The 72089-nt window shown below is 35.7% G+C and overlaps 1 long non-coding RNA gene across 1 annotated transcript; it reads left to right on the plus strand.

The window, feature by feature from the left end:
• Positions 1-4682: 4682 nt before the first annotated feature.
• On the plus strand, positions 4683-41523 carry LOC106149981. Its single transcript, XR_001236485.1, has 4 exons — positions 4683-4774; positions 5444-5534; positions 17236-17438; positions 41469-41523. It is a non-coding gene; the product is annotated as an uncharacterized LOC106149981 (long non-coding RNA).
• The last annotated feature ends 30566 nt before the right edge of the window (positions 41524-72089 follow it).

The following is a 72089-nucleotide window of genomic DNA, read 5'->3' on the forward strand; positions in this document are numbered from 1 at the left end:
TTGATTATTGTGAATTTAAGGTACATTTTACATTGAATTGGTGTTGTCTTCTACCTTTGCCCTTTGTAATTTTTTTAAAGAAAATTATTGTGGTTAAGAACACTTACCATAAGATCTATCATTGAACTGACTTTTAAATACGGTATGGTATTCTCAACAATACATTCAACTATTGGCAAATGTTATTCCACTTTTTGATTCTATTAATTCAATTATTCTATCATGCTGCATTTTGGTGTTGGATTTTGTTATAAAACTGATTTATTAGCAAAATATTTTCAATGTTTTCAAGTTGTTGCATGCTGCAGATTTTCCTTCTTTCCTTTTCTTTTTTTTTTTTTTTTTGTCTCACTATACAGTTCCAGCTGGCCGTGAGCTCACTTTGTAGCCCAGGCTGGTCTCAAACTCCCAACGATCCCGTTGCCTCAGCTTCCCGAGTGTTGGGATTACAGGTATGCACCACTACACCAGGTCTTTCCTTCCTTCTTGAAGGCTAACATGTAATCAATTACATGTATATTGCATTATTTTTATCCATTTGCCTTCTCATGGATATTGAGTTTGTTTTCATACTTTTGATGTGGTAAATATGCCACAATAAACATAGGCTTGTTAGTGTCTCTTTGTGACCCTGAGATCATTTTCTCTGGATGCATACATAGAACGGGAGGTGAATGATACCAGCATTCACATGAATTGGGAGCAGTTGCTTCCTGGTTGGGCTCCAGCTGAGACTCCAGTTTGTGACTAACACTCTGAGGCCTCATAAAACTCTATTCAGAAGAATCAGCAGGTCAGCCTTGTACTACCGACCCAGAGGAACTGTGACAGAATTAGCACTCTTTTATGCCACTAACCTTGTACTTTGTTAGGCTACATAGAAAATTTACATATTTGCTTAACTCACTTATTATCTTCAGCCACATTTTTATCAATTCCTTAACATAGTCTATCTGGATGTCTCTTAGCTGTGAAATATTCTTATTTGGAAATCTACCTGCCATTTATTTCATGATCTTGTCTTATTGAATTGGCAATAAACTCTAATATTAGTAGAAAGTGATGATGTTAGTTGTTGTTTCTTTGTTATTGTTACTATTTTGCAAATGCATTTTTGCAGAAAAAGCTCAGGATCTTTTCATATATTGATAGTTTGTTACAGTTATCATGAACCTGTATTGAGTTTTGCCAAATGGTGTTTTCCACTTATATTCATCCTATTAATATGAGCATAATTTTTCTTTGTAGTCTTTTAATATGACTAGTCAAGGGGCTGGGGATTTAGCTCAGTGGCAAAGCGCCTGCCTGGCAAGCGCAAGGTCGTGAGTTCAATTCCTGGTACCAGAAGAAAACCAAAAAAAAAAAAATATGACTAGTCAAATTACTTATCTTATAAATATTAGTCCAGTCTTATACACACCAGGTTGATCTTACTTAATCATAATGAATATTTTCTCTGTTATTTATATTGGTGGATTTCAATTTTTAAGATTTGGTTAAGATTTTACTTCTATGCTTATAAGATATATCACTCTATAAATTTCTTAGAGAAACTATAGTCTGCATAAACATTCATCTCTATTATTCATATATATATTCATATATGTATATACCATTGATATCAGAATATTGCTAGTATTATAAAATGTGGTCAAATATGACATAATATATTTTGTATTGTGCAAGTGTTTGTGGAAGATTGGTATTTCTCTTGCACTAGGTTAATGAAAGTGTTCAGATCCATAAACATGGGAATTCATTGCATTTATTTATGTCTTTAATTTTGTTTAGCAGTTATGATAGGTGATTTCTTGTGCCAGTACCTTTACTCCTTTTTATTATACCTGTTTTTTCGGGACAGTATATTTTTGGTGCTTTTCTCATTTTCTAAGTGTTCTGGCTTGTATTTAGATGTCCCCTCAAAGACTTAACCCCTCATAGATGGAATTTTTTAGAGGTGACTGGTCTAGGGTGTGTGATACTTGGACTAAGGATGTCTGACAACTAAATTAGTTTATCATAGTGCTGGGTGTGGATACCTGGAAGACCCACTGTGTGGCATCACCCAAAAGGCTTGTAGCCTGGATGAGATTAAAGAGATGGGGAGGCTTGCTGCTTGCTGCTTGCTCACTCACTGCTTCTGCCTGCTTTCTGTGGACTGTTTCACCGCTGTGATCCTCCTCTGCCATGCCATCCTTGGAGACACCAACTATGATGATAAAGGATATCTTATTTTGATGATAGTGGATATCTTATTTTGTTTTTGTTGTTGTTGTTGCTTGGTTTTGTTGTGGTTTTTCTTTTGCTTTGAAAAAGCGTCCACTATGTATACCAGACTGGCTTTGTACTCACTATTTAGAGCAGAATGGGTTCAAACTCATGACCATTCTTCTGCCTTAGGCTCTCAGTTGCTGGGATTGCATGCTGTGCTACCACACTCTGCCCTGGATACCTTATTTCTGTGCAGTGGAGAAAATATATAGGCATTCATTATTAAAGATTAAGTAAACAATATTCCCTTACTACTTTATAATATATACATATTTTACTATGTAAAGATATCAAAACTATGCAAATTTTCTCTAATTATATTCATAAATTCTACAAATTACAATGATGTTATTTCGTGATCCCTAATCCTAGTACTTCATACAGATGTTCAATGAACTGGTGGTGCTTCCACCACCATCATCATCATCACCACTATTTTTGGCAAACTCTGGATATGGATTAAGAACAATAGTGGCTGATTTCAAAGAGTCATCACTCTAGGCTCCGTGGAACAAATATAATTTATTCTTTAACCTCACACAACCAGACAGTAGTGCTTACTTCTGGTAAGAAAACCCAGCGAATTGGATTTGACCTCAAGAGAGAAGAGTGATGAGCCTGTTTTTGTTTGTGATTGGTAGGGAGATGTAGTGAAGGCCACTGTGCATCTGCTGGTTTCCTTCAAACATGGTGATACTAATATGTAAGTTCTTGCAGTCGAGACGCTCACCATGCTTTCAGTAATGGCATGTCCATTCCTAAGAGTCATGTACCAAAGGCTGATCTGCTTGGTGAAATCCTATGTTTGGTCACAGGCTTCAGACACATGGAGTCGTTAAGGACACCTGTTGCAGTGATGGCATGTAACACTATCTCATTTCTGGGAAAATGATTCCCATATCAATGATCTCTGAATCAGCTTCTTATAATTCTCCTTCCTTAAGGTATGACAACACAAATCTTATTATTTTAACTGGTGGAAGCCTAGCCTAACTTTAGAGAGTATAATTAGTTCCTGTGGTTGAAGAGGAGGCAGGAATATGTGCTTGCTGTTTAGCTGTGGAAATCATGTCCAATAGTAAGCTTCACTTTGTGTTAATGCCTTTGGTTATATATACTAACTCAGTTCTTACAATCAGCATCAAATGATGATTCTCCCTTCTTCCTTTCTCTCCTTCCTCCTTCCCTTTCTTTCACCTTTCCTTCCTTCATTCTCCCCTCTGTGTTTCTGCTTTTTGTTGTTGTTCGTTTACTTTCTGTCACTGAGAGTGAAATCACTTACATACTTTCTTCCTTTCTATTTTTTTCTAGTTTTGAATTTCTTTAGTTCACATGCCTTTTTTCTTATTGTAGAAAACAAATTAATAGTTTAAGAGAAGAAAACAATATGTAAGTTTTCCTCTTCAATTCACCGTGCTTCAAAGTCCCTAATTTGATTTCTTCATATTGATTCAAGTAGTGCTGATAACCAAACCCTCCTATTATAATAAGACACTGTATATGAAAATTCTGCATGAAGTCATCAAAATGAAAGAGCAAACAGCGAATTTGAAAAAAGAGCTTCTCATTAAAACATCCATCAGTTATGATATCATTGTTATAAGCTGGCAGAGGGGGAAAGGACCTTTAGATTAATATGCTGTCAAGCTGAGCCTTTGTGCCATTCCTGTCCCCTCCACTCTGCTCATTTACTTTCTCTGTCACTGAGAGCCAAATCACTTCTGCAGGAGATTGCCATGTGAAACTCTCTCATTATTTCCACAGAGGACTCAGTATGGGCAAAGCGAAGTCACACACACACATGCACACACACACACACACACACAGCTTGATTAAAATTGTGATATTATATTGAGCTTAATTTAAAAATTTGAGTACTGTATTAATAAAAACTATGGACTTTTTTTCTATTAGAACATACTTTTTATTTTAAAGATAAAAGAACTTAAACATCTTAATAAACACACAGACATACGTAAAACAATATAAAAACAATAAAAGTAATACAGAATTCCAGACCAGGTGATAGGAAATTAACAATGCATATAGACTTAATTTTTGACCTTCAACAACACATAAACTACCACCAGGACGCTAGATATGAATTAGCAGCTGAAAAGATCTGTTTAACATATATATGTAGGTATATTTATATATACACACTTCCACTGATCACTTAGATGGTTTTAATGGAAAATAAAGCTGGTTTTTATTAAAGAGCAAGCCGTGCTCTTTAGCTCAATTTGACCTCTGTGGAGAGAAGTTCTTGGTCTTGGAGTTTGATCTTTCCAGTATCCCCCAGGCTAGGCAGCCTGACCTATGCTTTTACTGAGGAAAAAACATGCTTAGATTCCCTTATTACTTCATCCAGACTGAAATAGTGATTTTTTTTTAACAAGGAGCAAGAAGTGCTGAGCAGGTGTACAGGTGAAAGGAAATTCTGGTGAGGACTGGCAGATTATGTAGCCTCCACACATTTGCACAAAAACAAATACAAAAAGAGGTAAGTAATTAACATGTCTTATAAATTAAGTAAAAAGTTTTCAGAAGGAGAAGTACCCAGTTGTTTCAGATGCTTTGGCTGCCAGGGGAACTTCTTTATTGGCCTTACAGAGTTATGGGATATTTTTCTTTAGTCTCACCTACAGGATCATTTGAACAACTGTCTTGATAATCATTATTATGCACTTCACAATTTTCAAAGATTTATGACTAAGATTTATATTAACTTTCAATGACTTTTAGTTTTATTAACATGTATATTTCCTTTATCTGAATTTAGTCTATTTCTTTCTCCATATATGTATAGACAAACACTGCTCATGAATGGATTTATTAATTTAGAGGTTTGTGAAATCTTTTTTAGTTTGTGATTTGCAATATTTGGAATATTTTACCCTGTAATACTTAGATATCTATGTAATGAATTTATGAAACAATACCAAATATGCATAACAAAATTAATATTCTTCCACGTTGAATTACTTGACTTGGCTTTTTAGATAGCTTATTTGTAGAGTTTATCTTGTAATTAGAAAATCCAAATAGGTAAAGATGACTGACATCATACTACCTTTACAGAGAACATGAGTAACATTACAGTAGACCCATAGGCCTAGTTGATCCTTCTGCAATTTTCATATATTAATTATTGATCCCTTTGTTACACAAGAACTGAAATACTGCTGAGAGTCCCTGTTCCAGCCCCGAGGTCATGGAGATGGTGCACACAGTTCTCATGGGAGAGGCAGACCCGCCCACAGGTAGGCTGGAAGAACCGTGGAGATATAAATGTGGATGACAGTGGCAGCCAGAAAGAAGAAATATTCTATCTGGTACGAGGAAAGCTTTTAAAGAAGAGTCTTATGAAATGGGGTTTTAGAGGGACCGCTGAGTCATATTTAGGGGAGAGAGCTCAAAAGACCGTGGCAGGAGGACCAGCATGTTCAAAAGCACAGGAACACCTGGACTGATTTCCAGGGCCACAAGTAGCCACAGGGTTCAAAAACTATAAAGTTAGGATCAGATTAAGAGATATTGTCTAAGATTTCCCAAGGAGTTTGTACTTTTCCAATGTTCACTAGTTAAGTTCTTCAGGTTTAATATCTCAACTCCATCAACTATTTCTGTTTCTGTAGAACTATGTGAGAGCTTGGCATCATTTTCTCGATATGACAATGCCAAGTGTTTCTCTTTCCCTTGATAGTAATGAATAAGGAAAACTGTATGAACGTGCTAAGCATGATTTATGAGTGCAGCTGCTCATGAACGTTAGTGACATCTCAATTTTCAAGCACAGGGTTAATATCATCAGATTTGTATTTTTATGATTTTACTAGGAACTGAGGAATTAGATTGCCAAACCAAATAGAAAGAATTAGAATATGAAACTAATGCTGTAACGTTGATATGGGAAAGAGCAAGAGATTGGGTGGGTATTTAATAATAATAATAATAATAATAATGATAATAATAGCAACAACAAAAACAAATGCAGCAGCTTCAGCCATTACTGAATAATAGCCTCATAAACTGCTCTGTACACTTGTATCAGGTATCTCATTAACTTTTACAGCAACACATGTGAGATAATATCCCTATGTCTTTAATGAGAAGCAAAATTTAAGATACATAATGCTAAGGAAAATGCACGGTAAATGCTCAAAGGAAGATTGAAATTAAAATCCTTCTTGTCCTAATCACGGTGTCACTGCTTGTACTACCATACTAAGCAATTAATTTTAGTCTGTGATTTGTTACAGAGATACCTACTAATTGCTATATACAAGTTCAGGTAAATTTTCTCCTTCTTCTCCTTTTCTCTTTTGTTCCATGGTTTCCTTTTCCTTGTGTTCAGCAAATATCCTGCCACATTAGAAATTTTCAAAATGATAATCATATAGGAATTTTGTTAACAAATAATTAATTTATTTCATTCATTGCTTATACTAGCAAAGCTGAAACAGTTGTTTGTTAATTCAGCACAAAATTATAAGGTCCCTTGAAGGTTCCAGTCAATCTCTTAAAAACAAGAAGCCTGAATTAATGTTTTACATGTATGAGATATGGATTTTAAATAGAAATTTAAATGAACCTTATTAAGATGCAGAGAAAGAAAGCACAGTGTAGTGCTTTCAGAACATCTATAAGAAATGTTGAAAAACAAAAATATTCAGGAACTTCTTTTCCACATTTCCAAACATACATCTATTTCAAAACGTTTGTTTGGTGGTTTGTTTGATGTAAAACACTAACTAGAATATCATATGAATTTTTAAACCTTGCTGAGAAAATATGTACATCTATGAACATATATTCAGACACACATGTCACATTTAGAAGCAAATGCAAGAATCTTGTATGGGTGCTTATAGCATCCAGTGTCACATCCATTCAGACACACACACACACACACACACACACACACACACACACACACACATACACACACCCTTAAAATGGTGAAAGTGACTTATAGCCTTTCTGCAGGTTATGAAATCCTCTGATGAGACTGAGAAATCTCACAGAAAGGGTTAATGAGATGCCATCTACAACCATGACTGCTCAGTCTGCAAACTGTTTGGTCTTCCCCTTGGTCACCTCCTCTCTGTTATGACTGGGTGATAACTAGCCATTTTTGGACTTAGAGAATCACACTGAAATTGTAGGTTTTAACATCAGGAAAACATGAGTTTGAATCCAGGTTCTATCGTATACTTTCCATGTAACATTGACAGATTATTGAAATTAATCCCATATTATTTTTTTCCTCTAAAACTTGTCTTCCTTACTATTATATACATTAATTTTGATGTATGAAAAGAAACATGGAATAAATGATGCTATTATTGTAATTGCTGTTAATTTAAAATTTTCTATCCTGTTAGCGTGTGTGTTCCCTTAATTTGCTTTCCTAATATCAAGCATCCGGTATACCATGCAATAGGGACTTCAGTAACGTATGGGGACAGGGAGGGTGGAGAACATGTTAGTGTGGAGGAAGAGGTGTTCATTTCTCCTTCATCTTCTCTATTCGTTCTCAGAGTATGAACAGCACCTGAAAGAATGTTAGAGATGCAAACCACGGTCCTTTCTTCACCAGTCACATTCTCTGGATTTAGAGCTTAGGGGAGAATTATTTGCTGCTGGTGATTTGTATGCACATTAAAGTTGAGGAACACTTGCTCTGCTCTATCCCTTATACTCTTTACCATTACAGTCCTTTATCTCCCAGTCATGTACAACTCTTTTGCTCAGGGAATTGGGTTTTCAAGCAAATCATACCTGAAACAAAAGCCCCACTCCCACTATTGGATGAGCTTGAGCCTCGGGTTGTTTGTTCAAAACTTCTTTCCCAGGTTTGCTCCTTGCACCTTCCACCCCCACAGAAGGAAGAGCTCTGAAAAAGTCAGGCACTGGGGAAATTTTAGGAAATTCCATAGGCATTCCTTAAAGAATTCATTGTATACAATCAAGTTTGGAATGAGTTAGAGGTTTGTGGGTTTTCTTTTTTTACTTATTTTATGTGCTTTTTTAAACTTTTCTTTCTTGAAATTAGTTTCTATTTGATTTCCTTGACTACTAGAGTTCAGAGGTAGAAATATACCCCATGCTGGAGAATGAGGGTATATATTTCACCAGAAAGAATGAGGTAAGGAGCAATTAGACTCTGAAGTGCAGAAAATTCATATGTAGTGTAACTGCAGCAAAAGCAAAAGGAAATCATTTATGATGATAATAACACTAATATTCTGAAATCTGGGCTCTTGTTCACATGTTATGGGTAGTAACTCAAACCCTTTAACACTGATACTGGTATCTCCATTTTGAAAATGAGAAAAGTGAGTTTTAAATGACTTTCTCAGTCATCCAAAAATCAGTGATGAGGCCACAATTCCTTTGTGTGCATCCTAACATCAGGGCTCACATTTTGAGGTACCACACTGAAGCATCTCAAAAAATATTTTCTGGGTACTTACCTTTGGTTTAACTCATGGGGTTACACAGTGAGTGGCATCAACTGTACTGTTCTTTTGCTACTTTGTAAAAGGTTGTCTGTCTGTTAATGTTTTCCTCCTTTTATTTTTAACATAAAAAACAAACAAAAAAAACCCCAAATAGTTCAGAAGGAAGGAATTCAACTCCAGCTGTCCTTAATACCTTAGCATTAAAAAAAAATGAAAGCAGAATGAATTCTCTATGGCTTCTAACCTTATTGAACAAGCTTGGAGTTTATATATAGATTTATCCTAAGTTCCTAGCAAATAATAAGGAATGCACATCTTCTTAGCATTTCCAGCATTCTTGTCATAAGCTAAAGGATGTAGCCATTGAAAAGTTTGAGTATGTAAACTCAACTGAAACTCACAGTTCCTCTGACACTTGGTGTCACCCTACACAATAAGTGACAGTTTTGTTAGCTGCATTGCTAATTTGGCTGTTATTACTGGTATTCCATTTTAATGTAACCTTCTAAAGGGTATCAAACACAGTTTGGTCATTTTATGAATATTATAACTGTCGGTCACAAGCTCTTATGATTTCCTAAAAGTATCTTCAGCTGACACAAGGATAGAAATTGTCTTGTAGGAAGCTTACTTAACTTCAGTTTAAATTTCTATTTCAATAATGAATAAATAACAACCATCAATTAAGTATATGAAATATATTTAAGTTATAATAATACAGATATCTTGTACCATGCCTTTATTGTGACAACCATATTATTTTGCAAGACGGAATCACTGATTCAGGCTACAGAATTTATGATCATGGCAATTTTATAAATAAAGGAAAAATGGAGAAATACATGTCAGAGGGTGGATTCCCTCACAAAAGGGAAAGCTGGTGTGGATTCACGCTTTCTGTATGCGGCCACAGGAAAAGTGCAGATTCACATTCCTTAGAAGATAGATTTTCATTGTTGTTCTTTACTGGCCACCTCATTCCCGATCACCAACCTACTCTCAAAGCTGGTTTTCACTTGCCCTTCTCCTTTCCTCTGTAGTCCAACAGTCTTTAATCCCCACTGTTGCCCTTTAGTAAGTCACATCGCAGCTTCTGTTTCAAAAGACTGAGCTCTTCCTTGTCTGCTTCATTCTCACGCCAACCACTGACCTGACACACACCCGTGCAAATTCCACTTTCATCTTGCTATCACGTTGGTGCCCTTCCTTCATTTCAGATCTAACACATTGTGAAGAATTGTGCTGGACTTATGCTTGTCATGGCAGCACAGAAAGGCTGAGGAGTTACACTTGGGCCTGACTGAATTCCCAGTATACTGGAGAAAAGATCTTTCCAGTTTCTAGAAATCTGATAATTAAAATTCAAAGTAAAAGATTTAGAAATTCCATGCTCAAATTTTAGAGAAAATGTCATGTCTTTTCCTGGAGCTTCTATAATTTGGTCATTGTTCCTTTCTGATTCCTAATACCATATCTGAAATAAAAAGCAAATGGTTCGTACAATGAATGTAAAGATTAGGTACTACATACATGTACTAATAAAATAAAATTAACAAAAAGCACAAAGGCTCTGTCCAGATGGTTTCCATTTTTTTTTTTTTTTTGTACCAGGAATCAAACTCACAGCCTCATGCTTGCCAGGCAGGCACTTGAGCCACAGAGCTATACCCCCAGCCCCTGGGCTCTGTCCACATGACAGTCCCTTGGACTTCTCAGTTTCCTGTACTTGTAAGAAATAAATCTCTGTTCTTTAATAAAAGCAAATAGTTAGACATCATCTTGTACTGTTTTCAACATTACTTTTATTGTTTTTTTTTTTCTTTGGTTTTTTTCCGGTACCGGGAACCGAACTCACGACCTTGCGCTTGCCAGGCAGGCGCTTTTGCCGCTGAGCTAAATCCCCAGCCCCTCAACATTACTTTTAAATTGTAATTTATTTTACACTTTATTTTACACTGTGACTTAGTTTTGGTTCTCCAGTGAGCTCAAGTCTGAGGGGAAAGAATATATGAGACATATTTTCTGACATATCCTGCAAGCAGATATTTCTCAAACTTATTTTTATATATGTGTGTGTCCTGTCACCATGAAAAGAATTTTAGAAATTTAGCTAGCTCAACACTCTTGGTGGAGTTTTATCACAATGCTGGTCTGATGAACTCCTGCTTGCCTGAGGACATTACTTTCTTCCTGTTGTATGGAGTTCTCAGCATCCTCTTCCTTTCGTTCTTCTTATTGCACATAACCATCTCCAGATCCCTACTCTGACCCACTTAAAGTGACTTGATGAATCCACTCAATTCATTGGCCACCAAAATGCAGGAATGATTGGGAAATGGGTTTATTCAAAAAGAGAGCAGCAAAATGGGCAAAGCACTCTTGTCACATTAGCAAGGTAATATTGCAGAGCAAAAGCTCCTGGAGTCTGCATAATTATAAACACAGTAATTGGTTCCAAATGGACTTGGCTTTAACTCATGGATCCCTGTAATACTGAACAAGGTACATAGTAATGTAAAACCTTCTGTTCCCAGAAAAGTAATCTCTGCAACATATCACATGCAATCATCAGGAGACTAAATTATACAGGCAAAATGCATAGCACAGTGCTAGGTGCATAATACTACACATTAGAGGTGATTGTTGTGGTTACATTTTGCCGTTGTTTAAAAGCAAGATAAAGCTCATATGTAGCTACTGCACACTCTGGCTGTAGAATACAGGGTAATACTGCTTCAATATCACTCTTAGATCAAATTAATGAAAGATAGTCAATAATTCTGTTTTCTTCTTTTTCCAGAAAAACATAATTAGCAATATATCTAATTATGTAAAACAAATGGGAAAAGAGCCAAAATTCAAGAAGAGTGCTTTGCCCCATTTTGGTGCTTTCTTTTAAAATAAACCCATTTCCCAATCCTTCCTGCATTTAGGTGGCCAATTGTACAAAACAACTGGAAAAAAAGCCAAAATGCAAGAAGAATTTTTATGTGTGTTTTATTATTATTGTTCATAAATTCATTGGCGACAGTGACTTTGTTGTTTTCACAGAGTCTCATGCATACAACATCTCCATACATATTAATTTTTCTGATAATAAACCAATCAGGCGGCACCCTTCTCCCCTGCTGCTCTGATTGGTGTGCTCATCATCACAGCACAACACTTCCTGCAGCCCATTTGTTTTCTGGCCAATTCACAGGTTCACTTGCTGTGTGATGACAGCATGGAGAAATGGCTCAGCCAAGTATTGTTTTGCTAAATCCTAGTTCATTTAATTAAAATTCCAAATCTATGCTGTCCTACCTTAGGTAAGTGCACTTTATTAACACATACAATGTTACCTTTTAGAAAAATTAAGGGTTGATCTAATAACATAAAAAGGCATCCCTACACTGATATAAAAATGCTTAGAATCTTAACATTGCTTCGTATAGCAGCATGGCTTAGGAAATTGGGAAGACAGAAAAGACAGCAGTCTTCATTCCTCTCTTAATTTGGAACTCTTACCAACTCAGCAAATATTAATATATAGGTCAGTGTATTTAAAACAGAAGCACAAAGTCTTATTTTATCCATCTAGCAACTATTTATCTACTACATGTGATTTACTAGACTGTTATAATCATGAGGAGGAGAAGAGAGAGTACCAGGAAGTATCTGCCCCCTCCAGACAATGCTGCATTAAGATCACTTGGAGCCTCGTTGAAATGCTGAGGACTGCAGATATGGCTCAGGGGTTTGGGTGCTTGCCTAACCTCTGCTAGGACCTTAGTTCCATACCTAGCACTATAAACCGACATAAAATCTCTGAAAAATCAGGTTCCACCCTCACAGTTTCAGATTGCATTTTGTCCTGAGTTTAGAGATTTGAATTTCTGAGAATTTCTCCAAATGAGGGGCTGGTATTCTGAGAACAGCACACTAGAAATACTACCCTGGAACAGTCATCACTGACTTTAGCCAGCCAGAAAGAAAGACTCTTCAAGAGATGCTCTGGACACCTTTTTTATCACTTGTTTCTTTCTCCATGTGCTGTATGCACCAGGAGGCTGCCCCACACAAAGTGGCTTCTCTGACATCAGAATTTCAGCTGGGCTCAACCAGAAGGAACATGGGCAGCAAAGAGAGGAAGGAGAAGAGAGACATCAGATTGCTCATTTGTCTCCTGGCCCAGTTGATGCCAGCTGGCTTTGTGCACAAGGTGAGGTGCTATCAACCTCACAGTCAGCACTTTCCTTCTGTGTATTTCTGGCACCTGCATCCTCCTCATGCCCTTCCAGGCTGAGAGAGCCTGAGGCCACCCTGATGCCAGCCCTGGGAGATGCACTGACTATGACACCATCCTCCACCAGGCTCACCAGTACAGTCACAGTGTGAGACTCTCCTATCGCTCAGCTTGAGCACATCATCGATTTCTTCTAGGAATGTGACTCATGTAAGGAACAGAATGAGTTTCTTTAACTTCATTTCTACTTCTTTTCATTAGCTAGACTGCAAGTGAGGCTAAGGAATTTAGTTCTTCCCTCCAAAATGAGAAGAAATTGTATTTCGGGTGAATAGCAGTATTTTCACACACACGTTTTGTTATATCATACTAGAATTTTACACAGATGAAACACGATTTTCAGGTAAATATACGCACACAAAGTGTTTGATAACAGCTCCAGATTTTTAAAGAATATGCAGTTGTATATAAGGAGAAAACAGAGAGTGTTTTACTCATAATTTTACAATGCAATGTCTATAATTTCTGGTAATCTCACAAATTTTTAGAGCCAACAGCACAAGACAAAAAATTCTGGCTCAGGGTTACTTTACTATGTGTTCTAGTGTAGCTTTACAAAGTATTTACATTTAGAAATTTATATTATTTCATATTATTCCTATTGAAAATAAGAAATTAGATTGATGTTTCTTATTAAAACTATATGTATCTTAGTAAGTTACAGTATGGATACATTGTTTGTAAATAAAAGTAGGTGTTGTAAAAGAAGGAATTGGGTTCTGTAGGTCTGAAAACCATGTTTACACAGAGAGACAACTTTTGATGCATTTGTACTCATTTACACATGCATGGGAAACCCAGGGCCTGAACAAATGAGCTGGCATAGTTAAAATAAAGCAGACACATAACAGTGATGTAGCTGTGAGAGCGCCCGGAAGCCACCAGACACTTCTAGCCCAGAGGATATAGCAAGGGCGAGGCCTTGCACAGGAGCATGCTTCTCTCATTAGTGACCCTCAGGCCCTCCCAAGCCATGACACACAACTGGACCGAGCATGAAGTTGTTTACATAGCAAGAAGAATAGGGAAAAGTCCCAGAAGCAGGGATGAGATTCATTTATATGTTCATTAGATAGCACATTTTCAATAATAACCCAGGTTATTATTAATACTGCCTGGGGAAATAGCATATTTTCCTTCCTTTTATGATGTGGTATTTGCTCAGATATTAGGGCCCAACAAGTAAGTAAAATATTCTTCTCCACATTTTCATTGCAGTAACAGAAAAAACTATAACAAAAAGGTCACACACACACAGAGCCACACACACACTCATCCTGAGTGGTAAAGGACGTAAAGGAATACAATCATATGATATCAATAATATCAAATGTCTATGTATGTTGTTTAGAACATATTGAAGATTATAAAATGCTTTCTCATATACTGGTTAATCTCTCCCTCTCAACACCCTTTGAGACAGGCACTTTTATATTTAATTTTCTGCTGAAGAGCAGCATAGAATTGAGGCTAATTAAATGGCCCAACATTGGGAAGTTAGTAAAGTATGGCATTAGAATCAAGATTTCAAATTCAATCATCTATTTTTATACCACAAGTGATTTCTCCCTATGCACTCCGCTCTGGGTCTGAAACCTTTGAAATGATGAAAGAGGTAGAAGCGGGATCGATGAAGCTGCCTCTTCCTCCCCAGATATTGTACAATCTGAGTGGTGGGTTCTGACATGATTTGATCAGTGAAATCATCTACCAATATTTTACTCTATTGATAATTATTAGAACAACTTTCCTTCTGCATTTTAACTTAGTCCCTGGAGTCTTTTTCTTACCATTTCTTGAAAATGCAAATACATTTCTCTGGATCAGTTCTTAGTCTTCATTAGCACAGAACAAGTTGACAGATACGCATACATACACTGCCTTGGGCGGTCTCATCTACCCTAGTGATTTTAACTACCGCCTATGCAATGGTGGCTTTCTACTCTTGAAATCATAACCTCGATGTTTGTTTGGTGACAATGTCTCTTACGAGGTGTCTCATGGCAGTAACATGCATTGTGGCTAAGAATGAATTTTTTATGTCTTTGACCTTTCCATACATCTCCTGAGTATGCATGTATTACCTGCAACTCTCCCTTTATTTCCCTACTCCACCATTACGAGTTCATTCTGTAATCTAAAACCTTGAAATGCATCCTGCCTTCATCTTTTATTCAAATCAATCACTGCTCTCTATTAATGACTATAGCTGCTATTTTTAAAATTCCTTTTCTTTCACTTATTCATATTATCATTAACTAAATTTAGCCTATCATGAACTCCTATTACATATTACATCTCCTAATTTTCATTACCCCAGTATTTTCATCGTCCATCTATCCATTATCCATGCTATACCCAGAGTGACCTGTCTCAAATTACCCTCCCTTGTCTTACCTCCAAGTACAGTTAGCTATACAGAGGAACACACCAGGGGGACATCATGACATTTTCTCTCTGCCTCTTTACTTTGTCACAGTATTCTCTCTACATCTAAAATCCTTTTTCAATTGCTGCTGCCATTATAATTATTATTATTATCATCATCATCATCCTTATGTGAGTGTTTTGAAGGAGGGTCTGGTTTTGCAGTCCAGGCTGTTGTGGAACTTGTAATCCTCCTCCAGCAGCCTCCCCAGTCCTAAGAATCCTGGAGAGGTCTGCCATCCCTGGGTTCCAACTCTTGTTTAGAATATTGCAAAGATAACACATCTTCTGATCTCATCAGTTGAGGGACTTGGTTTCTTGCTCAGAAGTTTTAATGTTTGGGCCTGACTAATTTTTGTTTTTTTTTTTTGTTTTGTTTTTTGTTTTTTTTGGTTTTTTTCTCCGGTACCGGGAACCAAACTCACAACCTTGCACTTGGCAGGCAGGCGCTTTTGCCGCTGAGCTAAATCCCCAGCCCCCTGACTAATTTTTGTTTTAGGCAGTGTCTTGCTATGTAGCCTGGGATGTTCTTGAACTCACTATGGAATCAATGCTGGCCTTGAACTGACAGTGATCCTCTTATCTCAGCCTCCAGAATGCTCAGATTACAGGCAAGCACAATCATGTGTGATTCTCTATTTTAATTCTATGCTTGAATGAACATCATACCAACTCAACTCTAGGAAACATGGGAGAACGGATTGCATTCTACACATCACTGAAACCCTAAAAGCTAATGTGTCTGACAGAGAGGCCATTAATTCAACATTAACAATGAAAATGTTAATGCATAAGTGAAAGAGTGTGCATAGAAAGAAAAGTGGAGGTAGTCACATAAAGAAAAGCCTCCCTCCCTCCTGATTTGTTTGGGCTGGCTAATGGCGAAGCTGTTCATTACATGGTCAAAGTCTACTGAGATGTTACCAGAAACACTGGAAGAATCATCACCACAGAGTGTATGGGAGGGTAGTCCCTTGTATATGAGTCACTTCACTTTTCTGATACTCTTCTCTGGACAGACGACACTACTACTACTACCACCAGTATCACTACCACTACTACCATCACTACCACCACCACTACCACTACCACCATCACTACCACTACTATCACCACCATCACTACAACTGCCACCAGCACTGCTCTCACCAATACCACTATTACCACTACCACCACTACCACCGCCACCACTACCACTACCGCCATTACCATCACCACCACCACCAGCACTACCACTACTACTACCACTACTATACTACTACCATGTTTTCCCTTATTGATTTGTGGAGCCTAAATGAGGTAGTGGGCAAAATTTAGATGGTGACAACCAATCCAATGGAAACCATTTTCAATAATGTAAGTGATAAATTCAAATTCAATCATTTGATCGATTAAATATATTCTACAAAATTAGCTACATAACTTCAACTCAACTATGTAAGTCTATGATTCTGCAACAAGAATATAAATTTCAACCATTAGGACTTTAACAATTTATGATCTGAGTATGAACATCAGGAAATTCTCCTGTATACAGTGCCTAGCTAGAAACATTGTTCAACAACTATTGTTAATTGTTATTAGAAAAATATTATTAACCAAAGAATGTTCAGGTGATATTTTATAATCATTCAATATTAAGAAATAAGTTTGCTTTAACTAATGTATGATTTCAAGAAATGTCTCATTTATATGGAAAGTATGACACTGTTAGTACTTTGGGAATTCTTAAATGCTGGGGTGAAAAATGTTATAACTGGATTATCTTTATTTCATTTCAAGGCACTGAGGACTCTCAAGGTGATAATGAGGTCACGCAGTCTCTGAGGAACCCCGTTCCATCTCATTCTGACCGTGCTCCACTACAGAATTTGTAGGATTTTCAGCAAATGTGATGGAATCTGAGAACACCATATTTAGTATAAAGAAGAAAATGTTCCAGTGAAATGGGAAAATGATATAAAATGGAAGTACAATGAAAGAAAGTAAGTTCGTTAGCTTCCAGTTAGTTTCCAAAGAGTTAGTAAACTATTTCCTTTAAATAGATCTTCACTCCACAGAGGAAAACATCTAGAAATATAAATCTCTTACAGTATACTGTATGAATTGTGTATTTTTCAAAAATCCATGAATACATTTATTGTGGAAAAATATATAATACCCGAAACAATAATATGAAAATCAATTCTTCATATTATGGTTTAGATCTAGAAAGTCCTTCAAAACTCTCATGTTCAGAGCTGGGGCTGTCGGGGTGGTGACTGTATCATGGGGGTGCTATACTCATTAATGGGTATGTGCACTACTGAATCCATGGCTAGATGTGCTGTTAGTGGGGCCATTTGGAAAAGGTATGTCCCAGTGGCCATGCCTTTGGAAGGAGCATCTCCCTGTTGGTCTCCTCTCTTCCTTCTTCTTCCTAGCAGCCGTAGGTGAGCCACTTTCTCCTGTCTCCCCTTCTTCCATACCATTACTACATTAGAGCAGGTACCCATGGACTGAAACCTCCAAACCAGGAGCCAAATTAAACCTCTCCTCCTTTAAGTTGTGGGTGTTAGGTGCTTTTGTCCCTGAAAAAGGAAAACTGACTAATATACTTTATAAGTTAGAAGCATCTTTGAATTGGGTTTTTTTTTTTTTTTTGTGAGTCTAAGCTATTATTAGTATAATTATTCATTTTAAGCTAAGGGCCCAGGTAATAATTTCTATTTAATAGAGACCTTGCTCATCTAATAAATTATTTTAGTATTTGAACATGACTTAGCCTTATGTTATGTCATTTTATGTAGTGAAAAAATCTAAGGTGCTTACTTGAGATATTGTCTATATGAGGCTACCAAGGTAAGTATTTTGATGAAGTCTAAGTTACAAATGTGATAGTCTAAGTTACTCCACTGAGATAATGTATTTCTACCAAACGAATCATATAGCATTAGCTTAACTGAATTGGAATATTAGCCCCAACAGAGACAATCTAACTCTCAGCTAGAAAGCAAGGAAAAAGTCTTATCTGATTCAGCCTTGCTTGGCAAACTTGACTTCCAATTACAGCACTGCTGACAAACACAGCTTTCTGGCATCAGAGAAGAGTATAAATTTTAAGGAAAGTATTATTAGACAGATGTTGATTGTAATCCCAGCTCCATTTCTTCCCAGCTGTGTGACTGAAGTATTGGCACCATTTTTCTCACTTGTGAATTGGCATTAAAAATATCAGTTGCTGAACAGTATTATAAACATTGAATTTTACACATGTATAAAGAACTTGGTTCCCTCAGAATACACAAAAAATGTATTTCTCATTCTCACCTCCCAGGTTTTTTTTGTTTATTCTGCATCTACTAATCCTTAAAGATACACACAAAGTGCTACTCAGTACACTACCTTGCCTGAATTTTGTGTCCTTCTCTTATGCCACATATGACCTGCCACGTGTCCAATGAGCTCACTTGGCTGCTTCTCCCTCTAATCTGTGAGCTCTTCAGACCGTTCCTGGGTATAGACGCAAGAATATTTGCCATTCACAACTTCATGGCAAATCTTTCTGGAACATAGCTTAATTTTGTGAATTTCTCTTTTTAAGGATAGAATGCAATGAATGCAGTTACTTGGCCACTCATCTTTATTGAACAGTGCTACACTGCCTAATTTGTACAATACATGATTGGATGCATTTGCTCATCTAACTCCAACATGCTTTCCATTTAGCTCCCTCTAGGTATCTAGAATCCTGGCAGTTAGAGCACGTCCAAGTATTCATGAATTCACTTTTGTTACAACCATTTCCAAAACTATACCTTCACCACAATGCATTATTCTGTCCACAGAGGAAGCAACTACATCTATCTTTGAATTTTATTTCCCTCAATTGCATAGCTCATGATATTAGTTGTTTGTTTATGGAAAACCAGTAACTCCATAACGTAGTACCTTTCAAAGGAACATTTTTTATCACACAGTTTCTGAGAATCAAGAATCTAGGGATGGCTTAGCTCAGGGAATCTGGCTCTGGGTTTTTCATGAGGGTCTTGTGTAGATGCCTGTCAGACCTGAGGTTACTGCAAGACTGGAGGCTTCTTTTCCCAGCTCACTTAGATAACTTTAGTAGGAGAATGTAACGCCTTACTTCCTGGGACAGTTCATAGAGCTTGACAAGAAAATTGGCTTCATCCAGCGCATAAATGCATTCAGGTAGCAGAGAAAAAATGTGAAGGAGAGAAGTGAAATGAATAGTGCATTTCAGAACAATCTTGGATTAGCATTGCATCACTTGTGATGTATGCAGTTGGCATGGTAGGCCAACCTGAGTACCACATGGGAGGAGAGTAAGCATGGGTGTGAAGATCCCGAGCCAAGGACAGCACTTGAAATGCAGCTACCATCTTTTTCATGGGTCTTACCTCTTCACTTTTTACATGATAATCTTGAGCACAGAGTTTCTTGCACATATCAGAACTTAATAGCTTACACTTATCTTTTCTAAATCTTTATGTTTATGACACCTAATGTTTGCAATTGTTCCGAACAAATGTTTATTGAATTAATGCACTGAAATTAGTGCTTCATGAAGCTAAAGAACACTTGCTAGCTTCTTAGGTGAGACTACTGGAATGTACTCAGTTCTAAGCAGAAATACAAGCTGTCAAGACGTATTAAAAATGCAGAGGTTTTCATATGAATTCACAAGGATATTTGGAGCTGCAGGTGGGAAAATTTTAACATTATTTTTTTGACTTTTAAATAAAGATGCTAACAAATTAAGGATTCATTTTCTGCAGTAAAAGTACCAGGTAAAAATGTAACTCTATTATTTGCCAAAATATCCATTGAAAATCTATATTCAAAGTACATACAAATTGAACAGGGTGTGCAAACAGGAAATCTACTTTACATAAATTATGGTTGCTCAATGAATTATACTTGATCCATTCCATAAGCAGAGGCTGGGCACAGGTACTATTGCACTTTTCTCTTTAGGTTCCTGTTTTCATTTTCTATAAGGCTTTTTCCGCAGTCTGTTTTTCTAAGAATCTGGACTTTTTACTTTTTTCATCACTCCACTGGGTTAAATTCAATATCTTCTACATAAACTTTCGTTTGCAATCATTTATCAGAAAACAGGTCAAAGTTTAGTCAAATAATTTGTGCTGCTGTATTGGCAGAATACTAGTCCTCTGAGTTACAGTTCCCTGATTTGTGAAATAATTTTATTTTTATTATATTAAAATAGTGTACTCAGATCAATAGATGCATCTAATTCTCTAAGATGTAGAGTTTGAGAGTATTTTGCAAAAAATGTGTAAAATATATTTGCTTGTTTATTTAGAAGGGATGCCTATGTTGTAAATCTCAATTATGATAAACATTTAAAAGATACTTCTAAAGGCTTACTATCACTTTTAGCAGTATTTCTTATACCTCTAGAACAGTGGTGGCAAACCTGTGGCACCCGTGCTACAGCGGGGTGTTTGGTATCACTGAACGCTCTAAGAGGTTTGTCATCACTGCTCTAGAGTCTAACAAACTTGCATCTAAATTCTGAGTTCTTGTAGTTTGTTCCCAGACCTCAGTTTTGAGTCTCTGCCTGCTGGTGCTTCTAATTTCTAGTCTAGCAAGCACATTAAATAATAAGGAGGGTAATCATTGCTGAGAATTTAAGACAAGGACTCCCCACTGGACCAAACTTTAGTAAGGTTTCTGTGTAAGTTCTTTACAACTCAGCTATATTCTTGGCTGAGTTCCTAGTCTGCTTTTAATAAGAATCATATCTACTCTACTTAGTAAGGAATTTCCACCCTTCAGGTCTAATCTAGATACTGTGAATGATTTGTCTTCCACTGACCTCTTCACTCTGTCTTTCGCCTGTGCTTCTCTAGCAGACATATTTCAAACTGAATTAAATTCCACACTGAAGTCTCTCCTAACATGCTACCTTGAATGAAATGTCTTGGCGTCTTAAAATAAGGGTCTGATGCAAAAATATTCTATCAAACTCAGGGAAAAAGTAAGAATGGTTGCACTTTCTTAAAGAGCTTCTTGCAAAAAATGTGCAGCCTATCTTGCTGAGGTGGATTGTATCTGCTGCTATTCAGAATATTACTCACATGCTGCTAATATATTTCAAAGGAGAAAATTGTCTGCTAAAATTTTGTCCTGTCTCAAGATATTGGGATTTCCTCAATTTTGAGTATTATGTACATACTGTGTGAGAGAAAAAAGAGTGACAATTCTTAGGGCAATATGATTGAAAACAAAATATTGCAACCCAGAAAATATCTCCACAAAAGTAGAGGAGAAAGAAAAAAGTTTTATTATTAAATAAACGTTAAACCAGAAAATTATAAGGCAGTTGTCACTGGCATCCCACTAAAGAGACTGCAAAGATAGAAAGAAGTGTCACTTTTTATATAGGTAAAACTATGGAATCCACTACTTAAATGATGTAGATTTCGAATTGTGAGTCTAACAGCTGAAATTAGATCAGGCTCCTTCAAAGAGATGGAACCTTTCCTTATTTCATGATGATGTTCAAAATGTTGTTCTCTGATCCTTGGATGCTCTTGGGTTGTGAAACTGGCAAAATCTTGTGCAGTCATTAAAGAGATTAGCAGCCAGTCTGAAAAGACAGAGAAAGACATTTTGAAAGAAAAGAGAGAAGAGGATGAATCTTTGCCCTTATTTTCAACAGTTAGAAATAAGCCTGTTATTTGTACTTTATATTGTCTATATATGATGTTGTTAGGTACTTTTAAACATGAAGGTAGCATGATACATAAGATTCCCATCTATTGATTTCAATTCCAAAAAATAATAAAATATTTAAACATCATTTATGAATAACAAATAGGAATTGTAAGATTAACTATTTTACGAATGCTATCAATTATATATACCTCAGAGTAAAACCATGACTTTGATAAAGCTGGGCCTCAATAATTGCACAAGTTCTTCTGTCTATATAAGCCAGTTTTATTTGTCCAAATGTTGTGATGTTTGTGAGTTTGTGCTCATAAGTGTGTGTGTGTGTGTTTGAGGGTTTTTCACGATAAGGAAGAGCTGGGAGAATGTGTTAATCCCTTCAAAGTGTAAAATTTGGATTTATGCTGAAGAACGTGAGATCTTGAAAGAAGTCCTCTCAAACAATACGAGTCCAGCTCACTATATTAAAATAGATAATATTTTGTTCCTTTATTTCATATGTGAATTCTTCATTTAAAAATATTTCTACATAAATATTTCCTGTTTTAAACTATTTCTATTTCAAGTAAAATAAAACAAAATCAATTTTCTTTTCAATTCAAGAAAATCTCCTGATAAAATAGAGGTAAGTATATGTTTTCAACTGAATAACCTAATGATCTACAGGACTACAAAGAAAGCTGAGAATTAATTGGATTTTATACTTATTCATGATTAATCCCTTGAGTTCTGCAAGCAGTGACCAAATTTAAATTTCCTTTTATCATGCAAGATAATGGGATTACCTGCTAGCCTAATTCTTTAATATGTGTTAATAAAGTGAGATGAATACTCATGAAATATACTAGGTGGGTTTACACTGCTGGGAGAAAGAGAGAGAGAGAGAGAGAGAGAGAGAGAGAGAGAGAGAGAGAGAGAGAGAGAGAGAGATCTATGTGTAAGCTCATCTGTCTGAAAAACAGAACTAACTGTAAGCATATTTCCAGAGTTGAAGAGAATTTCATTTTGTTTTGTTTTTGTGGTGCTGGGGCTCACACTTAGGGCCTTCTGCATGCAAGGCAAGAACTCTAGCACTGAGCCAGATCCTCAGGCCTTGAAGAGGATTTCTAGCTCTACTTGCAAGGTGTGAATTTAAAGTTGATTTTCTAACACAAATAATTGACGTGTATAATGAGCAAAGTAATTTGTGTGCTTTCATTTCTACTCCTTTTACTGGAGTTTGATGCATTTCTGGGGTTTGTTCTTGCAAACATACTAATTTAGTTATAAAAAGAAGTGACATTAATCAATTCTTTAATGTTTAACAAGAAAAAATGAATACGCTCCTATTTTGGTGCACATCATTTTTCTTTAGCATTATTTTTATTTCCCACTTCGAACTGTGTATGTCTGACTAGAAGATAAGTTGGATGACAGCTTCAAGCAACTGACTTAGAACTGGCTGAAACCCTGCTCTTATGTCTTATCATCTTTGGTGAATTTCAGAGGTTTTGCATAATTAATGACCTGCATAAAGTATACTTTTCTATATCAAAATAACGTTAATTCTCTAAGACAGCAACTTGCAAAAACATTCAAAATTTTCTACTTCAAAAGTGAAATAGGCTCACCTAAAACAAAAAGCCATAATTAATTGTTGAATCTTAGTTAAATCTTTAAGAAAAGAAAAATTTGCAATGCAGATTTTAAAACTTTTTTATTTGATGCTATCTATATTCAGACAGGCTGTTTTCCCCAAGTTTACACAGCTAGGAATTTGTGGCAGTAGGAATATAAACCAGGAATGATGTTCTTATATCTCATAATATTCCTTTTACCCTTTTTCTCATACTAAACTTTCTCTAAAACCTATGACCCCTGAAGTCTTCAGATAAATATCTTCAAATTTCATCGAATGTTTTATTTTCTGCATGTGATAGATAAGAAGCTTCATTTAGTAATGAACTTGAGTATCTTCCAAGTATAAGTCATATATATATATATGTGTGTGTGTGTGTGTGTGTGTGTGTGTGTGTGTGTGTGTGAAAATATCTTACTATTATTTATATTTTTCAGTCAGACATTACTAGATTCCTCAACAGTGACATACGGCTTAAGGGAAGCAACATTTTTAAAATATTAAGGAAAAAAGTTAGGTTGATTGTAGTGTTCTGTACTTTGCCAACTCATTAATCTTGAAGGTAGATGACGTATATTTTTAAACCTATAAAGTTTGAGAATTTATGTATGCAGATGTAGTTTAGGAAATGCTGGTCCGAAATATCATACCTTGGCTTTAGAGAAGAGCACAGAGACAGGAAATCCACTCGCTGCTCTGATCTTTCTCCTTTGATACACGTGGTTTCAGATGTGACCAAAAGGACCAAACGTGTAGTCCAAGAAGAACCTGAACGGAAGTCACTAAGTGCAGCTCACTCACTATCATTGCTAGACCAGAAACTTTGGTTTGGGAAAAATTATTTCCCCATAATTGTCAAATCTCATCAAGCATAACCTTTAAAGTATGCAGATTTAGCCATTTCCGTGTGTTCTAATTTTCTTATCAGAGAATCTCAGGTTGTATATTGCTCATATTAAATAAAGTCGTATTTTTTCTCGTTACTCTGTCTTTTGCCATGAAGATGTTAGCTCTTCAGCCATGAAAATGGAAAGGTATCTTTCTTTCTATAACATCAGTGTCCCCTTAGAAAGCTATCACAGGTTCTACTTTAATACAACAAGGATGTAAAACTTTGCAAGTAGTAGCTATGGAACCTAGAAAGTAAAAAATGCTGCAAGTGAACTGGTGAAGGGAAGTTGGCATGAGCACAGTGTGCCAGCTCTGAGAACAGCTGCATGAAGAGAGAGAAGGTGAACGAGTGCTACATAAAAGGATCACACCAATTGGTTAATGGAGCCAGTAGGTTATTTTGGTGTCAGAGAATGTAGAGAAAAAGGCGTAGGATTTAAAAGATGTAGTATAGTTTTGAAAAAAAAAAAAAACTGTATTGACTGATGCTAATAAAACCAAATGAAATTTCAATAATATTTATGAATATTAAGAAAATGTTTAGAAAGATGTATTAGGAAATAAATGTTTGTTAACAGAATTCTTGACTAAACACACATTACATATAAACCATACAGAAGTCATAAAAAGTAAACTATTATTATTTAACAAAAAATTTTGGCATGCACCAATATTGCCAGAATAGAGCACAGAAACATTTCAATAGAAGAGATAATGCTGATAAGCTAAAAATAGTCTCTTTAATCAAGCGTATCATTCAGCTACACAGGGGCATCAGCTAAAAATGAGATTTTATTTTCAGTATGATGGCATTTGTGTGTAGGAGTGTAGAGGGAGGAGAGGCTGGGAAAAGGATTTCCCCTTTTCATTGGGAAACATTAGTTGGATTTTATTTTACACTTGAACATCTAATTCTTCATCAATTATATAAAAATTAGTAAAAGATTATGATTAGCACAAAACGCATATCTAGGGCTTCTCCTCTCGGAAACAGCACCATCTGCCAGGGGCCTCTTTCATCGTCCCAGTTTGGGACCCACCTTTGAGGACCAGGGCAGCAGTGACCCTGGCAGTCCTTTCCCAGTGTGGCTGCAAGAAAGCCAGGGCCGGCGCTTCGTTCCCTTTACATTGTGCCAAGGCCAGGGCCAGGATTTGTTCTCTACCTCTTCAGCCCCTAGTAGGAAAACTTTGACTCTGAGTTTCAAATACAGCTAGACAGGGCTTACATTTTTTTTAAATTGGGAAGTCTGCGTAACAACAATGATTATCCCACAGCTCTGAAGAAGTCAACCTTGAAGAAATGGGAAACACAAGGTATAAGCTATGGTACCGACTGTGGAATGCAACTTACTCAGTGAAGATCTTTTACATACATTGCTGTCGTCAGCCCTTATCGGAAATGTCTCTGAGATATTTTCACCAGAAGATTCCATTCTCTCCATCCCTCGGGTCCCTAATCAGAGAGCAAGTCATTTTCTCTTCTCTCCACCCTTCCAAGAAGAAAGCAACAGAGCTAAGTTCTCTTTTCTTATGCTGAAGGAAAAAATACGAAAATAACTACTGAATTCCGGTTTGATGATTAGCCTGTGTCTCAGCTCTCTACTGTCACAATATCACTATCTTGTTTGATTCAGGGTTGTAATTAAGGACCTATTTAAATAGCATAGTGTGAGTTTGTGTGTGTGTGTGTGTGTGTGTGTGTGTGTGTGTGTAATGCTACAATCTGACTCAGTTCCTTGGCTGAATGGAAAACATCTCCAATGTTCTATACTTACCCATGTTTCCTAGAGACAGAGAACCTTTAACAACTTTAGTTGACCCACTTTGGCTTTGACCTTGGAAAGTGCAGCTTCTGTTTATACATCCTCTGCTAAAGAGGAAAAATCTTCAAAGTACTGCATTTTGTACATCATTTAAAAATATATCCAACATGTAATCTCATTAGGGTTTGGTATCCTTGTAATTATATTTAATTGGTCCCTATACATAGACAAATATTAAAGAAAGGAAAATGGATATTTTAATCTGAAGAAGGATGCTTTCTGAAGACTCAGCAGAGTCTATTTTTCCATGGAAGATTTTTTAATTATAATCATTCAGATTGTTTAAAGTAGACTGTGGGATTTGAAGTAAGTGATTTCAAAAAACTTCATTAGTTGCAAATTTTTTCCTTTTAAAACATACACACACACACACACACACACACACACACACACAATTTACCAGAAAAGAACTGTTTAAATTTTCCCATTGTTTGTTGACTCTTTCAAACCCTACAGTCAGCAAATCACTTGAAATTTCCCTACTGAAGAGAATGTGACAGTGTTAGCATCTGCAGAACACGTGCACACGAGATAGTGCCCACCTACTCTTCTAGATCTAGGAGGCCTGGGTGACGGCAGGAAAGTGAAACACAGACCTTTCCTCTAGAGCTTTCATTCCAACTCCTGAGGTTAGCAGTTGAAATAACACACCCTTTATTAAACAAATAGAGATATTAAACAGTTATGAGAGCAGTGGCAAACAAGATTTCTTATTCCAGCAGCTGTCTCAAGTGTGAAGAACCTTAGAACCTTGCACAATTTAGCAGACAGACCTTTGGTGTTTTGAAATACACTGGCTCTGAACCCTTGTGGGGGACTCTTTCCGTTCAGTTCAGAAGCACACATTCTGCTAACATGAAACAAAACCAGTTCCAGGGCACGCCTTCATTCATTTAGAAATGTTCAGCATCTAAGTTTGTGTGCTCAGTCTGGGCTACAGAATTTGAATGAGGTGACATTTATATCCCATTTTGTACTGTTAAATTTTTCCATTGTAGCCACTGAAAATACCTTAACATATTTCCTGATATTGCCCAGTACACTCCAAAACTTTTCAACCTCTGTCTGTTCATCCCTGAAAGATACCCTATGTTCGAGTTACATTCTGCATATTCCTACTTTTGACATTTTTAAGTTTTACATGTGATTGAGAAGGACCATTTTCCAGTACTCTGGACTGTCATCTACTTTTGTCAAAAAATCTTAAATTGTTAGCCAGGAGTGATGGCGCATGCCTGTAATCTCAGCATGCGGGGGGCTGAGGCAGGAGGATCGTTGCGAGTTTGAGGCCAGTCTGGGCTACAAATTGAGTTCAAGGCTGGCCTGAACTGCACGGTGAAACCCTGTCTCAAAAAGACCAAAAAATAAACTTAAATTGCACTTATGCTATTAAAGTATAGTTTTGCTTTGTGAAACAAGGACATAGAGAGAAAAAGCATTGCAGTAGGAGTGTCGCCAGTTCCGTTATCTGTGCCCCTTCGTGCCCAAATGTGTATGTAACGGGCAGCAGTACCCATGAGGTATGGCCTGGTGTGACAGAGCAGGCTGACCTTGGGTTCCAAGACAACACTACAAACACACATACTAGAAGTTTAAAACTCATCATCTTGTATTGATCATGCACAGAGCTGATATATTACTATTGTTAGTTGAAATAGAATATGCATGAAGTTGAGTATACATTTTCTGAGACATTTGAAGAATATAGGGAAACTGGGTAGATCTCATATTCATTCACCCATCATGTACATGATCTGAGTATGTAGATCCGAGCAGATTTTAGCTGGTGCTTTTGGCCTTCCAGCCATATGCACTTGGCCGTCTTACTGTGTCATCCTTTGCCAGCCTGATTTCCAGGGACCAGCATTCTAGTTAGGGCTCCCAGCTGCCCATTATTAGATCCCTGGAGTGGGACACAACCAAACCCAGTAGAGGGAAAGCTCTGATGATGCCAAAAGTCTGCAAGTAAAATGAAGTAGGCATGCATTTGGAGAACTGGGAGGCAGCATAGGAAGGGAGGTTGATTTTCGTTCTTTCTAAAATAAAAACAATTTCCAAGATTCTTTAGGCAGCTGCAAGCAGGGTGATATAACTTGATGGTAACCAGGGGAGGAAGAGTCAGCAAGAGATGACAGTGAGAAGCTGGAAAAAAATCCAAGTCCTGGAAAGCCCTGTCATAGTTCCTGTGGACAAGAGGGAAGAAGAGGATAAAAGAGGAAAATCAAACTTGCTAAGAGTCCTGGGAAGGGAAGAAGAAGGCTGAAGAAGATGAAGCATTTAGGGACAAAAATAAGTGTTCTTATTTCCTACTATGCATATTTCCCTGAAAAGAAGACAAACTTGGAAAACAAGTTCTGGTCTGATTCTAGAAGACATATATCCTGAAAATGAGCCCTGTTGTGCCTTGTGGAGTGTGGGGCTTGTTGCCAGGGCATGTTGCTTCTAAAATCAGGCTAGAAGCTGTTTTCCAGAAAACAGGTAGCAAGGAGGTTGCATTTGTGAATTATTTACTGTATATTTCACTTATTGCGTCTACTAGACTGACTTTTGGCTTGCATGGTTTGACTATTTCTTATGCTCTAAGTGACAGTGAAATGGTTGAATAAATCTGCCTTCTTAGCATCACTGCAACTTTAAAACTGCATTACCTGATTTCCTTCTTTCATTGCTGTTGCTGGAAGGCAACCCAGGCCTCCTGTTTGAACACCTGCAGTTCATTTCTAGTCTAATCTTTAAATTGTGAGCTCTTTAGTTCTGTTATTGTGTATATATTTCTGTGATAGCATGGTTTTTATTCTCTGCCAAACCGCCATAGGCATTCACATAGATATAAAAGTAATAACACTTAAAATAATAATAATAATACTTTTGTATTGAATTTCTTGAGTTATGTTGTGTTTTCGCTATGATAGTGTTTCCATAATGCTTGGTGACTGCTGTATCCACAAGATCATCATGAAAATGAGGTGCACAGATACGTATTTATGGAGTCATACTGCTGAACATATTTTCAAGCAAAGGAAAAAGTACTGCTCTTTCTTCTATGGATAGCCTCATTTTGCAAAATGACTAAAAACTATGATATTCCCAGATCTGCGAAAAATTACAGAGTGTTGAAGTCAGCTTTACAGTAATTAGGGATAAAATTATAGGGGAATAAAACAATGGAAAATTAAATTCTGTTTCTATGTGGTTTCAGAACTTTGCTTTAGTAAAATCAAAATCTGGGCATGGGTTAGGGGTGTAGCTCAATGGTAGATCCTTTGCCTGTCTTGTAGAAGGCTCTGAGTTCAATCCCCAGTACAAGAACAAAAAGAAAGTGTAGGCAAATCTGAATACCACTGTGATTTCCAAGGATGCTGCCATGTAGTGGTAATAGTGAAAAGTAGGAAAAGTTTCATGTGCATGTGCATATTCATAGGTGTGCATATGTCTGTGGTATATAAATTAGTTTTCACTTAGTACCTTTCTTTGCCATCCCTCTTATGCTCCCAATCACCAGCTCCTGTTTAATAGTCTTCTACTCTCATATCATCTTTCATTTTTCCTGTATACCATATCTGAGGGAAAACACACAGTACTTGGCTTTCTGAATTTGGCTTTACTTCTGTTAACATTACTGTCTCCAGTTCCAACCATCTTTCTGAAAATCAAAGATGTTTCCTCTTTTTTATGTAAATGATACTCCTTACGTATTGTGTATATTTACCACGTTTTCTTCATTCACCTGGTAACAGGCACTGGGGCTGAGTTCAAGTAGCTCTATTGTATGCAGTTAGCTCTATAGTATGCTTACTTTAAATCCCTCAGAGATATGCCAAGCAGTGTTATAGCTGGATTACATGGTGGTTCTACTTTAAGATTTTATGAGGAAGCTCCATACTGGTTTCTATAGAAGCTGTATGAATTCACATTCTCACCATCAGTACAGAGCCATGTAATGGTAACTGTATCCTCACCAGCATTTACTGCTGTTGATGTGTTCTTGATGGTGGCCACTCTTACTAGAGCGAGAGGGACTCTTAATGTGGTTTTAATTTGCATTTCCTGCTGGGTAAAATGCTGAGTATATCTCATAAAATATGAACCATTTGAATTTCGTCTTTTGGGACTTGTTTATTTAGTTCATTCAAGCATTTTTTTTTCACTATTTAATTTGTTGGAGCTAAGCTTTTTGAGTTCTTTAAATATTATGTATATGAATCTGTCAGAGGGTAGCTGGCAACAATACCACTCTGTAGGTTGTCTCTTCAGTCTGTTGATTGCTTGCTTGGCTATGAAGAAGCTTTTCAGTTTGATACAACCCGATCCATCAAATCTTGTTATTATTTCCACAGTTACTGGAGTCCTGTTCAGGAAGTCGTTGCTGTGTCTCTGTGCTGAAGTGTCTCCTCTGGGCTTTCTGCTAGCACTTTCACAGTTTCAGCTCTTACAGTTATGTCTTTGCACCATTCTAAGGTGCATTCTGTATAAGGTAAAATGCAGAGATCAAGATTCAATCTTCTGATTTAAATTGCACTAATACATTACAAAATAAGTGAAATAAAAAGGAATGTTGAATTCTTCCACCATTTATCTATATGATTGTGGAAATTTTCCATTTTATTAATCTTCAAAATAATCTTTCTTATTGTGCTGGACTTGTTAAGAGTAAATATTATGCTATATAATGCTTAGTATTGTTCTTTATCTAGTAAAAATTTAATTTATAGTGTTTAATATATAGAAATTGTTATCACTAATACCACTGCTATACAAGAAATTACAGATGACCTAAAGGAAAGAAAATAGATTAAGGCACCATCTGCCTACATTCTGGTCCTTTAAGTACTTCATGTGTCTGAGAAGCAAATACATCCTCGAATACCATCAGTGAGTGCACTGACAAGAGAGAAATTTATGGGGGCTGTGTTTTAATAATTTGTACATAGCTTTGATAGCTTAAGTCACTAAATGATAAAGCCTTTGTAGACCACTACAGGTGTATAAATGCGCAAAGACTGGGTCAGGGAGCAGTTGTTAGTAGTAGATATTAACAACCAAAGTTTGGTGGTGTAAGCAGAACTACAAGAAGTAGTAAAGATCCAGAATGCACAAAAGTCTGAGACCATTAAGATAGAGAAACCAATCTTACCTCAGAGATCTTGCAGTTATTTGTGCATCAAAATATTCTTCAAAATATCATCCTCATTGATGATTAACACATATCAATTGCTGTGTAGATTCTGTTTAGAAGATTTTTTCCAGATACTACAACACTATACACTATATATGAGAATTAGTTCTATCAGATGTTTAGTTTATTAGAAAATTCAGCTCTCTAAAATGATTCACTTTTATGAGTTCTGTATGGCTGCATGTTGTAATATGAGTTGTACCTTACAAAGAAAAGAAAAAAATAAATATTAAACATCTATTATATTTCAGGTACTTCACCTTCTAAACTCTACATCAGTTAGGGTGCTTTTACCTCTAAATAGAGATATATTTATTATGATTCTAGAAAAGAAATATCTTTTATAATGCAAATTACTAGACAAGAAGTCCAAAAATGGCTTAGTTACTAAATAACATAGGATGGGTTCTGTCCCGACTCCGTCCTTTGCTATTCTAGTCAGATTTGTGTCAGTGTAAATGTTCAAGAAAGAATAGAAAATTGGGACAGAAGAGAGTTCTGTGTTCATGACTGTACCTGTCTTTCTCTTCCTCTTCTTGGGTAGAAAAACCTTTCTCAGAACCTCATTTCTCAGCACCTCATTGTCCAGGGTGGTGTCCAGTGAGGAAGTCCAGACAGCACAGTGAGAAAGAACGTTATCAATGTTAATGAAGCGAGGTGAAGCTAATGTGTCTCCACAAGTTTTCTTTCATGACAGAAGCAGGTCTATCCACAGCTGTGCTGAGATGCCCACAGATTGAGAGAGCTCCCTCTCCCAAAGACAGATACCACTCCCGGGCAACAATTGGCCAATTTAGAGTGTAAATATTCAGACCCTGCCTCAACAGGGAAAAGTCTGATAGCATCCTAGCTCCAGAAGTCACTGTAGGCCTGACTGACACAGTTGTACCCCAATGTTTTCTGTCCATCCTGCCTCCATTTCTGCCTCCTAGTCAAGGACACTGAGAGTCTTCCCTAATGAATGACATTTCAAATTTCCATCTCAGAGTCTACTTGTCAGTGAACCCAATTACAAACAGATTCAAAGCAAAGAAGAGGGAAAGATTTCAAAAAAGTCACTAATAATTCTGCTGAGTCTACCTTAAGTGATATTTCTGTGCTATCATGATACCACTTTTAGAAATAGGGATACAGAAACACAGATACTGATAACTTTATTTTGGAGTGCATAGCACAACTTTGTCATGCTTTGTTGCAAATATCATGCCTATTCTATTGTCACATTGATCATTGGCTTTTTAAATTTAAAACAAATGAAATAAAAATTGGATCTTGTGGTTCAGGTGTTAAAATTATTTGAATATATTTCATATTTTGAGACCAAATAACTAGTAAAAGTCAGGTAGGCTAGGATTGTCATCATTTTAGCTACTGCTCCTATTAATCTATTACCATTGCTTTTGTGTTTAATCAAACTTAGATCTCTGGCTCTTCGTGTGATTGCAATGTCCATTAAGCCTCGATAAATCTCCAGAAACACATGGTGATTGAACAAAAGCTTTCTGTACTTCTTGCTGTTAAATCTTGTCTCAATATGTTACTTCTCAGTGTAATTATCGAAGGCATGAGGTCAAATGCTGAAATTTAATCACTATCCTGATCACTCTACGATGTAAATTTTTTTATTTCTTTAGAGCATTCCATTGGAGTATCTAAGCAACTGTCCTTTTACTTAACACTTTTTGGTTTAATAGTGCAAGTTAACACTGGGTAAATCTGAAAGGAAATGAAATGTCTATTCCAAAGAATCAAAATTCATTTTGTCCTGGTAGTAACATTTTTACTTCTGCATTATTTGGTTTTATTCCAGTGAGCATTAATTGCTTCTTTTCCATATCATCACTGTGGCAATTCAAGAGTGAGCCATATATATTTATTCTATGGAAGCATCTTGCAATAAACTTTATTGGAAGCACAGAAACTGCCACAGTCTGGAGAGGTGGTAAACTAGCTGTAGCTCACCTAGAAATTACAACAGTGGATCTTTGCTGTGCAATCTTGGACATGTTAAATCTACTTAGTTTCAAATTCTCCACCTGAGGAAAGATTGAAGATAATATCTAGTAGGAAAAGTTATTATGCATTCAAGAACTATTTATTAGTTACCTGGTACACGTCAATCATAGGGAATTTTAAGGTGAATGAGCAAAACAGAAATGAGCACTGTAAAATGAAAAATTACATGAGACCAAAGAAAAATATATTTAGAAAGAAATAAGTTAATGAGTAAATAAGTGATTTTGAAGTTTGTCATAAATGGTTTACTCAAACTGGAAAACTCAATTAAGCAGAACCCTTCTACATCCATATTGCTCTTATTTTATGAAAAGAAGCCTTCTCTTGTTCACCACGTGGACGTATGCTCAGCCCAGATTCCCGTCAGTTCCCTAACCTTTCAACAAATTGTAGGTATTTCAGTAGATGTTCTGTTAACTTTCAATATTGATACACAGTCCATTCTTGGAAGAAGACTGCTCATTTCAACAAATGGCCATGGGACAAGAGGAAATCCAGATACTAGTGATGAAGTTTTAAAAATTTCAAAATAAATAAAATTCTCCTTTAAAATTTTTCTCTACAACCTGCCCCCTGCTACCACCATTAATTTATTTATATTTGGAATTTAGCTGATTGAAGTTTCTTAATAATCCAAAATGTAAATACTTTGGCTTCCTATATCATGCATATCCCCTTCTTATGTTGATGTTTATAAACCAAAGTCGAGCAATGAGTGCTCTCATTATTTTAAAAACACACATTATCTTACACAATACATGAAAAGTTTTATCAAAATAAGAGAAAACAGCTTGTTTGTAAATTATTTTCTTGTAAAGGTTCACCAGGGTCCAGCAATTCCATGACTCAGGTACCTCATCTGGTTGCTTGAGTCATGAGCTCAGATTCATTTGGCCAGTCCTAGAAAGGGAATCAGGTTCTTTTCTTTCTTTGTTCTCTTTTTATTTCTTAATAGTTTCTTCAGTATTCCTCAGGGCGAGAGCCATGCATGTATGTAACTATAGCAGAAACCCCATATGTTCCAAAACATGCCAGGTTCAACTCCCTTTTAAAATTCTTAGTGACAAGGGGTATTAACAGAAAAAAGAAAAGGCTGAAAGTTGCACGAGCCTTGTCATCTAAATAGCACAACCATAAACGCTAATGACTCTGCATCCCGTATAAAAACATCCTCTCCTGGGTGGTCAAACTACCTATCTTTATTATCTTTAATATCCTGTTCCTTCTGCACTAACAACCTTTTTATGAAATCACACAGTCTCACAGCACTTAATGAAAACCAGAAACTTTACAGCTAATGAATTTAGCCAGTCCATTTTCAGTCTATGTCTAACTTTCCTAAAACATAAACAGCACACACCTCTGTGAAGGGAAAGCTTTTGTAATAAGCCTTCTCGTTCTTAAACCATGCTTAAACTTCACCACTAGGGATAATTGCCACTGTGCTGAGCCAGGAAAACCGAGCCTCATGCCTGTGTCAGTGGGTCACAGTGCTCCCCAAACTACGCTGACCGAGTACACACCTATTAGCTTTTGCAAGCTGGAGACTGTGGATTTTGCTTTTACAGTTACTTTTTGCCTAGGTGCCAAGAGAACAAGAGAAAAAGAGAGAGTGGGGATAAGGTATTGCTCTCCGGCATAACTTCATTTGAGACAAAATGGCATCAGTAACACTCCATTTATTCTATATCATGCAATATTCAGATTCTGCACAGCAAGATGGAAGACTAGGTCCCTAACTTTCTCCCCCAGAATCCATTAATATTAATAGTGCGAATAATGGGGATGAAAAGGCTGCCCTGAACGGAATATGTAACCTACTTTCCCAGCCTGCTGTCTGTTTGGTGATCGTTCCCACATGCCTCTTTTTAGTGCATTGTTTTCCCTCCTATCATTTCATGCTTTAAGTACGTACACAGGAATTTTTTTCATTAATGACTATTTTTCATTATAAAATTAATTGCAGTGAGGCCTGCAGTGGTAGTAATTTTGTGGAAATAAAAAAAAAATTAAATGTTGTCTAAGTCAAAGTAAGCTCACAGAGAAACACCTCTATAGTCACATATTGCTATTTTTGCTTGTAGTTCTTTTGTGTAGAGTAAAAGATTAAAGGAGTCCTTCAATGGTGTGAAACAAAAGGAATTTCTCAGAATACTGGTGTCATGTCTTTCAGGAGGTCAACCATGGTGATCCTTCTCTATTCTTCTATGTAAGCAAATGGCTATTACTCATTGATGAGCTGTGTTTTCCATGAAAGCTTATATTAAATATGGGGAGAAAATGTAAATCAGTTGTTCTAAACCAAGTCTGTTCTCACCTGGTTCTTTCATCATCTTTAATTTTTCTCAATATACTTTATATTTATGCAGTATTCAAAAAAGATCAGTTTATTTGGTTTTCTGCCAGACCATAGGCTTACCAGATAGCAAATGTTTTGTTATTGTAAAAATGTTGATAACCACTTTCCACTGGTTCCCCATATTGGAAACCTTTTTTGTGTCTGACACATCTGAAATTCAAAGCAAGTGATTTTTCTCAAGATTTGTTCTTGTCTTCCACTGACCTCTCTTCTCCATAAACTTCTGTGGTGTTTACGATCTGGCACTAATCATGATTGCATTATTCAGCTTTTCCGTTGCTGAACACAATGTCTGATGTTCACAATATAAGAGAGGAAGTCGTTAATTTAGCTCATGGTTTGGGCTTTTCCATTCATAATCATATGGTTCCAAAGCAGAAACATCATGACCAAAGGGCGCCGTGGAACAGAGCTGCTTCGTCCACGGTGCTGGGGAAGAGCAGCAGGGGGAACAGCACTAGCAAAGCAGAGAAGAGGGACAAAATATACATAGTACTCAGGCCTGTATCTCCATGGCCTACCGCACACATGCAGAAGTTTTTATTAATCTGCTAAGCATTTCTTAATGAAATGAAGTTGCCATATCAGAATTAATAGTCACAATGGTGTTCTGAAATTATCCAGTGGTACCTACATTTCCTTTTTGACCTTAATAAATTTCTGCACAGGCAAGGTTTGCCCTATCTTTATCTGTATCTGTATCTGTATCTGTATCTCTTTCTCTGTCTCTATCTCTATCTCTCTATCTCTCTCTATCTCTGTCTCTCTCTCTCTCTCTCTATCTATCTCTCTGTATCTTTAGCTAATGTATGGCATAGTGAATAATGATTTAGTTTACCAAAATTATTAAGGTGGTAAATTCTTGTGAATTGTTTCTAAATTCACACAAGGAGCTTTGGACTTGGTTAAGAGATTTCCAATGATAGTATCAAGAGAGGTCTTATGTGTAGGTTTGATCTGATTTTTCCTCTTATATAAAGCCTTGCCTTCCACCTCCTATTTAATTCTTAATTCCACCTACTTCACTGTAACTCTACTAACCTGTCTACATTCAGGGATTCAGTGGCCTCTTCTAGCCTAATGTGGTGACTTCTGAAGTGATCTTTCTATTTTCAGCCTTTCAACTTCCAAACCATCCTACATACCACTGTGAAGTGATCACTTTTAAATCCAAATCTTTTGTTCCACAGATTGCTTAAACTGGCCTGCAAAGAAAGTCTTTTATCATCCAACCTCTCTCCAGATGCCTATTCTCCCAATCATTTTGTACTGCATCTTTTACTGCTGCATGTGACATAATTTTCACATTTCACAAGTCCCTCCTTTTGAGTTTGTTCTTCTATTTTCCTGGTTGCCAACTTATCTTTTAGAACTTTGTCAAACAAGGTTCTCGCTGGGTGAACTCCCAAGTTTTTTACTTACAGTGTGGTCTCAGGTTCTTCTGTCTTTTTCATATCTTTATTCTACCTTCTGAGTGCATTCTGAGTGCAACAGCCTGATTTGACATGATTCCTTTCCTGGTGGTAAATTCTCTTAAGGAACAAGATCATTGCTAATTTAAGCACAGTGCCCGGAACATAGTATACACTCAAAATTTTGTGTAATGATTGATTGATTTCACAAATAAATTAATATATATGAAAAAATATATGCTTACTGGAAGAAAAATTTAAAATTAGAGATTCTATTCATTTCTCATGTGTGGATCTCATTTGCACCTGTTTTAAAATGCTTATATTGCTTTTACTGAATTATATTTATTAATGTGATAACCTTGGGAATGATTAGTTTTATCTCAAGTAGTCACATGAATATCTGGATGTAATAAGAATAAAAAGAACATCAACAGAAAAATAATGAGTAAGTGTTTTGGGGAAATGAGAAAAAATGTATATATTGATGGTTAACTGTGAAGAAAAAAGTTTGTTAAAGTGAGGAAATGGAAAGTCTCTGAAAGACATTTTATGTATTTTATATTTCCTTGCTGGACACAGACAAAGAAGCAGGAAGAAGCTGGAAATGGAGTGGTAAAAATACTCGTTGTAAACACTATAAAGCAGCTTGTTCACAATGAAGTAAAATTATTATAGATAATTTAAGGTCAATTTTTTCTTATATTGCTGTGAAATTTTAATATTTCATTCATAATAGATGCAAATTATATTCCAGGAATGAAAAAGGTAATGTATGAAAGTGTACAAGTATGTGTGTGTGTTATGAAGCAAATTGCTTCCCTATCAAAATAGGCACCTTTACTTACTGCATAAAGTATAAATTAAGAAACTGGAATATGAACACATACTATCTAGATATGGTAGGAGTCACTAGGCAAAACTGTTCAATTAATTATTTGTGGGGAATAAAGCTGCAGAATGGAAAGAGCCAGGTGATATATTATTATTTCACGTGAAACTGGATGACATTATATTGACTAATACCTTTAAAATCAAAAACACACTAAAATATGGATCACATATTTGTTATTCATAGAACCATCTTCAATGACTTAATTAGAATACTGAGGTGTTTATTTAAAAATGAAATCATCAAAAAATCAAAAATGAAAACTAATTTCATATTTAGTCAAAGGTATATAATCATTAGGTTACTATGATTGACAGGACACCAGTAGAGGCTCCTATGTTAGTACTTCCTCTTCAAAATATGTGGGAGTAAAATATAATCTTTATTATTTAATTGATAGGTTTTTCCTCTCTGATAAAGAATTGAAATGTAACGTTGTATAGATAGGGTTTTACATCTAGCTGTCAGCCAGCACACAGTTAACTATGGTGTGGCAGAAATAATTTAGTTTTCCTTTTCAAAGTTTCATCTTTTTGAAAAAAAAATCCATTCCTGTTTTATTAGCTTCATTATTTATGACTTTTATTTTATCCTGCTTCAAAACCTTTTAGCAGAGAAGTGGCACATGAATAAATAAACTAATAAGGTGTGTTTCAAATATGAATGTGACAAGAAAATGTTCACAGATTCTAAAATAATCTTATAGTTTAGAATGTGAGAAGCAGCAGAAACCCAAATATTGCAATGAGAAAAATCTGTTACCATGGACAGGGCAAATCACCGTGGCTGCAGAAAAGCTGGAGACAGCTTAGAGTTGAGCAGATTGAGTGCAGCTACATCAGAGCATTGTTTATTTAGTTGGAATAGAATGGTTTTAACTAAAGAAACAATAAAATAACATTTCAAAAACAAAGCGTCATTAGCAGAGTGGGTTGGCAATTCTCAGGTAGATGATTAGCAGACATGGTGGGGGAATTTGGTAAATTCTGGTAAAGGAAATAGCAAGTAGGGAAAGGTGGAGCATGAGGAAATGCCAAAGAAGAAAATGAAGAGAACGAAAAGTAGAAGAAAGGGAAAGGACAGGGAAAGAATAAAGCTAGGAAAGGGGTAGAGGAAGAAGAGGGAGAAGACAAGCAAGATGAGGAGAAAGAGGCTTGGAAATGGATGTTCTCATGCTCTAGATGTATCGTTTTCATAATAAAATAAGAGAGAGCCAGCAGAGAAATGTGTGATGCATGCTAACCCGAGCCATTTCAACCTGCAGATCAAAAGGTGAGACCTAGAGCTGAGAAATGAACTGTGTCACTTATAAAATTTCTCTGGCCCTCTTGTTAATCAGCTTCACCTCTTAATCCTCATTTTGACTCCCTCCTTGCTTTCAAACAGAGGATTATTTGACAAGAGGACTTTAATTCGTATAGATGTGACTTTTCATGATACAGTCATCTCAGAATTTTATTAAACCCCTGTACTATGTTACCAGAATTACTGTGCATCTCAAATCATTCAAACTGAAAGATTTTAAAATGAACAAAATAAACTAAGAAATTAGAAAACAAATTCAACAACATACTGAGAATTTTTACCCCATTTAGAGTAACAGAGAGCAAGTTGTGATGCCCCTGTTTTGTATCAAGGCATATCATTTCTCCTTAATTGTATGAACAATCATCACAATTCATCACTATGAGAAAGGGATTGGCATGGACTCACAACTTGTACTCAATCAGCTAATGTTCCAATGTTCTTGATCTCTTCCTTGTTCTACAATGCTGAACTCTGTCTTCATTTTTGAGATGAGAAGATTTAATGATCACTAGGGAAAGCAGTGCAATATAGATGTTAACTGATCTGATTTGATAGTTACACAATATGTACTTCCAGAGAAAATGCCAGAATGCATTGCAGGCACAAGTACAATCGCTGTGTGCCAATTAAAATATATAATAAAACTTTAAAAAGAAGGGAGAAAAACATCAATTCATGTTTATTTTATTTTATTTTATTTTTTATTTTTTATTTTTTTTTTGGTTTTTCTCCGGTACCGGGAACTGAACTCACGACCTTGCACTTGCCAGGCAGGCGCTTTGCCGGTGAGCTAAACCCCCAGCCCCTCGATTCATGTTTATGTCTTTCCAGGGAAAAAGAAATTCCTTTTCTGCCATAAATGCTGACTGCAGCACCAATAAAAGTGCATTAGTAATATAAACTTTGATTTATCAACACCTACTTCTGATGGCAAGTATGAAAATTGGATCAAACTTCTTATACTTGTTTTTGCAGAATCATTTTTTAATCTAACTACCTTGGGTTGGTAAATCCTCTATAATTTAGACATTATGAGCTATATGGTGGGGCTAATATTGCTACAAGAACTTTAGTTTTTCTGACATTTTATTTTAAACTTGTCAATTTTATTGTGCCATTAGCACTAGTGTTTTTTAAACATTTACTTAAAAAATAACTCTTTGGTCTAAGGTGATCTGGAATAACATATCTATCAGGCAGCTAAGTGAAACATCAAGTGCTCCCCCAAACACATTTGTGTTCTTATAAGGACAGATTTCCCAATAAATCAGATAGACACTTTCTTTAGTAAAGAGAAATTATGGGCTAGAATTTGAATCTTTTCCTGTTCACTGTGTATTTGGAAGTATTTCTTTTAAAGGAATAAGATCACGCCAGCTGCTACGTTGACTCTTATCTGTGGCCAATCACATTGAAGAGGTCTTGGTATGGAACAAAGTCACCTGCAGGACTGTGTGAAGGTGAAGGGTCAGAGCATCAGGCAGGGTTCCATGTGTCTCAATTATGGGACTTCATGTGTACAGAAGTTTGAAACTAAGACCATAGAGATAAGCCCATTGCACCGTTTAAGAGATTTCAGCTGAAAATATAAGGTATAACACAAAAAGAATCTAGCTTATGTTCAAAATATGGATCTGCCAATTATAGGACATATATATATATTCCTTTTAAATGAAATTCTAGGCAATAATGTAAGCAAAAATATAATTGTTAGCTTTTATGCTTTTCCAGGCAGATTCACCATTTTATTGTTGTTATTATATTATGTATCACTTAATTTTATCCTCACAACCCAATTATACAGACTTTATCTGTTTTCAGATGAGGAAACAGAGAGATGTTCACTACAGATGTCACCCAAAATATCAATCTGAAGACTAGAGAAACCAGGACAAGGAGTCAAAACTTGTTCATATCTCATGATGTGACTGACATAATAAAGAAATATTTAACAATTTTTATTTGTTTCCACCTCCCTTGCCCTTTATCCATCCTCATATAAATTTATTTTGCTTCCAATCTATTTTTTCAACTAAATTTGGCCTATTGCCAAGGAGTTCATCCTTAAATACCTCTGTCTTGAAGATTATAGCATTTTTAGGTTCAGTATTTAGCTTCATAGTTTTCCACACACTAAAGAAGACATCATAAACAAGGCTATAATAACTGGATATCATTTTTACATAAAAATACAGCTACAGGCTGGTGATATTTTAACACTACAAGATGAAAGTCATGGCTTTCCAGGTCAGAGTTTCTACTTTTTGACAACTCAGGGAGAATGATGAGAAGGTCATTCACAGAAGCAACTCTACATATTTTTGACACAGTCTTGAGATATGCAATGATTGCATTCATTTTGCATGGCTGGTATAGGGACATAACACCGTTTAGTTTTTCTTATGTCCTTTTTCCTTTCCCACTTTCCCCTACTGTCCATCTCACGGTCCTCTTCCCATTTTCTAAAGATCTATCTCTTTGTTTCCCTTTATCTGTCTTTTTATTTGCTCTTTATTTTTACCTTGAGTTCTGTGTAAAAGAAACCACATTGCTGTGTATTTTTGCATATATATTTGATATATTTTATTATGATCTCAAGGTGCACCAATTTTTCTATAAAATGATTCAACTTTGTCCTCCTCAATAGCTGATTGGTATGTTATTGGTGCTGGGAGAAAAGTTCTCTCAATAAAATGACAAAGGCTGAAATGGATCTAATCTGAGAAAGTCAATTCCTTGTCTGAAACATGAGTCTTATCAAGGCAGAACCAATGGCCAAGAGGTCTGCTGATCTAGCAGCAGCAGTATCTTTTTTTTTCTCCCTAGCGACACCAACTGCTGCCCCATTTGGAATTCCCGTGTGGCACATGGGAAGAAAGCAGTGGATGCAGCTTCTCTTGTTTCTCTTATTTTTATCTAGGACAGCATCCTTCTTTCCTTTCTTTTCTATTATTCTTTCTTGTATGCATCATATGGGACAAAAAGAGATATAGTTGTGCTTAACGGTTTCATTCATGAAGCCCTGGAGCTGTGTTAGGAAAGTAATCCTCTGTATTCTCATCCACAAAAGCAGCTAATGTGTCATGACTGAGGAATACGGTAGTCATCAGAGACTGTGAGTGAATGAAAACCCAACCTGAAGTGCAGGCCCTCTGCGAGATTATCCCAACACTTCGTTTCGAAGTTTCCATGCACAGACTACAGAGAAACCTGCCTGTAGCCATGTGGTACCCTAATTGCAATTCAACATATTTCTGTTGCCGTTATGTATTTTTTCATCAAATTTATTCTTTTCTATACCACTTTATTCCTAAAATGACATATCAATTATGATGTATTCATATGTCTTTCTTTCCTGTTTTTGCTCTAACAAATTGCAGCAAGACTAAGCCAACATCATTTTATTGCAGTTCTGGAGATCATAAGTCTGCAGTCAGTTTCACTGGGCATAGACAAACATCAGAAGGGTCTTGCTCATTCCAGAATCTGTCTGTCTTTCCTCGTCATTTCCGGTTTCTAGAGCTGCATTTTTTGCCTTCCTTGGCCTATGACCTCTGTCCCTCTCTGAAGTGAGTACGATAGCACCTTCAAAGCTCTCTCTGCTTTAACCTCCACAGTATCTACATTTTGACCCTCCTCTCCCCTACTACAGAGACTTGTGATTTCATCTGTGAGACCACCAAATAATCTGTAATGTTCCCATCTGCAGAATCCTTTTCCTCACAGAAAACCACATATTCAAAGGTTCCTGGGATGAGGACACAAATGTCAGTGTGAATGTGAGTGAGGAAAGTATTGGTCAGAATAACACAGCATACAACATGATTAAAATGTGTGAGTCAACACAGAAGAGGTGCCTATGAGGAAGTCAGTAAAAACTCTATCCCAGTGTAAAGCTTTTTCTTTTATTTTTAAAATAATTTTTAAAATAAGCAAAAAGCATTAAAAGAGATACAGAATTTCAAAACAAGGTGATAGGAAATCAACAATGGTTGTTATATTGTGTATTGTTATCTGCAAAGTAGTTACTCAGATTACCAGATATAAGCATGTAAAATTAGTCAGAAATTGAGCATTAATTTTTCCTTTCAATAAACTAATAGAAATTAGTAGTACAATTATTTAAGCTATCGTGTGTGTGTGTAAATAGATAGAGAGATACATAGATATATAATTTCCTTTACTTCTTTCTTTTCTCCTTTCCCTAGCATTTTTTTTCTTTCTATTTTGTAATATCTATTGTACCTTTTGAATTTTTACTATTTTTCAAAATTTTGAGATCAGTTTAGAGTCACAGAAGATTTTTTTGTGCTTATATGGTCACTGTTCCACTTTATCTTAACATTTTATGCAATCATGGAATATTTCTCTAAACCAAGAAATTGACTGGTACAGTGTCATTGAATCAAGTACAGGATTTATTTGGATTTTGCCAGTTTTTATCTCACATTGTACTTACTTATGATCCTCCAACCTGTGACAGTGGAGTGGATTTTTCTTGTCATTCCTGAGTTTGACTCTTGAAGAGTCAGTTATTTCTATATCTTTATTTCCTTTTAGAAAGTTTATATATAGTAAAGAATAAATTTTGCATTGCATAGTTAGTTGGACTTGAGGCCAAAGAATGTGTTGGGTATTCACAAAGACCACTCCACACTAAACACTTCTGTCACTACAAACTTCCATCCAAAGTATCCATTTATGGATCATTTTCCCCACACCACTACCACCCTTCCAGAAAATGTTGAGTGGATATTTTTCTACACCGTTCTCCCTTGGTGAATGCAACATAAGTGTAATCATACAATCTGTATTCTTTTGGAACTGGCTTTTTTCACTTCACAAGAAGCATTTAAGAGCTATCCAAGTTGTTACATGAATCAACAGTTTGTCTCTTTTAATGGGAGTAGTATCTTAAATATGGATGTATCACAGATTGTTTATGCTTTCATGAGTTGAAAGACATCTGGGTTGTTTCCAGTTCAGGGCAATAGGAATAAATCTGCCAAAACATTCACATACATATTTCTATGTAAATACAATATTTCATTTCTGAGTAGATATTTATAAGTAGAATTTCTACACATTTAGCCTCATAAGGAATGGACAATTTTTATAGTTATGTCTGTAGTTTTTCCATTTTTTCTAGCAATGGATTACTACTTGTTAAGCAGAGTTTTAATCAAATGATAGTTTAATGTTTCATATTTTTCTTTTATGAATCATATTTTAACATTAAAATCAAATAACTTTGGTTAACCTCAGGTCATGACTTTTTGTCCTACATTTTTGTCTAGAAGATTTTTACTTGTACAAATTACTTTTGGGTCATGAACCACTTTGAATTAACTCAAATTAGATGTGAGAAAAAATTAAGCATCTGTATTATTGTTTAATGAACAATTTTATTGAGACTTAATTCATACACCTATAGTTCACCTATTTAAAGTATATAGTTAAATAGCATTAAATACATCTATGCACCTATTCCCCAACCAATTTTGGTGCAATTTTGGAATAATTTTTTGTTTTTTGGGTTTTTCTTTTGTTTTCTTGTTTTTTGGGGGTTTTTGTTTGTTTGTTTGTTTTTGTAGTAGGAATTGAACTCAGGATCTTGTGCTTGCCAGGCAGACTCTGTGTCACTGAGCTATATCCCCAACCCTTGGAACAATTTTTAATCCAAAAAGAAGCATTGTAATCTTTACTAACCACTCACAAGCCTTATCTCTAAAAAAATGAGTCTACTTTCTGTCCTTTTGATTTGCTTATTTGGACATCATAAAAATGGAAGTGCTAAATACATGGCCCATTATAATGGGTTTCTTTCCCTTGGCATAATATTTCTAAGGTTAGTCCATGTTACAGCACTCAGCACTTCTTTTTGAGTTTGTTGTTAAATATTTTATTATATAGATATGACATAGTTTATTCATTCTTTTATCAGTTGATAGACAATTGAGATGTGCCAACTTTTACATTATTATTAATAATGTTCCAAGTAGCATTTATGCCTATGTTTTTAGATGGACTAATCTTGTTATTTGTCTTAGGTATGCTGGGTCTTAGGGTAATTTTTATTTATAACCTGTTGAGAAATTGACAAGCAATTTTTCACGGTGATGGAACCCTATTACATCCACACCAGCATTTGATAAGGACATACTTCCTCTGTACCCTTATCAACAGTTATCATAATCGTTTTTTATTATAGATATACTGATGGGTAAAAGCTTGGGCACTCTTCTCTCTTTAGGCGCTTGCAGGAGTTTTATATCATGCAAGCCCTTGCTTCTATGTGGAAACACTCATCCAACTTCACACTCTAACTATCAGAAAAATTCCTTTTATTGTTTTCTAAAGTCATTTTTAGACCACCTTGAGAAAGCTGCCCTACTCTTCTAGATAGTTCTGTGATATCTGTATAGCACCATTGATCTTGACAGAGGAACTAAACCTTATGTGAGAACCCATCTGGTGACTCTGGGAGAGACATCAAATCCTTATATCTAGAGATGTTGAGAGTATTTCATGTGCTCATTCTCCATTAGTGATGTTCTTTGGAGAAAGGCCTATTCCAATATTTTATTCACTTTAAAATTGGGCTATCTGTCTTTTATACAGTTATAATAGTTGTATATATTCTAGGTACAAGTTCTTTATTAGACATATTGATTGTTAAGTATTTTCTAATGTGGTTTTCACTTTCCTACTCTGCTTGGTGTATTTGAAACACAATAGCATTCAATATAGATGATGTAGAATTTCTACATTTTTCTTTGGTTACTTCTACTTTCATATTCACATTTCATAAACCAACACCTAGATCAGAATTATGAAAATTATGCCTAATTTTTTCCTTTTAGCATTTTCATTTTATCTGTATATTTAGGTCTTTGATTTATTTTGAGTTTATTCTGATATATGAAGAAAGCAGAGGTACAACTATATTCTTTTCCAGTGAATGTATAATTCTTACAATATAGTTTTTGATGTTATCATTCTGTTCAACATTAGAATGTCATATTAGCCTTGCTGAAAATAATTAATCATAGTATGAGAATTTATTTCTAAGCTTTCAATTCTATTCCTTTGATTTACATGTTTACTTTTGTGCGAGTACCACAGATCTTGATTAAAGTTGATTTCTGTAATTTTTAAATTTGAGAAATATGAGTATTTCAAAGTTGTTAATTCCTGTAGCTATTTATGAGCCTTTCGCTTTCAATATCAATTTTAGGATCACCTTGTTAAGTTTTGCAAAGAATTTACTGAGATTTCAAAGGGATTTTATTTGTAAAATAGATTAACTACCCTCTTTTCTTATTTACTACTATGAAATATCTTTAATTTGTTCTAGCTTTCTTCAATTCCTTTCAACAATGTTTTGCAGTTTTAAAGAATAACTGTGTATCTTTTTGGTAAAGTTTGCTCCTAAGATGTTTAAACTATAATTATATATATATTTTAAATTTCACTTTAAGTGAAAAGAATTCTGTAAAGTGAGACACAATTTTCAAGGTCCAAAGTAACCTGCACCTTCCTATGAGACCCTCCCTACTAACAGCAAGTCTGCTGTACAGTCCCATAGTTCAACCACCTCTCAAAAGCCCCACCTATGTGCACGTGAGGTTTTGGGGTAACAGCTGCATATGAATCGTAACAGGGGTGAATTTCTACTGCTATTATTATGAGTAAACCTTGGCATAAATTGTGTTGCTGAATTTCTTGAGGATTGCTGATTTTTAGCTCATGACATTTTCTAGCTGAAACTATGGTCTCAGAACATTTGTGACCATGCTCCTTGTCAGAAGTAATTTCTTTTGTTCCTTATCTGTTTTATTCCCCTACCTGTGATGTTTCACAAATATCTTAGGAACAATAGCATTTCCCTCCCCTACTTGCTAGAACATACCTTCTGTTCAACAGCAGAGGATGGGAGAATAATCTAGGCAGCATTTCTGACCTATCCCACAGAACTGTTTCCTTCTCACTCCGTAAGACATTGCTTCAAAGCTTTTCTGATACTGTCTGTGATCCACTGGTAAAGATCATTACAAAACTGGTCTTCAAAAGTGTTGAATTCTCCCAATCTCTGCAGCACTCATGGATTTTATATTATTGTAAAAGATGAAACCTGACCTTTAGTATTTTTTCAACTACTCTGCTAGTCTGTTGGTACTGATGTTTGGCTATTTAGTTTGAAGTATGTTTTCTCTCACCTCTGCATTCCCTTAGGTACCTTCACCACTTAGCTTTTGATTGAGTTTGTTCCTTTATGATTTCAGTTCTTCAATGAGTTCAATATAAAACATTAATCTGATGAAATTTGGCTTCTTTGCTCTATAATAGAGAGACTGATTCATCCTTTTTCTATTGCCAGGGATAGCAGCTTTCTGAATCAAGTATTTGTGAACAATGAAATTATGTCCCATGATGAGCTGTTCTTTCATTAATCAAAATGCTAGGGACATTTATTCTCATAAGTATAGTTGTGCCAAAAGCAATAAAAGTTCATTTTATATTTATTAAGCTTTTATCAAGTGTTAGGGACTCTGTCCAAATATTTATAACTAGCTTCCGTCAAAGCTAGACTTCAAAAGTTGAACTGAAAGTAGGTGTGATAAAAATCATATTGATAAATGGTTAAAGTTGTCCAATAAATCTTCTCACTCCCTTTATATTAGCATCATTTTAACAATCATGTAAAGCTTAAACACATATTGGCTGGAATACCTTGGTGTGATCTTTATATCCTTTAAGATTGAAGTGGGAAATCTGTGTAAGAAAAAAGATGCAATAGAACTGACAGCTTAAATTAATTAAATGCATTCACACATTGCTTCAGGAGCTCTTTGATTCCTACTTAGGAAGAGATACCTTCTCCCACTTTTTTCCTCAATATTTACCAAAATAATTTAAATTTAGCTCAGACCATGTTGTGCTATTAGTTTTACATTAATTTTAACCTTGGAAAATTAAGAAGGCTGACAATCAAAACCCTGTGCCAGTCAATTGGAAAGTATACGTACCACCTTATACCCCTTCTTAGTAACACCCCTTTACCACCTCTGATTGCTTTGTAATAAACACACCATTGTTTAAAAAATTTTAAAAAATGAGTTTGAATATCTTTTTTCCAGGGGCAATATTTCTAATTATTTGATTCTTTTATATCAAGTAAAGTTTGCTTATTACTACACATTTTCCTGACAGTTATAAGAATTCACTGTAAGTCCTTCTCTTTCTTTTCCAGTGAGTTTATCAATTTCATGATGCAAAACTCTATTGCTGTACTATTTTGTTTTTACCCTATGCACCTAGCGTAGCACAACAATGCCTATTTATTGTATGAGGCAGCATGTGTTTATGTGATTTCAGATGTTCTCTGATGTATCAAGGAGTATATGCTATCACATTTATTTCTATATTCTTAGCAACTATTATAGGTCTCAAAATAAGGCATAATTGATAAATAGTTAAAGAAATTGATAAATTGTTGTTTTAATATATTGCTTATTTATACTCTATAAAGCACAGTTTTCAATATTTTATGTTGCAAGATATTCATCTTCTTACTTTTGTCATTTGTACTGGTCATTTATCTCCATTGAAATGTGCCTTTTTATTATAATGATCAGAACTATGCCCACAATATAGAAAAACATCTGGCTCATTCAAAGAATTGAAAGAATAGAAACCACAGATATATGACTGCACAAATATATCAATCAACAAAATCAGTCCAACTGTTTTGCAGCATAAAGATGATGAAAACAGCTGACTGAGCCATATTCCTGCTATTCAGTACCTCAGTTTAACACTGTGCTAAGATACATACTGCAAGCTCGAATTAGATCTGATGGTCCATCTTACAGTAACAGGCTCTCACTACCCCTGGGCTTGGGAAGGAAACCCATTCATTAAAACATGCAGTGCGGTCCACAAGGAAAGAATGGCAAATTCTCCATCTTACCTACTGTGATTTTTCCCGAAAAAAATGGAAAAAGAAAGTAGCCTCTATGTGTGTTAAACTGCAAAAATGCTACATTTTTGCAGACCTGAGAGACAGAGTTGAATGCACTATGCAAGCAAAAATTTCATCCAGATAAAAAACTTTAAATCACAAAACATTTGGATGATAAGCTTTCCATGTTAGAAGCACCTTAACTCTCGTTGAGCATTTGAAGAAATAGTCTCAGAGGCAGACATGAGTTTATATGTGATTCATTCACTTCTGTTAGAAATATTTAAAACTGAGCCATATTTATATTTCTTTTCTCTTTACCTCATCTCCTCCACTGCCCACACCTCATGCATAATTATAGAGGTAGTGTATAAGCTATTTTATTTATTATTTTGTTTCTTGTGAGACAGTGTCTTATTAAGTACCCCAGGTTGGTCTCAATTCTCAATCCTCCTGTCTCAACCTCCTGCATGCGAGGAGTTCATGGATGCAATTTCATGCCCAGTTATATTCATTTTTCAAATTCACAATGTCTTAATTCTGTGTCTGTCACATATAAAGGCAGGCAGTAACTAAGTGTTGAATTAGCATCATTTTGAGTAGGGGGAGTAGGTTGGGCTTGTAAAAATAAATAATATTTATATTCATTAAATTTTCCTTGTTCATTTTATTCAGACACTGTTACTTATAGCCATAAGAAGGTTCATAGGTTTCTTTGATATTGTTCTTACTTTCCTTAGACATGCTCACAACCTCCAATTCTACAGAAGTCCTTGACAGGGACATCAGAGAAGATACATAAATAAGAAGCTCTAGGAAACTGTCACTGAGATTATTATTGGCGTGATGAGAACTGCCTGAGGCAACATGTGTTTGACTCTAGAATACAGTAGAGTACTTGTATGGTCCAGAGGAGTTCTTTATAAATTAGCTGTGATATTTTTGTGAATTTCAGTGATTAGCTGCATTATATAGTCATTCATTTTGTTTGCAGTCTCTGTGCAAGCAGATTCAATGTACTACAGATGAGAAAAAATATAGCAATATTTTACATGTGTACTGAACATGTACAGACCTTTATTTTTTTCATTTTTCCTTAAACAATATAGCAGAATAATGATTTACATAGCATTTGCATTGTATTAGGAATCATAAGAGATCAAGAAATGATTTAAGGTATATTGGAGATATATGCAATTTATATACAAACACTATGTCTTTTATATGAAGGACTTGAGCATCTACAAATGCTAGAGTCCTCATAGGGTTATAGAACCAGTCCCTCACAGGTACTTAGGGAAGGTTACTATATCTAGTCACTGTTATTCCTCATTCCTCAGCCCTGCTGCAGGTAGCCTTGGGCATGGCAGCACATGCTTCTGATGTGACTTGGTTGTTTCAAAGTAGCCATGAAATACTTTGTCTTCCCAAAGTGGAACTTGTATTTTGTGACAGCTGAATACTGTTCTTTTTTGCTGGGAGGCATACTCAGAGGCAAAGCATTCTTTCAGTACTCATGCAGTGCAGCACATTTTCACCTCAGAGGATACCAAAGATACAGGACTTTTCCTGTTTTTGCAGCAATAAATTTTAGGAAATATTTATAAGACATTTGCTAGTTGCAGACAATGGGATGTAAGCTTCAGTGAATGCCCATAATGAAGACTATACATTTTGGAAAAGTCACCAAGGCATGCTGTAAGATTTCAATATAGAAAAATCAACATTCATTGAGTATTGAACGGTGAGATTTCTAAAGTCAAAAGAATATTTAGAATGTTTGGTTTTGATAATAACAAGTGTACAAAAAAAGTATGATGCAAATATTAGAAAAAATTTAGAAGATATTATTCATAAGTAAAGCTACATAAAGATAATACACAATGAAATAAAATCAACTACCTTAAATATTTTCCATGAGCTAAGAGAAAAATATGGAAAATAAGGCAAGGAAATCACAAAAACTGCATGAAAAAATTAGAATCTAAATAGAAGACACACAGCTGGCCCTGGGTACATGGGTACACACATGCTTTTGGAGGGCAGAGTAATCAGTGAGACCAGCAACAGGAAGTGTCTAAAGCAGTAAGGAGGAGCCAGCAGTTGGGCTCTGGAGAGCTCCACCAATAGACTTGTCCCAGACCCACATCCAGAAGCCAATATCAGCTACATACCCAATGTAACTCCGATGGCAAACTTAGCTATAGTACATAGCACATTTCTGGGATCTGACATGGACAATACCACAGAGCTGTAAACACCAAAGGTATTTTACTACTTTTATTCTCCCTAGTTGGTCTGATTAGCTATCCTTTTCCTGTCTGGTTGGATGGTGTCTTACTACTTTCAAGTGAGTAAACATTGTTTCTTCCCTTTTTGTTACTCCTTCACTTTCTATTTCATTCTTTCCCTCCTGTTTCCTCCAGTTTCCCCAAATTCAAGTAATCATCCTTTGATCTCCATCCTTGACTCTGTTATATGTGACCTCCTTTATCACTTTATCCTGTACCCAACCCATCTTAACCCCTTCCATCTGCAGAGGGTAAAATCACTCCACCAAGGGAAAAATAACTGCATACAAGTACATGGTATATATTTTATTTTGTTATATGACATTAGCATTTGCTCCTGTGGTTGGAGATAGCAGGTAAATGGTTATGGAAGTTTGTCAGCGTTTAAGCTGTACTTGAAACTATTGTTGTTTCTATTGTTTTGTTTTTTTGAGACCAGGTATTCCTATGCAGTTCAGGCTGGGCTACAGCTCATTTTGTAGCCTCAACTGGCCTTGAACTTCCAATGAGCCTCCTGCCTCAGCCTTCTGAGATCTGGGACTACAGGTGTGCACCACCACACCTGGTCTATTGTTGTTTCTAACTATATTACTTTAGCCAGGGCGATGCACATGTTATAATCAATTTTTCTCCTTTGTATGATAACATTTTGATTGTATGGATTCATAATCATCATCAAAGCCCAGGATCAAAGGATTGGTATGTGAGCCAAATAATTATTTGTACATAAAATCATTATTTACAAATTGGGAAGGCACGTTCTTGGGATATTTAAAAAGAACCACTTATCTAAAGGACATACCTGAAGAACACATATCACCTAGGGAAGACTTGATACTAGTGATAAAGCTTCATATCATAAGTAATCAGGAAACATCAACATAGAAAACAAAATAAAACAAAAAAGAAAAAAACAGAAAATGACAAGATGCAGAAACAAAATGCAACCCCAGACTATCAGTCCATTCAGGACAAGCCTGAAGCACAATGAAATTGGAAGTAAAACAGTGGAATTTTCTGCAATGATAGAAACAGAAGTTGAAAAAAGTGAACAAATCTATCAAGCAAATAATCTCGAAGGCACAAAAAGTAATGATATTTAAAATAAAAGATATTAGAGAATACACACATGAAAGAATTGATGGATTTAGAAAAATGACAGAAAGAAAAAATGCCCAGCATAGGAAAGACATGGAATCCATGAAACAGATGGAAACAGAAATCTGAGAGATAAAACCTCCATTGAAAGTACACACAACAGATTGAATGAAGGAGAGGATAGAATATCATTTCTTAAAGACAGAATTGCAGCTTCTACTCTTGAAAAGAAAGATATCTTAAAAACAGCAGGAGACCATGAAAAATCAATCAACAGCCACAAGATGAAGCAAAGAAGAATAACATAAGATTGATTTGGGTCAATGAGAAACCTCGAGGCAGCAAAACACCATTAAAAAATAATAATAAATTCTTCACAGAAAGAATGGCAGAAAACTTCCCGAGCATGGATGAAGAATTTGACATACAAATAAATGAAGCATATAGAATTCCAAATGTCCACATACAAAATAAAACTACACCAATACATATAATAATTAAGACTCCAGAAATTCAACGCAAGAACAGAATGTTGAAAGCTGTTAGAGAACGAGAAAACAGATCACCTGTAAAGGACAGCTCATCAGAATCATGGCAGAATTCTCCACAAGAACCCTCAAGTCAAGAAGAGCTTTGAGTAAGGTATTTCAAGTCCTTAGAGAAAAGAATTTCCAACCCAGATTGATGTACCCTGCAAAACTCTCTTTCCAAATTAATGGAGAAATAAAATACTTCCATGACAATGTACAATTGAAGCAATTCATGACGACCAAATGAATCTTCTACAGAGTACTGAAAGATAGTCTAGACAGAGATAAAAATGATCACAACTCCAAGAACTACAACAGAAAAAAAAGAAACAAAAATCATCAAGCAGGGCAAGCAATTAAACAGGGAAAATTCCAGGAACCAACAGCAGGAAAATATCATGATGAAGGAAAGCCAATACATGTCAATTATAACCATCAATTTAAATGGCCTCAATTCACCAATGAAAGGAAACAGATTGGCATAATGAATCAATAAACAAGATGCAGCAATATGCTGTACACCGAAACCCATTTAACTTCAAAAGAAATTGACAGAGTGAAAGTCAAAGGATGGAAAACAATCCTCCATGCAACAGGAACGCAGAAGAAAGCAAGAGTAGATATTCTGTTTGTAGAAAATGTGAATTCCAAATCAAGAATGATTAAAAGAGGTAAAGAAGGTCAGTACAAATTTGTTAAGGGAATATTTCAAGTAAAAGAAATAACAATTATAAATTTCTTATTCTCTATAATGGTTTGAGCAATCTTCCATTCTTACATCTGGTAATCTGAGCAATGTAGTTGAGGATAGCCATATGTAATGTAACAAACACTGTTGATTTGTATTATTTTGTCTTGAGTCTCTGTATCACTTTGAATGTTCTTGCTTTGATTTTTTTATGTTTGTGATACTGGTATGCTGCTACTGTTCTATTTCTTTGTTTCTCATTTAATACTCTCTTTAAAATAAAAAAAGCAAGGTCTATAAAAATATGTATTTACAAAATAGAGAGTCTGAACTATATAAGACAATTATTAATAGACACGAAAAATCAAATAAGCAGTAACACAATTGTAATGAGAGACCTTAATACTCCATTGTCACAAAGATATAGATCAAATAGACAAAAACTCAGCAAGGAAATATCAGAACTGAACCAACTTGTGAAGAAATGCACTTAGTGTTTACAGAGTGTTCCACCCATCATCAAAGTAAACATTCTTCTCAGTTGTATATGGGCTGTTCTTTAAAATAGATCATATACTATCCCACAGAACATGCTTAAACTAATGCAAAGGAACTGAAATTATCCCATACATATTACCTGACCATAGTGCAATGAAATTCAAAATTAATGCAAAAGAAACTGCAAAAACTCCATAAACATGTGGAAATTAACACCCTCCTAAACAATTAATGAATCACAGATGAAATTAAAGAAGAAATTTAAAAATATCTAAAACTAAACATAGATGCGATACAGCATACTGGAATTTATGGGATACAGTGAAAGCATTAGCAGGAGGAAAATTTATAGCAATGAATTCTCAAATCAGTAAAACAGAATAAGTACAAATGAAAACCCTAATATTGCACCTCAAGCTTCTAGAAAAAGAAGAGCAAGACAAGTCCAAAGCCCAGGCATGGCAAGAAACTGTAAATGTCAGAGCAGAAATTAACACAATGGAGAGTAAGAAAATAATGCAAAGAATTAATGAATTGAGTTGGTCCTTTGAAAGAATAAATAAAATTGATTAACATTTATCCAAGCTTACCAAAAGACAGGAAAGAAAAACTCAAATTCATGTATTGAGGAACGAAAAGGATGAAATCATTACAGATCCTGTGGAAATTCTGAAGATCATCAATATCTACTTCAATAATCTTTACTATGATAGAGTGGAAAACACAGAAGTAATGGATAGATTCCTAGATACATATGAATTACCAAAGTTAAATCAAGAAAATATAAATTTTCTTAATAACTCACTGTCAGTCAATGAAATTAAAAATGTAATTAAAATTTTACAAAGAAAAGAATAGGTCTTGATAGATTTTCTGCTGATTCTACAAGAAATTGAGAGAAGATTTAATGCCAGTACCTCACAAACTCTTTAATGAAATTGAAAGGTAAAAAATATTTCCTAACTTATTCCTGGAGATGAGTATCACCCTGATACCAAAACTAGAGAGAGACCCAATCAAAAAAGAGAACTACGGACCAATCACTGTAATGAACATACATGCAAAAATCCTCAATAAGATACTAGCAAAGAGAATGCAGCAAATCATCAAGAAGATTACATCATGACAAAGTAGGATTCATCCCAGGAATGTAGGTATGGTTTGACATATGTAAATCAATAAATGTAATACTATATATCAACAGAGCCAAAGATAAAAATCACATAATTATTTCAATAGATCCAGAAAAGGCTCTTGACTAAGTCCAACATTCACTCATGATAGAAATAACCCTACAGAAAATCAAAATAGATGGTCTTTAAATCTAAGTAAACATCATCTATGAAAAATCAAGAGCTAAAAACATAATATATGGACAAAACATGAAAGCTTTCACTTTAAAATCAAGAACAAGCCAAGGATGTCCACTGTCACCACTCCTATTCAATATACTTCTGGAAACATTAGCCAGAGCAAATTAGACAAAAGAGAAAAATAAAAGAATAAGGACAAGAAAGGAAGAAGTTAAATTATCCTTATTCATGGATAACATGATGCTCTACATAGAAGAACCCAAAAACTCCACCAAAAGACTTGAAGACGTAGTAAGCAAGTTCAGTAGCATTGTTGGATACAAAGTCAACACTCAAAAATCAAATAGCATTCATTTGATGAGAGAGAAATTGGGGAAATCATACCCTTCACAATAGCATCCAAAAATGAAATACTTAGGAATCAATCTACCAAAGAAAGTAAAAGACCTATAAACTAAAAATGACAGTATTCTGAAAAAGATTAGAGAGGGTATCAGAAAATGGAAGGATATCACTTGCTCATGGGTTGAAAGAGCCAACACAGTGAAACTGACCATACTCCCAAAATTGTTGTACAAATATAATGTAATTTTGATCAAAATACAATTAACATGCCTCACAAAACAAGATAAACATTTGTAAAATTAATTTGGAACCGGAAGAGACCTTGAAAACAAAAGCAATTCTGTGCAACAAAGGAGAGGCAGGAGCCATGACAATCCCTGACTTGAAATTATACTACAAAGATATTGTGATAAAGTCAGCATGGTATTGCCATAAAATGGACTTGAGGGTTAATGGAACAGATTATAAGATGCAGACACAGCTATAAACACAGTCAGCCACTTTATCCTTGACAAAGTGTCCAACCATGGTTACTGGAAGAAAGATAACCCATTTAATAAATGGTGCTGGAAAAACTGGCTCTCTACATGCCAAAAACTAAACCTAGACCTGTGTCTATCACCATGCACTCAATTAAAATAAAAATAAATCAGGTTTTGAATATTAAAACAGAAACAGTCAATCTACTACAAGATAAAGTAGGTAAAAATCTTGAAGACATAGGTATAGACAGACACTTTATGAACAAAACTCAAACTGCATGGAAAATCCTTTAAAGAATCAACAATTTGGATCTCCTCTTATTAAAAGGCTTTTGAACATCAAAAGAAATCACCAGCAGAGTGAAAACGTCAGTATCAGAGTAGGAAAAATATTTAGCCAATTGTCCCTCAGACAAAGGACTTTTATTGAGAACATATAAAGAATTAAATAAAATTAGACCCCTTAAATTCAAAGACCCAATCTTGGGCATCTGTGATGAATATGCACTTCTCAGTTGAAGAAATACAAATGGCAAATAGATATATGAAAAAGTGCTCAACATCTTTGGTAATTTGAGAGATGCAAATTAAAACAAAACTGTGCTTCCTTCTCACCCCAGAAAGAATGACTATCATCAAGAAATCAGCCAATAATAAATACTGGTGGGACATTTGTTATTTTGGGCTGTCCCAAAAATGGAGCCCTTCTCCGCTGTTGGTGGGAATATAGATAGGTACAACCACTGTGGAAATCAGTGTGAAGATTCCTTCAACAATTAGGATTAGAGGTACTTTTCCACCCAACTATTACCCTTTTATATATTTTCCCTGAAGAATTGAAAACATAATACCACAATAATATATGTACACCTGTGTTTCTGGCAGTAAAATTTGTAATAGCTAAATACTGGAAACAACCCAAATGCCCATCAATTGAGTAATGAATAAAAAATATGTGGTATTTTTATTCAAGGGAGTACTCCTCACCTATAAAGAAGGATAAACTTGAGACTTTTATTAGTAAATGGATACAGTTTGAGACCATACTGACAAATGAAATAAATCAGATTCACATGTGTAAACATGGTATTGTCTTCCTAGTATAAAAAACTGAAAGAGTATTTAATATCCAAAATGAATATTAGATATTGCAAAAGAGGGAGAAACTTTTCAAAAGGAAAGAACAACTGGGATGGAGGAAAGGAGGAAAGAAGAAAGGGAAAAACAAAAAAATATATACACACAAGACAGTTCAGATATACTGCTAATATATATTAGCTCACTGAAAAGAAAGGATTGTGCTTATATTGTGTGATCAATTTTTCATGTCTCTAACTTGTAATTTGTGCAACTACTTTGAAGATAACAATATGCAATGTATTAATCACTGTTAGTTTTCTACTGTCTTGTTTTGAAACTTTCTATCATTGTTTTATTGCTTTTTCTCTTTAAAAGGAAAATAAATAAATAAATAAATAAATAAATAAGTGAAATAAGTTACCAAAAGGAAGTCAAATGGAAAATTAGCATACAAATATTAAAAGAAATGAAATAAAAATTTCAGTAGGCTGTTCCAATAGATTTGTGAAAAAAATTGCGAGAAGCAGCAAACACTTCTGTGTTTGCTTTAATTTTAAAATTAAAATTAAAAGGATCCAGTTTTTAAAGACCCAGATGCCACATGACTATAATCCAAGCAATATGGTGCAATCCACCATATTGCCCTCTCCCAGCCCCAAATGTAATTGCACTTACTTGTGAGCAGTGAAGTCTGTATAGAAGTGACTTCTCTAAATTGGCTTTCAGTGTGAATAGTGAGTCCGTCCAAGGCTGTGTACTTGACTTTACAGAAGCAAGTGGATGATGGTGTGTTGGGCTAGACATGCTCCTTGCTAATGGCCACAGCTGAACCCAGTGAAGCAGACTGTGAGATTGTGGGGCCAAGTTATGAGATAACATCTGTGCTGAGGCTAATGTGACTCCAGAGCAAATTCTTTCCCAGGACTGACTACAAAACAGGTTCCTTATTAACCACCACCTGAATTTGGCTATTCTGTTCCTTTTGCAAGAATGCTTTAGTCCATGTTTTACAAGTCTTGCCTCTGTAGCCACTTATCTAGCACATCCAGCTGTTTCCCCCTCACCATTTTCCTCAATGTAAATATGATCAATAAATACCAAGGTTCTAGGTGCCTCATGGCCTTTTGCTCGCCATGAACAACTGGTCATCCCAGATCCCCACTGCATCACCATTTTGGCTCTTGGTCTTTCTTTTCACCATACATCAGCATCTCTTGCAGGAAATTTGGGCTCATTGCTGGAGTCCTTAATACTGAGTCAGGGTGATCTCCAAGTGCAACACCAGCTTTGAATACACAGTGAGTGCAAGACCAACCTGAACTACATACTGGACCTTGTCTGAAACAAAATGATCCAGTTTGAATTGTGGAAAGTAACAAAGACTGAAGAAAGATGAAGAGAGCCAAGGAGCCTGGCAGGAACTACCTGCCACATCCACATACGAATTATAAGAATCCCAGGAGCAGAGAGAAAGAAAAAGGCACAACACCTGAAGAAGTGATGGCTGAAATTTCCCCAAATCTAATGAAAGATACAGTTATACATATTCAAGAATCTCAATGAGTTTCAAATTATTAAATTTCAAGAGCTATACACAGTGAGTGATATTATAATTATATTTTAGAACCCTAAAACACAGAAACTGAAGAAAAATGACTGATCACATTCAAGAAATTTGCAATAATATTAAGAGCTAATTTTTAACAAGAGCACAAAAGGATGACAAATTTAAAATAGAAGCCAGGGAGCCAGGAAATGGCATAATGAAAATCTCAAAAGAAAATAAAAAATCTGTATTCAGCAAAACTGCTCTCTATAATTGGAATAAATTAAGATAGCACTAAAAACAAACAGGTGTGCAAAAATTCTCAAAGAAAGTCTTCCAATCTATAATAAAAGAACACCAGGTTGTCATACGAAAATCATTGACAACTATGACACAAAAATCCAAAAAGTGTTAGAAAAAATAAAATATGGATAAATTTAAAAGCATTACCTTACTTTTGTTTATTTTCATAATTTCTGTTTTTCTATAACTGAAAACAATAATTGTATAAAACAATGATTTTTAATGCATGTTAATTAGAATATAATATATGATTGTAAAATTGTTGATGATAGTATAAAAGGAGAATGGTGTAGGTATATACATAGCAAGAGTTTTTATACTACTTAAATTAAGTTCATATTATTAAAACTATATTTTATGAGCTTTAAAAGTTAATTGTAATCTGCATGGTAACCACAAAAATAAGTAAAATATAGAATGAGATAAATAAAACTAGAAAATAAAAGAAGAAAAAATAGTATACAAAAATAAAGCTAAAAACAAAAACAATGAAATGTGAGGAATAAGAAAATGCCTATAAAAAGAATGTGCTACATAATAAAGTAGATCTGTATCAAAATATATTAAATGTAAATGGATTGTAAATACTACTAAATGTATCTCGAAACTTTAATAATTCACATTATGCTCGTCATTCAAAGACTAAAATGTTCATCCTATGATCAGGAAAAAGTTAATGAAGCACATGACAGCCACTTCCTTTCAGCTGGAATGAGAAGAACCAGAGCAATCAGGAACGAAAAAGAAATAAAAGGCATCCAAACTGGAAGAACAAAAGTTCAAATAATCTATGGTTATAGATGATAATTCGTCAGAAATGTTAGAAGCTAATAAATGCATAAAGTTTCAATTTTAATAAAGATGTGAAAAGGTACTTCTAAGCATACATGTTTTAAAAGTAACACAGAAGCTTTAGAGAATTCCAAATAAACTTGACCAAGGAGGAAAAAGATTTGTGAACTGAAACATTTAAAAAATTAGTTAAGAAATTAAGGAAGATATTGATAGATAGAAAGACACCTTGTATTAATGGATTGGATGATCTAAGATGGTAAGAAGCAGTTTAGAAAAGCAGGCATATTTCCTCTGTGGTTTGAGGTTTTAAGAGATAAAGAGATCCTCACAAGGTGTTCATAGATTAAGGATGTTTTAATGCACATATTTAAATTATTTTGTGAGCATAAGTGCATATAACTAATTAGTTATCTAATTAGTTTGTGGTGTATGGAATTGAAGTCAATTTACCAAATCCACCAATCGGTCAGTATTTGTGTGGATACTCAAAGAAAATCATTGCACAGCAAATTGAAATTTATTGTCCATTGAGATTAGGTCAACAACACAAAGACAGAAATGAAAGCTAATAACTTCTCAATATCAGATAAAATATAACTAAGTATTAAAGCTGCTTAAGAATACTATGTGAAATTTCTTTTTGCTTTGTATTCATCTGGATTCTACCTTCTTTAAGAAATAAAGAAGTATACTCTAGCCCACAATAAGGTAGCATAGAGGAATAGGTCAACACGTTCACTTTGGATAAAACCTTATCTCTGCTTCATTTTAGATGTGTACTCTTTGGCAAATTCTGTAGGTAATTCTCTGACCCTTTCCTTTGCTTCCCGTAGACATGGCCTTAATATTCCACCTTCTTCTAGTTCTCCAATTATTAATATTGAGGCTGATTTCTAATGACTCAGGTCACATGATGATAGAAGACTCGTGACATGAGGAGAGGGCTGATAACCCCTCTGTGTATTAAAGGTTTTAAATATATAAGAGAATAAAGGCACTCTCAGATAAATCCAAAAGACAGCTTGAGAAAAATACATGCTATACTTAAGCTGATGGCATTGGGAACAGGGTTGATAGGCTAAGTAGAAAGGCTTGGGAAAAGCACAGAAAATGTGCCTACATCCTGAAACTGCAAGGCTATGGCCTCCTCCAAGTCGTGTCATACTCCCGTTGCAGAGTCCTCAGTGGAGCTGTCAGTATAGCCACAGCTACAGCCTAGGTGCGAAGTGCTTCATACACACATTTTCAGTGTTGACTTCCACACCTTCCCAAGAGGGTTATTGCTCATTAAATTAGATAGGGGCATGGATATGAAGTCTTTACAGCAGTACATGCACACGGACAGTTCTCTTTAAGCATTTCTGTCTGTTGTTCTAATTATTACACACCTATATAAAACATAATAATATGCTAAAGTAGGATGTAAAACATTTAAAGAGCATAAGTGAAAATATTAGTGACATTAATAACATGTAAAGGAAGTAAACCTACTCCTTTTTCTGTATGTGGGTCACAGTTAATCTGAAATTTCTAGGAACCAACAGAGAAACTAGCCAGTTCCACATCACACTGGGATCACACAGTTAAACAGGAGTCAATTGTGTGGTGGCTACATAACCATTTTTGGGAGTGAAGCATACTATTTTCTTCAAGTTTATTTACGAACAGGAATGGTCCTGGTTAAGAAAAATGTCTTTAGCGATGCTCACATCACAGATTTGGTGGCCCACTCTGTGGAATGAAGACTCTTTCGCAAGCCTCCCCCACTGCAAGCACAGTGCGGAAGGAAGTATAGGGTCCTCCAGCTGAGCAGCAAAGCACCCTGCACTTCCTTCCCTTTGCCTGATTTCTTACTTTACTTAAAAGGAAGCAAAGGTTAATGCACTATAATAAGACTGAAATGTTAAAACGAAAGTGAGGTTTGCAGGCAAAGAAACTCATTGTTTCCTTAGAATTAACCTTTTATTGCACATTGTAGATTTCTCCCTGCGATTCATGTTACCCAGAGGGCTTTACATTCCTAGAGCTTTGAAATCTATTGCCAATACAGTAACCAGCACCCAGGACACCAACATTTTCACTAAAAGAAGCTGAAGAGAAATTTTATTGTTTCCCTACAGTTGTCAAAACACAGTGGATGGAATGCTTTGAAACAGCATATAGTCCTCTAAGATAAATTAGATAGAACTCTATCCAACTATATTCCCTATCAAAACACCAGTGGAATGATTAAGACTTTATAAGTTTAAATTGAATCTCCCTCTTTCTCTCTCTCTCTCTCTCTCTATATATATATATATATATATGAACATAATAAAAATATCATTTTGAAGAAAATAATACTTTTCATTACTTATTCAACAAACATTTAATGAGTGTACATTCCATGTTCTGAAACTTGCAGAATTCAAAGTAATTGTTTCAATACTTGTCCTTGAAAAACTTTTTCTGCACCTTTTCCTAGTTTTCTTTAACAATGAGTAGTGTGAAATTTGTTTGTCAGTCTTAAATTGCTGACAAAATGTTTTAAAGATAAAGACAAATCCAGGACAGGAAAACAATCTCAATCAATTAGCAGATTTACTGGTTTGTATAAATTAGTAGAGGGAACTCTCTGGCCAGAAGAGAAATCTCACTTTAATTTATTGGGTCCTTAGAATGATAGGGCTTTAATGCTTATTTGCAAAGGACATGGATGGGCTGGAATAAATTAGAAAGGAGCTTGATTTCTCTCCTACTGTAACTCAGCCCATGACTCTCTATACTTCTGTCTTTTTCCCAATACCCATCATTGCCTGTGTGCTTTTCTACTTCCCTTCAGCTACCCTTTTACCCTACCTTATTTTTCCCCTTCTATGGACACCTTATGTCCACTTTCTCTGATGACTTTCTACAGTACTTTGCACACTCAACTGGTCCTTACACAGGATATATTATTCTATTTCTTACATTATCATTTTTTGTTTTTGTTTTTGTTTTTTTGAGACAGAGTCTCACTATGCAGTTCAGGCTGGCCTTGAGCTCACTTTGTAGCCCAGGCTGGTCTCGAACTCCCAATGATCCTCCTGCCTCAGCTTCCCGAGGTCTGGGATTACAGGCATTTGCTACCATGCCCGGCTCTTACATTTTAATATTTACTACACAAAATATTGTATTTCTTCAACCTGATTTGAAAGCAAGAGGTTGAAACCTCAAGGTTTCGTTTTTTTGTTGTTTTTCCTTTTCTCTTCGCAAACTAAAGCCTCCCAGAGTTTTGACTGGGAGCGGAAATTGTTGCTGTCTGTTGCCCCAACCTGAAGCAAGTCCTACCCCCTGTGGTTTTCAACTGTCCCATGGGCAGTGGGAAGCATTTATAAACAATCTCTATGATCCTGGCAGCTCTAAGACTCTAGAGTCCTATTAAAATGATTTTATTTGTAGCTTTTATTTTCTTTCTTGGTTTTCAGTCCTGAGAAAGAAACAAGACTTTTTCTCACCACTGAAGGTAGCGTGTCAATTCTACTTATGACTCAGGCTGAACCTGCGCAGTGTGGTTAATGGTTTTGTAGTGATTAGGGTTTTAGTGCATTGTTTTCTATCTTTAGTTCCAAAGTTGACCTGGCACTAGTAGCACACTGAAAGGGCAGCTAGAGGAATATTTTTGGGTGTCTTTGGAAACAAAGTCAAGAATTGTAACTGCACTTAGGACTAGCTCACAAAGAAAGTATTCAGTATTCTTTTTAGAAAAAAATGTATTTTTTTAGAAAACATTTTCTGGTTTGTAGTATGTTGTAGCAATCTCAATTATTTTATAAAAGGTCCTAGTTAATTAAAGGCTAACGCTGCCTTCTCTTGCTTTGGTCTCTCTACTAATTTATTAAAATATTTGTTAATACTTATGTGGTAATTTTGAATGAAAGACTATAAAACAGTGAAGACTGACCCTTGAGCCACACTCTCCAACAATCCATTCCTGAGCATATAGAAAAATAAAGTTTGTTTCTTTTTTAAGTATTCTGAGATTTAATTTGGGGTGGACACTGAAAAGTTGTTTATTTTTGTTTTTGTTGTTGGCAGGGTGTATATCCATTTTGTCTTGTGTAGCAAAATACTGTAGAGCCTCAAAGCAGGGTACTCAGACTGAGCTCTATAGAAGTTCAGTGCAAAAGGCATAATAGTGACTTGCCCCCTTAAAATCCACGATGTGCCTGATACACATACGAGATGAGTACCCACTTTGGCTGCGGAGGGGGCTCTGAAACAGCTGTCATTCACAAACACTGCTGAGACACCAATCATGTAAACAGTGCTGAGGTTCTGGAATCCTGCTTTAAAGCGTGAAGCGCAGGGAATTGAGTTAGTGTAAAATGAGAGATGCCACTGAAGATGTTAAGCAGACATGACACCATGTGGCTTTTTATACTATGCTAAAAAGTTTGAACATTATTCTCAGCTATGGAACATAATTCTTCACTATATCAGCAGTTGTGAGGTTAAAAGATAAAAGTCAACATTAAATGACTGCTTAACATGATTCATATGTAAATAGGTGCTGTGGTTTTAATATCATTTATTCAATTTGGGTCTCAATTTCTTTATTTGCAAAATGAAAGGTCTGAAATAAATAATCTAATATCTGATCAAGCATACACATTCCAAAATAATAGTTTTTTTTGGAAAGTAAGATATAGTACATAATTGTTCTATGTTTATTTGTTTGTAGAGACAGTACTTCACTTACAGTAGTTCACCTTACAATCTTTCAACTTTACAATAGTGTGAAAGTGATTACATTTAGTAGAAACCATGCTTCAAACCTCTAATTTTGTTTGTTTCCCAGGCAAGCAGTGTGCAGTCCAACCTTCTCTCTCTCTCTCTCTCTCTCTCTCTCTCTCTCTCAGCAGCAAACAAAAGCTCCTCTTCCACCACACTCATGAGCATAAACAACCAATTCTCTGCAGCGCACTGCGTTGCTCAGCTGGTGCACTCAGGGCTTGTTACCTTCCAGCTGGTTTATCAGGAGATAGCTCCATAGTAAGTCTAGGAGCACAGTAGGAATTGGTCACAAACATACACAAACAATGCACACATGCTCATGATCTCTTAACCTTCTTCCTTTTAAAGGCACAAGTTACAAAACTGTCTTCCTCTGGCTGGGTTGATGAGGGTTGCTGAAGGTAATGGGGGTTGATGAGGTGAAGCTGATGTGTTTTTCTTGTGATATCTTCTCTAAAATACTCACTAAAAGGGTTATCAATCATCTTATTTGAAATCAAGAGCATAAACAACCTTAAAATACCTTTCTATATTAACAACATAGAAAGGCTATATTGGACCAAAATGAATTCTTTGCTATCTTTCTAAACCTTCATTAGCTATAATTAGAGAAAATTTTCCCATAAACTTATAATGGATATCATCACTGCAATGATGTCAGATGTTGCACATTTGCCAGCAGCAGAAATCCTGTCATCTATTGAAAATAATTTTATTTCTTAGATATAGCAAAGCACTTGCCCTTATAGAATGGTGCTGGAGAATAGTATCAAAAGGAATGAATAAAAAAAAAAAATAGTATGTGTGATGAAGATAAGGATAGGATCAGGACCCAGTAAGAGCAGCAGAGACTTCAAGGTCCTGTGTGGCTTTCAGGGTGAAATTTCAAACAGTATTTAACAAAAGCTGCATGAGACTAAGTCTCCCAGAGCTTCTGTGAAAGCCAGGCATCATCACATTTGTAGCTAGGTAGCTTCTGTGTAAGAGGAGAAACAAAGTTCTAACCACTCGTGGTTACAAGGAAGGAAACATGTTTGTGTGAGCATATCTATCACAAAGGACGAATTAGGGGAACCAAAGCATACTGTAATTTCTCAAGCACTCATTAACATAACATTGGTAAAATGCAACTTGAGGGATAATTTTTCATTAAAGGTATTTTAAGAGAAAGAATTAGAGAGAATGCTAAGTCCCCAAATTAAGTGTCTTGACATCTTTAGGCTTTCCAGCTGAAGCTCGCTTTTATTCTATCATAAAATTTATGCAGCTCTATTGTATTCTTCTGTAGCCAACCTGGGAATGTCGATTTTCATGTATGTCTTTGAAGGAGACATGAAACACTGGATTTGGAGGAAACAGCAGAGGAGTTTCAGTTGAACTCAGGATGAGCAAAGATGACAGGTATGGCCTGGAGGCAATTTTTGAAATTTTTACAAATTCCTTCTAATATATTCTTTGTTCACTCCTCTCCACATCCACTCTGTGGCGTTTTGGTGCAATGAGGTGCACAGGGGCTCCCTTCAGGGAGTACTGGCTACCAAACCTGACAGAGCCTGTGTCGAGAAAGGCAAGAGAAAAAGCCGAACACCTGACGATGAGTCTGAGTTTTCAGAGGCAAATAAGAAAGAAGAGATCTATGGCCCGGCAGCCGCTAAAACATCTTCCTCCGCAGCGCAGCTCAGAGGGCTTTGTTTTCAATCTTCACGGCAAGGATGCTGCTGCACTAAGTGCGATGGTGCGATGAAGGGAAGTGAAACCGGTCTAGCGTTGGGAGTGGACATCATTCTGTAAACATCAATTTTTTCCCCAAAATGACATTAGAAAATCAAAGGAAAGTAAACTTGCATTGATATTACCACTAAATTTTAGGAATACTTATTTTTAAACTTTAATCATTTTTTTCCCCAATGCTGGAGAGCAAGCCCAAGGCTTGTGCATGAGAGGCTAGGTGAATACTTCAGCATGGAGCCACAGCCTCAGCCCACAGGGTTCCGTTACAGCTACGGCTTCTTTTCCTCATAAGCATAGAGAACTAAATTACAGCAGGATAGAAACATAAGGCTCACTACAATTCATAGGCAAATATACAACATATCATAAACACATTAACATTTCACATGAGCTATGAAAGAATGTGAGTCGCATAATAGCTTCTTAAAGTGATTTCCTTTTATTTATATTTCCTATACACCTACATTCTTGAAGTTATAAAATCAGAAATGGAGACCACACTAGATATTAAGGAGAGAGAGTGAGCAAAGGAGGAAATGACATGGCTATTATAGGACCACACGAAGGACATTTGCACTGTGGAACAAATCTGTAATGTGACTGCATTAAAATCAAGTTTTAGTTATACCGTATTTTACAAATTATCACCACAGGGCAAATTGCTGACAAGGTACATACGATCTCTGTCGTATTTTTCATGAGTGCATGTGAATTCATAATGATCTCAGAATAAAAAGTTTTATAATAAGATCACAGTATAGAGAAGAAATCCTGGCCCTGATTTTTCACTCTTTGAGTGAACACTGGAACAGAAGCATGATAAACATTCAGAAAAGCTGCTTAACAAGACCCAGGGTGAGGTGAGATATATACTAGAGTCCGGACATGTCTACGATGTTATCAATACTCTGTAGCAGAATGGATTGTACACTGGAGTTAGGACATAAGTCATAGTTTCTTATTTTTGTGGAGCAAGCAACTCCAATTGAATCCTCTAACTTAAAGAGAATTCGTTTCTTCCTGTGAAAGAATTATACACTTACTCTTCAATTATCTGAATGATACAAATAAAATATATCTGAGTACTGTCCACATGTATTTTTATTGGCATTTACAATATTTTTTCTTTACTTTTCTAGTGATTTAATGGAAATAGTACTTCTAATGGAATAATAAGATTTCAGAACAGCTTGAGATATAACTTGAGACCAGTGCTCCAAATTATTTAAGTATTTATATGCTTAACCTGTATTATAACAGTATTTATAAATAACATCAAGTGTTTAGGTAAAAACTAAAAGAAAAAACCAACAAAAAAAACATGTTCATAGATTTCCAAATCTTTTATTTTAGGATGTTAGTAGGTCAGGAAACTGAACATCACTTATCTCAGGCCCCTTATTTTCGTGGACAAAGACTGTAGAACCAACAAGATGATGAGTAATACTGTAAGAATTGAATCCTCAAGTAAGAGCCAAGAAACTCTCTTGTTTCAGTAAAGAAGCTCCAATGTCTAGTATCTGCAACATCTGGAAATGTAAGTGTTTACGTCATACCATAAGATGTGAGAGGCAGAATGGAGAGCTGAGAAGCAGTTCTCAAATGCTCCCCTCACCATTGGAACACCTTGCTCTGTGTCCATTCCATTGGATAAAACAGTCAGAGTAACATGCTTAGCCCAAGGGCATAAGCAATTTCCATCCCTGATGAGTCCTGAAATCAAACTGGAAATAAAGGTGACAGCAGAGAATCTAAGATCTGTGCAGAATACAAAACACCTCAGAGAGCAAGTTAATCAATTCCAATGTGCTTTACATCAAGTTTACCTAGTTCCTCCATATTACACAATTGCATAATTGTAATTTGTTGATTTATAGCCACATGGTTATATCCAGAGGGATTACCTTTGATCACCAAGTGCAGTTCAACACTTCATAACATGTAAATTTTAGTTTTTCTTTGTATATAAAAGTATATGTTGTCTATGAAACATTCGTAATCCCTGAACATTATTGGACTTAATTTTCATGTCTGCTATGAAATTGGTGTGTCTGTAAGCAGAGTTTCTCATTCTTAGCATTAAGCTTTTGACATGGGTGAATATTCCCTTTCTTCAAGAGGGCTAAACTCTACCTTTCCTAGGCAAACTTTAAAATCTTTTAAAAATGAATATACATCTTTATGATTAACTGATACAAAAGCTATACATACTTATGGCATGCTGGGTGAGATTTCAGTAGTATACAATGCATAATGATCAGCGCAGATCAGCTGGTATATTTGTCACCTCAAATGTTTTTCATTTCGGTCTTTTGGGGAACATTCAAACTCCTCTGTACTAGCAATTTTAAAATATGCAGTTAATCCTTATCAGCCATAGTTATTCAACTGATATTGGAAGTAATTCCTTCTATCCAGCTGCTCCCTGGGTCCCATTGGGTATCGTCTGTCTATGCTCCACTCCTCACCTTTCAGGCTTGGGGACCCGCTCTGCTCCTTAGTTTCGGATCAACTTCTCCAGCTTCCACATGAAAGGGAGAATGTAGTATTTATATTTCTGTGTCTAACTTCTATCATTTCTATCCAGATCCATCCATATTACTGCAAATGACAAAATTTCTTTCTTTTTAATTACCAAATAGCATTCTGTTTTGTGCATTTATCACATGCTTTAATCTATTCATCTATCAATGAACACCTGGGTTGAGTCCACATTTTGCCCATTGGTAATAGAACTAAAATAAACTTACAAAGGCAGACATCACTTCAGCATATTGATTTTATTTCCAAAGTGGGATTGCTGGATCTTAGATCTGTCTCAGGCACTTTGAGAAACATTTGCACTGTTTTCCATAATGACTGTACTCATTTACATTTCCAGCAGTGGTACGTGGAGCTACTCCCTTTCTGGATGCTTAGTGACATTTTTAGCTTTTGTCTTTCTGACAATAGCCTTTACAAATGCAGTAAGATAAGGGTCCCTCAAGGGTCCCTCCTAGTTCCTTAATTTTTGTAAGAGAAAACTCTAACTTGTAATATATTTTCTAGTTTACACAATGCTTTCACTTGATCTGTCTCTTCTGATACAGTAATTATATTCAATTTGAAGAATAGAAATGCAAATCTCCTTTCACAAATAAATAAAATGCTAGAGATGTTAAGGAACTACACTAATATTGTTCTAACTGTATATAACAAGCTGTACTTTGTAACCTGGTTCTAAAGTATTATGCACAATATTTAGTATGTCTTGTTAATTTAATGAAATTTCTTGTGTTTTAGTATAGTTCTTAGCTCAGTCTTATTTTCAGTGAAGATTTTTAAAAGTATATTATCCTGTTTGCATTAGAGAAGGAATAAATAGTGCTTGAATTTCCTCAGTTCTCACAGCTAATCAGCCTTTGATTTAGCATCCAGCATCACCCTCATTTTACTGCTGAGGGAACTGAGTCTCTGAATTGTCTAAAGCTGTGTGCTGAGAGCCGGCAAGATCTGGACTGTGGTTGAGGCTGACTGCCTGCTCACTGAAGCACGTGTTCAGAAATTCCACCAGGACTGACCCCTTGAAACACAACAGTGTGTCCTGTATTAATTTACCTAGTATTGCATTACATTTGACATGACTGGATAGGCCAAAGCACACCCGGATAACCTCACAGAGGTCAGTGTCACTCTTCAGGGAATGGCACTTTATCTCTTGGCATATTGCGACGTTCCAGTGGGAACTCCCAGCATCATCAGCCTTGTAACCATCTCTACCACATTTTCCTTTTTACTCCCATGAGGCATGGTACTCAATTTTTAGGAAAAAGAAACAAAAAGGAAAAAAGAAATAAGTTCCCAGGAAAATAAAGGAACATATGGTTTGAATGTTATTATTGGCTGGGTGTATGTCACTGCTCTCCTAATTATTATGGGATGCATGCTATCCTGCTGAGAAGCTTCTGGTTGAGAGATCTTTTCTGTGTTCTCTGAAAGTACACATGCACACATGTTCTCTGAAAGTACACATGACGTGTGCTGCCCCTGGGTGATACTCCGAAGCATTGGCTTACCATATCTCTGAGAGCTGCATCAGTCACACACATGTAATATCCCATAATTAGGAGGGAATTATTAATTTAACAATAACCTATCTGTTGCTCTGAACTCAAAATCAAAACACAGTGCCATACATGGCATGCAGGACTGAATGTTTGAACTCAGAACTTTCCTGAGAGAATCATTTCACGAACAGTTTCTATATCTACAGATATATTATAAAGCTCAATTAAACCAATATTCACAAAGACTAAATATAGTTTAGAGAGTAAATCTTATTTAAAGGGTTGTGGTGGTGTTATCCTTTATTGACCAGACACAGGAGATATGATAATTACAGATGATTTACCCTCTTTGTAATTCTCTTTCCTTTTCTGATAAACAGAAATTCTTTTCAATCCTGTATATATCAGAGAAATAAAGTTAGAATCAATGAGGCAGAGAAGAAACTATACTTCTGTCAGATTGATAATCCATTTCCATCCAAGGTGAACAGGTCCTGAGAACGCGGTACCCATGGATGAATAGAAAAGTAGGAGGAAAAAGAAATACGAGAGGCAAAACTCTGGGGTCAGGGGGCTAGCAGCCTCTAGGGCTGCAGCCAGGATTACCATTTTCAGTAACCTTTTATTGAGAAAGAACAAAAGAGGCAGCAGAGGAATGGGAGGATATCAACTATTTTAGCAAGACAATACAACTCAATTATCATAGGAATGAGACTTGACTAGTTAGCCATCATGTTATTTTCCTTCAGGCATATCTCAGCAAAGCATCTAGTGTTGTCCCTGGAACTGTCAATGCTTTTGCTAGACTTCCTCCAGAACCCAACAATCGTGGCTTGGTCAGGCCTGAGGCAATACATTGAAAGAGTAACTAAGGAATGTCCTTTTCCACATACTTTCACTTCTAAAAATATTTTTTCTGGACCAAAAACGTATATTGGAGGAAAGCTATCCTCTTTACAAACTGGCTATTTGTATGC

This window comes from Chinchilla lanigera, unplaced genomic scaffold, assembly GCF_000276665.1.
Source record: "Chinchilla lanigera isolate Chin_1 unplaced genomic scaffold, ChiLan1.0 scaffold00058, whole genome shotgun sequence".
In the NCBI taxonomy this organism is placed as follows: Eukaryota; Metazoa; Chordata; class Mammalia; order Rodentia; family Chinchillidae; genus Chinchilla; species Chinchilla lanigera.